Below are 71191 nucleotides of genomic sequence, written 5' to 3'. Positions count from 1 at the left end.
GGGACGATGAACGACGGGTGAGGACAAGGAGCAAGAAAAGGAGGAAACCATTTGGGTGCTTTTGTGAAGGTGCCGGCTGCCGCGGCGGCTGCAGGCCGCAATAAAGCGCGTCCTTCATGCTCGCTTACCGCTGCCTCGGGATTTACGCTCGGCTCGGGACACGCCGAAAGAGGCGGGGGCCGAAAGAGCGAGGAGGAGATGAGAATAGCTCACAGAATATAGCCACGAAATAGAGAGAAGGAAAACAAAATCACGAGAGGGGCGACGCCCAGCATGGTACTCTGCAGCGTCAGAAAAAAAGAAGCTTTCGGAGAAAGTAGAGGAAACGAGGGAGGACGCTTTTGAGAGGACGAAAGACTACAGATGCGTGTGAAGTTTGAAGGAGGAGGGAATGAGAGAAGGCATGAGGGCCGCTGCTTCAATATCTGAGCGCCCGGGTGGCTCACCGGCCGAGACGGCGTCCCTATCGTTCCTTTTACGAGGTACGACAGGATGAATGCGGACGATAAAATAAAAAGATGAAAAAAGCAAGCAAACAAACAGAAATATGTGTGCTTCATGTCACAGTGGCGAGCACAAAAGTAATGCGGTGACGCTATACGACGACGCCACTGTCCACCGCTGCTGTGATGAAAAAAGTCGCAGTTTCGATCACCCGAAAGGCGGAGCATCAATTGCGATAGCGAATTATACGGAGTAAGGATAGTAGCTTTATCGGCTGCATAAACTTGGACACATTCGCTTACTAACTGAACAAGCATGGTGTCAGCGCGCATAAGGAAACATGAATAGATCATATTGGAAAGATTTTAAGTCTGCTAGAAACAGGGACAAAGGAGGACGAAAAAGACACCACGTGCGCAGACAACCACCGTCATGAATAGATCACACTCGATGACCGCAGACAACCACTGTCAAAACGCTGGCGTGAGCAACCGCGGCTGCAGCAGCGAGCGAAGGTTCGTGTGGTCTATCGCTTCAACGGAAACTGAGCAGTGAAACCACAGCGCATACAGAGGTAAGAGCCGTGTAAAGATTGCTTTCAAGATACAGTGCGCGCGACAGCCCGCAACCGCGCAAAGTACAAGTACGCTGTTCCTAGCAGAGTAGAAGCCGCACCCCTTTCTCCCGCACTGCCTTCCCGCTTTCCTCCTTTCGGGTGGGAGATTGAGTCGCCAGTTCCCCTTGCGCCAAGTCGCAAGATGCGCATTCGGTGCCTCAGCTAAACCCCGTCGCCTCTTCTCCCTCCCTCCCATCCCCCCAAGGCCTTTCGCACGACGGAAGAGGTCGCGTTTTCTCTCCATTGTGCGTTCGCTCTCCATGAAAGCGCGCGTCTTTCGCACGCTTTCACTCGCACATATATACAGCATACGGCGCGCAGCGACGATTTTATCGCCCTTGGGCTTTATGCGGAACATCACGGGGACGGCGACGGCGACAACGACTGCAGAAATCCGCTTGGTGTGGTCATATAATTTCTATTACAATAAAAATATAAAAACGACGCTCGCACGTGAAGTACCTCGGCAGTGACGGCTGAGTTTACATAGACCCGCTAATTATAAGGCTGATCGTGAAACGATTTATACAAATGCACCGACGACATTTTTGCCCCGTGTGTTCAGCTTTATTGATGCGTGCTGTCTTCGTCTCTTCTACCCTTAGCTCTCTGCATATGTATTATTATTATTATTATTATTATTATTATTATTATTATTATTATTATTATTATTATTATTATTATTATTATTATTTGTGTGTCTGCTTTAACTAGAAGTCTGTCCCAGTCTCATGTAGCCGCTGTAAGAAGGTCGAGGTGGTATGTCAAGATATATAATAGCTGCTCTTTCTCGCCGAAAAGGTTATTTGCGCGAATTGGTTATTTATTTCGAAAAGGTTTTTCCGCTAAAAGACGCGGACAAAAGAGGGAGGTACAGAACACACGAAGCACTTTGTGTATCCCGTACGCCCCTTTCTTTGTCCGTGTATTGTAGCGCAAGAACCATTTCGAAATGCTCTTTCTCGTATGCTTGCTGTCATTCTTCCGTCTTGGGAGTTGTCCGCTCGCACTAAAGACATTTCTCCCATGTGCACAGGCGTTTAAAAAATGAACAAAACTAATGAAGACTCAGGCACGCTTGCACGCGGTTTTGACATACGTAATCTGTGTAGCTTTAGGTTGGGCGAGAAGTGGACCAAACGTATTGAAATACCTGTCGCAACCCAGTTAACTATATTTGAAGCGTAATGTAGACCACGTTGCGTAGGGTGCAACTATGCTAGTTTACTTCAACGTGTCAGCTTTAGTTCACGCTGTTCGCCTTTGCCAGAGTGCGATCCCGATTGCGCTTGCATGTATTTTTTTCCGTGTAGTAGCAGACGTAGTGACTGAGTTTAGGAAAATCACAAGATGGCGAGTTTTTCTATTAAGGAACCGCAACAATATTTAAAGCAAGATATATCAGTGACAGCTATGCCTATACAGCCTAAATACCTTGACTGCTGCTCTTTCTTCGTTGTTTTATGCGCCAGAAGCCTCAATGCATGCGGCTTTACCGTATTCCGCAACATTCTTTAATTACCGCATACATGCGAACCATTGCAAACCATTAACACTCTGGCCACCTTCGAGAGTGTGACGGAGAGAGTCAATCATGCTCTAGAAGGTGACCATGATGTTATCTAGGCGAAACGGTTCCATCTTGAATTGATAAAGCCGATGAGGACCAAGTGAGGAAAAGATAGAAAGTGACGAGAAAAAGAGAAGTCAAGGCGGTTAATCCAGACTGAGCCTCGGTTGGCTACCTATACGAAGGAGGAGAAAGCGGCAGAAAAAGATAAAGACATTTTTACGTACAGGACAAAGCTGAAGTGTTCTGAAGGTGCAGATGGAGATGAGATGTTCCTTCACTGCCACAAGACGGCCACTATAGTACAAGTCAGATGTCATAAAAGCTGTCTTTTTATATATAAATGTCATCCACGGTTCGGTTCCAGTCACCGGAGCTTCGGTAAGTTCAAGGAGAGAGAGGTAGCTTGCGTAGTGGAGCAAGTACGTGATCAGTGTGCGGTAAGGTTCCCACGTAAACCTTCTTTGCGATTCGGTTAAGGTACCGCGGAGCATATGCATATGCTCGCACACTTTTACATATATATATATATATATATATATATATATATATATATATAACGGGCACATGTACGAAAAGTCTCGTTTAACAACGTTTCGGCTGTCCGGTCACCTTCGTCAGAGTAGACAAGGTCTACATAAAATCATGTCACTAAGCGCGCTGCTTAACGTTGTCACGCAGTACTAGCAGTAACACTGCGCATTGCTCACATTGCATCATCATAAGTCCTGACAAATAGTGCGAAATATACATACATAAGATGATTACTGAACGCAGCACATACTAAGTGGCAAATACCCTGTCGCCCAAGTTGGCGCCAAAGCCTGCTTCATGGAAGATTGGCACATACACAGTGCCATTTGCGTAGCTCCAAGTCGCCGTGAAAGAGGATTATCGAAGAGCACCACAGACCCAGAGTTACGTACCCAGTGACCCAAGTTGGTCAGACAGTGGGTTTTGAACCCGGTTCCCCAAGAACAGGACCCCGGTTATCATGGACTGCCTAGTCACCCACGTTGATGGAAAAAAGGCCCGGCGTAGACGTTGAGACATTAGCCGCGTTTACATGAATGCGACAGTAGCGCATCGCATTTCTAAGCGCATTCGAGAAAGGCGATGCGACGCCGTTTACATGTAGCGCATTAACTCTCGCGAGTACGTAGCGTCGCATGCGCGAGTCGACTCGCGCCCCTAAATCTATCCTTGCCTGGCGGATTACCGCTGTTTATATGAACGCGATGCGCTAAAAATGCGATGCGATGCGCCACTGTCGCATTCATGTAAACACGGCTATTGAGACATAGAGATGTGTCGCAAACGGGGCTAGGTTCCCAAAGAATGTAAAGTTCATTAAAAAATAAAGAAAAAAAAACAGGGGTAGTCCCAAGCTACATTGGTGGGCTTTATGACTATACGAACAAATCCCCCCCCCCCCCCCCCCCTGATGTATCTGGCGATAGCACAATACTCCGCAGAACTGCCTTTATTACACTGCTCAGAAAATTTTAGGAGCTGCTTATTGCTATGTTCTATTGCTCTTCTCTTTCCTCTTAAGTACGTTAAGTTATTGCATTGTGCGATCCACGGGTCACGTAATCCTTGAGGTGAGCCTCAACATGACAAATAGTTGAGCGTACATATTCGCATAGAGCTGTCGTATTCTCGTAATGTAATGGTAACTTGATTCCGGTGTGATGTAACGCCATTTATGACATTACTTAGAGATGCACTAACTGGCAATAAGTGCTGTAATAAGGTACCGCAATCACTAGTTTCACGAAGACGAGTGCCAGCAATAAAAGTCGACACCACCCTCTGGCTTCCCTAGCCCATATTCTTTAATACTTTTATTATCACAAGTCTTCTCTTTATACGCTATGTATACCATGCACTTCATCCGCATTACGAATCACTCTATAGTGGCCTGTTATTGAGTCATCAATTTCGTATATGCGTAAGTTAGATTCTGAAGGGTAGTTTGTAAGATATAACGATGCAGAGAAACATTCATATTGTTTGTGCTTGTATAACGGAATGGGAATACACAAAGGTAGTGAAGAAGGTGAAGTCGAAAAGTAAGCAGGCTTAGAATGAAGTGTAATATGGAAAGCTGCCTTCACCATTCTGGACTCTGCTGCATCTTCGACTCTTTAGTATAGTCTAGAAAACTAAACTTTCAGTAGTAGCTGAGAAATTGTGACTAAATGGCCTTGAAAAGTTCCAATGGTTCAAGTTGCCTTCGAAAGGGCGGAGGAAACCACCTCACGCGGGGGGATATTTTAAAAATGCATCAGTTAAAATGCGACTTGAAGCTATGTGATTTGAAAATCATTTCCGGGTTGTGCTGCGCGGCGGTCTGCAGCGTACGATCCAAGTTATGCGGAAACGATGTGCTCGTTACGGTTGTAGAGTTGGCACGCTAACGGAATGATTGATTGAAAACACGTTTAATTGACGCGCTAACGGAATTGCTCGGTAACGCAAAGATAATTGCTCACTGTCACTGCAGCTTCGCAAATAGAACCTCAGAGGTCCGCTTTCTTCGCCGTTTTGAAGAATTAAAGACAGTGCACTGGCCTCATAATGTTTGCTGTCAAATGTTTTGGGCTATGGTGATTCTTAACATTTTATTCGATGCAATCTTAAACTTTGTTGCTGCAAGCATTAGGGGCTATGGGAGCAGCGATTGAAGCGCGACTATGTTTGCAGGGAATAAACACTGGGAAAGAAAAAAGCGTTTTTTTAATTAAAGCGAGGCGCAGTTACATTCATTCAACAAAAATAAAATTTCTAATCCCTTTTATATACGCATGGCGAGAAAAAAAAGATACAACTCTATTTTACTAGACCATTATCAATAAATACATTTTTTCAGCGCCCACCGTGAGAGCGTCCATCGATAGCGACGGGCGTTTGCACCGCTATCACTTGCTATGCAACGCAGCTCTTGGAGTGCGTGGAAAGGTGCGCTCGTAAAGTTCCCCTGTTACAATACGCCCCCCTCACATATTGTGTTGTTTTGCATGTCGATATTTGTCTGAATTAGGTGACGCGGGTAGTTATTATTGTTTCTTAACCTGTGCAGTCAAAAGTAGTGAGTTGCGACCGTCAGGTACTTGTTTACTTTAGTTGTTTTCGTGCGACAGCGCTAGCCGACTGGCTTGGCGTCCGACGAAAGGACGAGCACTCTACGCAATCTACGCCCAAAGCGTTCGTCGGCATCCAAAGAAAGTGTGTTCTGTGCAGCGATGCGATTTCGACACCCATACGGCTGACCTTTTCCTGCATCGCTTTCAGCGCTGAAATCGCGGAACGCCCATCAAGTCGAATGGCGGTGCAATTAAATATACAGCACTATGGCAGGCCTCCGAAAAGAAATTTTGCGCCTGTGAGAACAAAATGACGTCACTTCTATTTTTAACGGATATGACGTCAAATTATTTTTCCTTCCGTCGGAAGTGTTCCCACCTCACACAGATGGCGCTAAGCCCCATGAACCGCTAGGGAGCCTATACATGCAACGCCGTAGGGAGCCTACATGCAACGCCGTTGCATGTAGGCTCCCTATGAACCGCCGATAAGCCGCCATGTTTTGAACGTATGGGCTTCCATGGAAGCTTCGCTACCAGGTGTATTTACCTTGGCGTGTGTACTTGGCCTCTTCGTCATTTTGCAGCCGAGTTATTAGCGAGTCGCTCGCGTCTCGGCAAGACGCACTTATCAAATGCGAAATCTACGCAGTTCCCTGCAGTATCTCTGAACGTGAAATCTGAGCGGAGTGAAGCGTAAGCGGCGCTCTGCTAAAACTGCCTATAGACGCTACCCATAGATATAACCTTTGAACAGCAGCCCCTTTTATAATTATTGAACTATGCTATAGACTTGACATCGTCTGGAAAAAAAAACGGTGCTTGTGTACGCACAGCGCAACAATCAAATGTAGCAATTTCTTTACCTTGCTACTACATCTGGATAATTACTGCGCCTACGATGCCTTATTTACAAAACCGGAAGAAAAATCCCTAGACGCCCAAGTAGGGTTTCTACATCTTTTGCGCATATGACAATTTACGTTTTCTTTTTTGCATCATATCGTGAGTATGCTATTGGTAGTAATAACTTACTACAGTATAGCTTGGCATCGCATGCTCGTTGCATATTTGCCACACCAACGCGAAGAAAACAAAACACAGCGACCAAACCAGGCGCAATTTATGCCAAAGAGCAATAATGAAGGTATTTTAACTATATTGGAAGAACGATATTCTTCTGAGCGCTCACAGAAACGTTTCTGGGGCCAGATTCACCAATCTTTTCTTTCGTAAGTGTTCTTTGCCATTGGCCGGCCACCTTAGATAATCATATGTATGTCATCCTGACATGGATCCCGGCCCACGCGGGCACTCTCCACCCACACCTCCCAAACCTCAACGAGGTCACCCACTCCATTGCGCGAAGGACTAGTCAACCGCGCCGGAGACACTGGAGACGAGTTGGACACCAATGACCATCTGACTAGTTATAACGATCTCGTTAAGGCATTTTACCTTAGTCGCCGAACCTTCCCCCCACCTCACCCCAAGTTCAGCCGGGCGCAGGCTACCACCCTGCGTCTGCTACAAACAAATACGTACCCTTCACCCGCCCGCCTCCACGTTATATTCCCTGAAGTTTACAATACCCCCAACTGCCGGTGCTGTGGCACTCACCCGGCTACGCTTCCGCATATGCTGTGGGAGTGCCCAGCACAGTACACACACCTTAACACCACTACCCTCTCGTCGAGGTTGCGTGAGGCTCTGCGGAGCTCCGCCCTCGACGACCAAACCTGGGCGACGCAGCACGCCCGTGAGGCGGCGGCGAGGCAAGCCCTCGATGTCCCCTCATGGGAGGCTTAGGCCCGGCCATCTTAAAGCGCTGGTTTCGCAATAAAAGTTTATTCCTCCTCCTCCTCCTCATCCGGATTGGCTGAAATTCTTTCTTACGAACAATTCTAGCGTAAGAAGTTTCTGTGAATTCGGGCCCTGTTCTTTTACTAATGCATCACACTGCCCGATGAACATCCACAGGAATACATGCTTCTTCACCGATACGTATGCATTAGTTGTTGCAATGTTCTCATTATCTACGAAGGGAGCATTTCTTTTCGACAATTACAGCTCTTAACAATCGCAGCAGCTAAGAACTAAGGAAGTTCGCCCGCCCTATACAAAGTAAGATTACAACGCCTTACCTTCGAATGCACGGTGGATGTGAAATCCTTCCGTAGAATTGCTCCCAACCACGCTTTCTTCTGCGTGTCATCGTCAGGGAACGAATAAACACGCACTTTTCGGCCATTGTCACCATTTCCGTGGCACCCGGGAACACAACGGTGGACCATGTTGCACGAAGTTGCAATGCGGCAGGAATTTAGCAACGGAATTCGGGTTGAACTTAACATTGTACACTAACGCATGTACACCACAAAACGAACACGCACACGGACACAAAGAGCACTACAATACACGTGCGCGAGATGAAAATAAATGACGTAAATAGCAGTAGCCTCGCGCTTGCTGCAAGAGTTTGCGATAGCGCGCGGATCTGCCCGGGCAAGCACGCTGGGAGCAACCGTGTAGTCGGACACTTGGCGTGACATAGCACGCGGGGAAATGAGGATATGGAGAGGCCTGAAGAATTTTGAGAGGGCGTTTACTGAGCTCTTTCTGCAACCCATGGTCCGTTTGTTGGTCTTGGCTGTACGCAAGGTTATGCGCTTTTGGCGCTATCGCAGTCCGCGCACATCCGCGCGCATGAACCATGATGACAGCGTGTGGAACATTTGGTGTGTTGCTGGAATTAAGCCATTCCATAGGCTCTATTTTTATTAAGCCTATTAAGCCTTCCAGGGGATCCGGCGCCGACATGGCAACTTGACGCTTACGCCGCCTTTTCTTCAGTTACTGCACATAACTACCGTTCTTCAAGGCACCGTATCGGAAACGTGCTTCCTTCCGGAGGGCGTTTTTTCCGTCGATGAAACCTGCCCGGCTTACCTGTGTGACCGGCCACCGTTGGACACGACAGCGCTACCAACGCTCCTCACCAAATGCGTCGACTGGCAACCCTGGACAACCCCGGATAGTAGTGGGCTACATAAGGCTCGCTTTTGGCAAACCACTTCAGGATTCGGCGCCGAAATGGCAGCTGGACGCTTACGCCGCCTTTTTATTCAGGTTGGTTTTTCATATCGCTTTGTTAATGAAAAATCACTTAAAGTCGGCACCGGATCCCACCATACATGTTTTGTGTCTGTATCAAATGTTGTGCATGACAGTGGAGCACCTAAAAGAAATGTACCTTGCTGAGAAAATGTTGTTGCTAGCTGGTGACGTCGAGGAAAACCCAGGGTCCCTTACACCAGCGCAAGAAAAGCAAATGTTCGATATCATTTTGACTATACCGACAATCCAGCAAAAGCAGTCTGAACTTTTCAATGAAATTCACTCTATTCGAGAGACCCTTGAACAAAAAGATAACCGAACTAACAGCAAAAATCAAATGCGTTGAAGATACCATGGCATCTGTACTCCCGCTAAAAGAAGATGTTAAAAGCCTTGTCGCTGGCGGCGATAAACTTTCGTCCACGTGTGCTAAACTCCAGTCATTGCGTGACGACCTTGATAATAGAAATAACTTGATCTTCTATGGCTTGGAAGATGCGCAACAAGAGTACTTGGTCTGATTCTGAGCAGAAGATAATTGCTTTTTGCTCTGAGAAACTGGGACTACAAATTGATCCTAACTCTGTAGAAAGGAGCCATCGGCTGGGTAGTTACGCACCTGACAAAACGCGACCAATAATAGTTACAGCTGTTATCGTTCAAAGATAAGCAACGCATACTATCCGCTTGTACAATGCTTAAAGGTACAGATTTCAGTATAGGCGAAGACTTTTCCCGGCGCATTCAATTTGAAAGAAAACAGCTGGCATCCTTTGCCCGTGGCCGTGGACGACAATTTAAGCTACGTTTTAACGAGCTTACGATGGACAAACAAACGTTCGTATATGATTACGCAACAAATTCAGTGACCAGGGTGTCTCAATAGCTACCAAAGAAATTGCTCGGGAAAAAAGCAAGTAGTACGACTGATTTGGCATGCATAACTGTAAATTGCCGCAGTCTGAAAAATAAGGTAAATAAATTCCATTCATTGCTAGAAATGACCTCACCGCATGTTGCGATAGGTACGAAATACTGGTTAGACTGGTTCAATAAGCGATTGCGAGGTATTTCCCCCTCAGTACTTCGGATATCGCAGAGACCGCAACACACATGGCGGGGGCGTGTTTGTTCTGGTTCACGACATGCCTCAAAAGTACAAACATTAGTGTGAGCAGTGACTTCATGCGAAACAGTTTGGTGCAAAGTGTCACTGCAAAATGATTTGTCTTTGGCTGTTGGTGCGTTTTACAGACCACCTGGAACGAGCAATGTCGAGCCTATATTTGAAATGAATAATATTTTGCTAAGCTTAGATGCAAAATGTCTCCTCCTCGGAGGGTGTTTCAACCTTACAAATATTCAATGGAGGGATTTGCTGCCGAAGTTTACCACCACATCTCTCCTGTACACTGCCTTTCGTGAATTCATCGATGCTCATTCCCTGTTTCAGTTTGTACACACGCCAACAAGAATGGGATCGAGCAGTGCAAATGTTCTAGATCTACTTTTCTTGAACTATCGTGATCCTGTGTCTTCAGCTATCACAGTTCTCGGCATATGTGACCACGAAGTAGTTATGGCAAAATTATCCTCTGCGGCAGCGCGTCGTCGCATTGTTCAGCCACGTAAAGTTTTCTTTTACGAACGCGGTGACTATTGCTGCATTTCGCACGCGCTGGATGCATTTCTCCCAGAATTCATTTCGCTTTGCACATCCCTTGATATCAACACCACATGGAATGTTTTGAAAGCAAAATAGTTGTCGCTAGCTCAGACGTTCGTTCCAAGCCGCATCATTTCGGCAAAGCGCCGAAGCGATAAGCGGTGGATGAACAAGAAACTTCGGGGTTTGATAAACAAAAGACGTCGCCTATTCCGTAGGTAATGCCAGTCTCCGAGCCTAATACTTCATTCCAAGTTGAAAGAACAAAGCAAGATTGTTACTAAAGAAACAGGGAGAGCACAATAACTCTACATGCAGAGCCTTTATGAAAAAGTCAGCAGAAATCCAAAAGAAGTTTGGAAATATATAAAAGATAAAAAATGCGCCAAAAGCACGATTCCGGATGTAATCGATGGAATGAACTTTGCTGGAAATCCTGAATTCAAAGGCAGAACATTTTAATTAATACTTCCAGTCAGTGTTCTCAAAACCAACCGATACGATTATAGAGGTACCAGAGTCTTCCAATTTTACGCAAATGAATGGCATAACCTTTACAGAACATGGTGTTACTTTACTGCCACAGAATGTCAAAGTAGTTTCTGCCTCTAGCCCAGACAAAGTTTCCAATCTTGTCTTAAAGAACTGTGCTTCTTCGGTTTCGCCTTATTTGACAACGTTGTTCAGAAAGACCCTTGAACAAAGTGAACTACCCCTTGACTGGAAGCGGGCAAACGTAGTTCCTTTACACAAAACTGGAAATAAAGCAAACACCAGCAACTACAGGGCTATTTCACTGACAAGCACAATCTGCAAAACTTTCGAGCATATAATCTACACCAACTAAATTGATCATCTTCCAAGCAATAATTTTTTTCTGCAGGACTCAACATGGATTCAGAAGTGGATTTTCATGCGACACACAATTAATAGAATTTACTCACAATATTGCTGAATCGCTAAACGTTGGTAATCAAGTGGATTGCATATTTTTAGACTTCAGAAAAGCCTTTGATTCTGTGTCACATAATCTCTTAATACAGAAGTTATCTGCCCTTAACATACCGACTAAGTTGTTGACATGGATAACGGCATATATGAGCGAACGAAAGCAATGCGTAGTGTTTAGATGGAGCGAATTCATCAGAAGCACCAGTTTTATAAGGTGTCCCGCAAGGGTTGGTATTAGGGCCGCTTCTCGTTTTGATCTATACAACGATCTTCCAGTACATGTGTCCAGTTCAATCAGGTTGTACGCGAACGACTGCTGTGTCTATCGCAGTATCCTTTGTGAAACGGATTCGAAGCTGCTGCAAAAAGATCTTGATTATATTTTTTCCTGGTGTCAGAATTGGAAAATGGCCCTCAATCTTTCGAAATGCAACAAAATCATGCTCACAAAAAAAGAAATCCCCAAATCAATGGCTATTTCCTAGGCAGTGAACGCGTGACTGAGGTTTTAGATTATAAATATCTAGGAGTTATGTTTGCCAATGGCCTTTCATGGAACACACACGTTCACTACTTATCGTCCAAAACCAGCCGTCCACTCAACTTTATCAGAAGAAATTTCTGGCAAGCCCCTCTTGAACTCAAAGAATAATTATACCTAACTAACGTCCGTCCAATTTTATAATATGGCTGTTCTGCTTGGGATCCTTACACAAAGCAGAACGTAAATGAGCTTGAGCGTGTTCAGAAACGTGCTGCCCGCTTCATTTCTGGAAACTATGACTTCCGGAAAAGCACTACCACAATTAGGAATGATCTGCGTTGGCCACCACTTGAGAACAGGAGGAAATATCTTAGACTGTGTCTTTTGTATAACGTATTCCAGGGCATAACCGGTATTGACAAGGACATGTACATTAAGCCACCAACTTATGTATCTCATCGTACCTATCACTCAATGAAAATCCGGGAATACAGGTGCAGGGTGAACATTTTTAAGTATACTTTCTTTCCGAAAGCAATTCATGATTGGAATGACTCACCAGACCATATTGTTACTGCTCCTCCCTCATCCGTCTCTACTCACCTACAGCGTTTAATGTTTAACTTCTGATGCACTGTTTTGTTACCAAGCCGTTTGGTGCGGCTTGGTCTTTTTCGCATTGTTTTTTTAGGTCTGTTATCTCCTGCAGAGTTTGCGTATTAATATGCATAATCGTATGCTCTTGTATTCAATTGTTTATTGTATTGTGAAGGATGTTGTTGGCCTGTCAGTGTCTGGGGCGTCTGGAAACGTATGTAGTATGTATGTACGGATTGATGTGATTCCCGTTTTTCTGTACTCCCTCCTACAATAATTCCCGTTGGGCGCTGTAGGTACTGTAAATAAAAAATAAGAAATCTAGCTTTGCCAATGACCAAGCAAGGTTGTAGGTCCACATTAGTTGATGATGATGATGACCCTATAATATGGCTCACTCACCCTGGGGGATTGGCCGAGTACTGGGCACCTGAAATTTTACATATTTAAAGAAACAAGAAATGTGCAATTGAGCAATCAGCAGCTAGCCACCACTCGACCTCATCTTCCTCCTCCCCCTCCTCCTTCTGCTTACTCTATTCATTGCTGCTTTCGGATGTTCCAGGCACCATAATTTCGAAAGGCGTTGCCGACGGGGACATTCAGTAGTGAATGTCATACGCATGGCCTCGTCTACTAAAAGCTTCCCAAACATGCACCGATTCTTGAACCCTGTTGAAACAATTAAGAAGCAACGATAAATTTCACCAATGCACAGAAAGTACTTTTGTGCGTGTTTTAATTTTAATGCAGGGTAAAGTATTGTTATGTAACGTGGAAGCTACGCCTAAGTAACACACGAAACGCGGAATAGTTATTGTCCACGGACTGAGCCACCCCGTTTGCAATAAAGTGCCACTGGTTGAATGATGAGTAAGATTTACAAAAAACATTGGTTTTTATGGCTTAATAAAGACCGATGTTCACGCGGCACCGGTCTTTTGGAATGTCCTACGTGTGAACTCACGCGCAATTGACACACTAGAAAGAAAGACAGAAAAAATTATGGCAGAAGCCATCTCACAATGGATCTCGATGTTATTGCGATTGGCATCGAAGCAATGTAATGACGCACCGTAATACCATAGCCTAATCACAGTTCAAAACAACGTCAGTAAATTTTAATTTCATTTTCATTCGGACATTCAGGAAATGCCCACGAAGAGAGGCAAAAGGAGAGTAGCTGTCTCCTGACTGCGCCTAACCTTCGTGCTGCTCTTCAGACAGGTACAGTAAAGCAGAACACGAAACAAACGATATACTATATAAGGAAAAGATTGGGTACACCCTCATCAACAGCAAAGTAATTTGCAACATGTTAATGCTATCTTCACGCTCTCGTTCCAACTTCTTTTCATTTCTGTATAGAACTGGAGCTGCCATGTTTGAAAGAGCTCCCCCCGCCTAATGCCCGTCAAAACGATATTACCGATGATAATATTTCAATAATACGTAGAAACAATTCCTAATAATAAATGAAAAATGAATTGCGTAAGCTGCTTTTCCGTACCTCGAATATCAGGCGCACTTCGGTGGTTCGTTCAAATGGCGCACAGAAAAGGAGCAGAAAAATGAGAGAAAGCACTGCTAGCCAGAAGAAGCCTACATTTATTAACCCAGTTTCAATCGACTTCTTCCAAATTAGACGGTTCAAAAAGAAGAGGTCACGGCCCATAGGACATGAAAGGCCGCTGCGAAACTGTCAGCCGGTGATGTCACCAGTGGAATAAATATGGAAATAAAGAAAAAAGCGAGAGACGGAGCGGTATTAGTAATGAACCAAAGAAAAGTGGACGGTATTGAAACTTTAAGCCATCGAAACAAAGTGCAGATACATGCTTAAAATGACAAGGCCAGAAGTCGTGTTCATGGCCTTCTGCCCAGGACCGGAAACTAGCACACGCACTTTCCCGGGACTAAGAAAAGGAAAACCGAAAAGAGGAAGAGGAAAAGTAAGGCTGCAGGAGTCAGCCCTGGGCACCGCAACGGCAGTGCAGAGTTGCGGGTCTTTCTTTGTTTCTTGTCTTTTGTTTTCGGTTGTCGACGCGGCTCCTGGAGGGCGCTGGGGAGCGCGCGCGCGCTGTCGTCAAAGCCGGCGGCCGGGGTTGAAGCGGCGGCGGACCCGCGTTCGCGCTCGCTCGCGAGTAGCTGTGTCGAGCGCGCACTGAACCGGCCGCACTGGTGCGTTCGTCCTTTTTCTCCTCTGCTTCTTTTCGAGGATTCCTTTCTGCCTTATCACTCGCTTTGGGGCGCAAAGCAGCGTCTCCTGTACGGGAACGCAGCCTGCCTGGGGTTCGCCGTAACGCGAGTCAGCTACGCCCTGTCTCGACGCTTCAAGAACAATTCGCAAGTTTGCGGAAACGATCTGACTTTCTTGTCTCCCTTTTCTTCCGTGCACACCGGATGAAGACGCGTGCGCTCGGGACAACGACTTCACAGTGAGGCCCACCTGCTCCTACAGTCGTTTAGGAAGCCCCAGACGGCACCAGCTGCGGTGTGAGGAAGCTGCGTTTGGAAACCGGAACACATAAAGGCACTTTGGGTTCTGCACGAGGGGACATCGCAGGGCTTAACCGTCATCCGGTGTATTTTCTCTGAGGTTAACAGTGGGTGTGGAACAACTTCACGGTGAAGTTATGAACTCGCCCTGAACGGAATTCCGGTGCGGAAGTCGTTTCCGATGTGTTCGTTGGTTGGTCGTCGCGTCGTTTTCGTGGTCAGTGGGACACATTGGATTGCTGTTGCTGCTGTTGCTTCTCCGGTCACTGTTTTTGCGTCGCCTACCGTTGACTCACCTGTTGCTCTCCTGCGCTGTGACGTTGGTGCGGTGACAGCCCCCGAATTTGTTTCACGATGGTTCGTGGTCTGAGCGTGAATTCTGGGTCGCGGTCGGCTTTAGCCGCTGAAGTGCGACGAGACAGCGACGGAGGCGGCATGTACGGTGCCGGTGATGGATGTGTGTGGGCGAGCCGGCGGCCACGCCATCGGAGCGCTGCACTGTTTGGAGTAGTACTGCTGCTTGGATGCTGGTCCCGACAGGTCGGCGCCCGGTACCAGGCGGTCACAGGTCAGTGGCGAAGTTAGAATGTTTCTAGTTTGTAAGGGAGATCGCTTTTCGTTTTCAAATTCAGTCTTCATTTCTTCTGCGAATAGTGGCTATCAGCCATGGAATGGTCCGAATGTGTGCGCCCGTCTGTTTTCAATAGTTTCAAACATATGTCATAAAACCATTAAAAAGAAACTGTCATTCCACCCTGTGAAGGTGGATGATCAGCGGAGCTGTGATAAGCTATATTTATTTAAAGAAAGACACTTACCACATGAATTGTAATTTTCTATCGTCTTTATTGTTTTGTCAATAAGGTAACTATAGCTTTGTGGTCGCTATGGTGGACGGCCATGGGTTTTGTAACGATGCTTGAGCGGGAATTGGCGTGAGGGTGGCGGGAGGCATTCGCAGCCTCCCGCCACTTTCGCGGTAATTCACGCTTCTGCTCAGGCCGTCCTATCATAGTATATGTACACATGGTAGCGAATGTAGCTAGCTCCCATAGAAGCCCATACGTCCTGCAATGGCGGCGTGTGGAGGCATGGCAACGCTATCTACATTTCGCGAGGCCAACTTCTCGGTGGAAAAAAATAAACATTTGCCGTTCGAGGCATGTTGCGCCAAGTCGTATACTGTGCAGCTCACGTCAGATCACATACAAAGAACGAACAACAGTACAAATGAAGCGTAAGTGAGAACATTCGCCACAACATCGCGTCACAATCGATTTACGAGAACACACATCTGTATTTATAGATTTTATTCTATAACGACAGGAATTACACTGGTGAGCCTTGAGAGTTTTGCACGAACTCAGAGTAATGGGCTCGAACAGATTTTTAACCAAGTACCACTTGCATGTGTTCTTAGCACCAGCACACATCTGTTATTGCAGTGTAAAGATAAAATTAACATTACATTGAAATAGTTCAAAAATACCACGCTTTAACCTCCATTAATGCAGCACACGTGCCACCAGTAGTTGTTTTCTGACACTGAACACATAGGTAAAACATTCTTTAGTGAAAAGGCAGTCAAACAATAAGGTTGCCGATCAAATATTATAAGGTTGTTACTACGTATATTGCCATTACTTTTTATGGCTACGCATAAGATAATTTTGACGACATTACAGCGTTCAATACGGTAGTACGATTTCGGAATATCTCAACATGCATTGCCACGAGCAAATTTTAGGAAGCCAGCACAGTTTCGTACTCATAATTAATCGTGGATGAAAGGAAACAGCCTGTGACATCGTATTTTCCTATTCTAATGACATTATCTGTACTTTTTTTTTCAGACGTTTGCATTGGTGACATACTTGATGCATAATTTTCATCAACTAGTGTTTTGCCCGCGAGATGTAGTTGCGCTTCAATCGCAAGGCCACAATTGATGTGGCTGCTCATTGGCTTGGAACCATATTTCAGCTTCGCCTTCGCGACCACGTGAATTGACCATGGTCGTTCTTCGATCGTACACATGCTGTTCTTCCTCGGTCGGCACAATACGCGGCCTACCCATTGCACGGCCGGAACGTAACTTAGATAACGTGCCTATGCAGTGCGTGACGTCACCAGCCAAAGAGACACAGCCATTGACTATTAAACACAGCTGCGGCACGCCGGCGACGCGCTTTTGCTTTGTATCGAGGCTACGGTGTTTTTGGTATACGAGCTCGGTCTACGCACGCAGCGATCCGCTGGAAACTAGCGCATAACAGCTCCGCCGTAAAATGCGCGGTTGCAAGCCTGGCGCTCTGTTATTCCACATCCGCATTGTACTGCGATCGACCGTTAACGGCTAGAAAATGGTCTGAACGCGTCCGTCCTCGGCTGAACAGATTTCGTGGGGTGCGCAGAATGATGCGCACTAGAAATGAAAAGGCTTCGGCATGCTGGGTGTTAGAACAGAGATGACTATTTAAAAAAAGAAAAGAGCTATTATCGAGCAAGTTGAGCAAAATAAAAATAGTGTTTTAGCGTGGAAGCTTGGGCGTGTTGGTGATTCATTGGAAAAAAACTCAGCGCAAGAAAGACACGGACACGAGAGAGCGACAAGCACACAGCACTGCTGTGTGTCATGAAAATATTTTTCTGTGTACTTGTCTGAAGCGAAGATGCTGTGTGAGATAATATGAAGAATCCTGTTTCAGCTATAGCGAAGAATGACAACGGATGCAACGCCTCTTTGGAACGACACACTGCAAATGCAGGGGAAAGTGATATATCCTGGTGGTGGAGGTAGTAGGTAGTATTGGTGGTGAGTATGGTTCGAGGTTCACAGCATCGGGCCATTTTTCAGTCGGTGTTTCATCTATAACAAGTTTGCAATTATCCAGCATGCTGCGCCAGTGCGATCCTGCTATCTTTACCAGCGCCGATGACTTGGTTGTAGAAGATTCGCTGTTGTTATCTGAAAGGGTGAGCTCACACACCAGGTGTGACGACGCTACGAAACTGCACAATGTCCGGTTCTACCAGTTCTACCTTACTGAGGTCGCAGACCTTTGGTTTCGTCACCACGAGTTTGACTTCGCCACTTCAATATGCCTTCAAAACGAGCTTCGCCGACGTGTTCTGTCGCACCAAAGTGTGCTCAAACTCAGCGTGCTACTCAAACACGCACCAAGATATTCTGAAAATAAAGGGGAAGCGGAATGCAGGAATTAATGAAACATAGGGCACTTTGGAACCACAATAAATATTAGTGGCTGCGGTGATCTGGAAATGGGTCATGGTGCCAGCGCTAACGTTCGCAGATGCCCTTCTGCGCCTAAAAACTCGTATTGTCTGGGTTGGAGATTAGCCAAAGATCGCTCGACCAGTTGGCTTTGGGAGCCCACGGTAAAACCACAGATGGGACAGTGCAAGGGGACATGGGTTGGGCCTCGTTTGAAGTCAGAAAAGCGCCGAGCAAAATTAGTTTCGAAAAAAGACTCAGGAACACGAATCAAAATAAATGGGTGGCTAAAGTCCACAAGTGTATGTACCTAAAAAGCGTGGACGCAGAATGAAGGAAAAGGTCAAGAAAGTTGGCAACCAGGTACAGGGTAACATAAAGTGTAGATAGAAAACCAGGAGTAATCTGAAAGTGAGATAAACGGAGACAGCGAATTGGATGCAAAGAATGCAAACAAGAAAGACCATGGATATTTAGAAGAATGAGCAAAAACGAAATTAGAAGGGAAAATCTGTACGATACAGGTAGGGAAGGGCCTTTCTATTTGAAACTCGAGCTGGTTGCCAAAGGACAAAAACGTACCGGAGCAAATATTCGCCACAAGATGAGGAATGTGTCTGCTGCATCAAGATTCCGGAGACCGCTGGGCACATCCTAATGTAATGCGAAGGTATTCATCCAGTGAGGCCCGTAGGTAAGGTACACCTTCCAGAAGCGCTTGGATTTAAAGTCGGCAGCAGCATCAACCGGTCAGCAGTCGAGATAAGCAAGGGACGTTTTGAGTGTTGGTGGGAAAAAAAGCAGGAAAGAGATTTATACGACTGGATACGTTAGTCATAGGTAGCGGTACAAGGTAGAGAAATTTTCGGGAAAGAAGAAATTAAGGAGATGTACGCAAAAATACTGGAATGAAAGAGGGTAAAGCATACGTGAATAATTGAAGCAGGCTAGGTGACCATTAGTCACCGCCCCCTTTCAAAGGGGATGCCAATAAAAAAATAATAAAAATCAAAGCCCCTCTCCTAAAGAAAGATGGTTGAACGCGAAGCTTTCTCCCATGCAAACTGAATCAAAGTCGAAGTCCAAAGCCAACCACCACGCAACGAGCCCAAAAAATGCTGAGCGACCCGATGCGATGCATATGTGATTTGATTGCTTGTTTAGGATTCTATTTTTTGAGCGTTGAAGTTGAATGAAGACACATTTCGTTAAGTTGCACAGTCTTTATATTAGATCATGTAGCCGTTGATTAAACGCACACACTCACACTTTCACGGACCACTCTACATTTGCACAGTAGAGCCTTGTGATCTCTGTGCTAGACGGTCAGAGGCTCTGCTATTGCCGATACACGGGATCGGCCTTACGGGCATGATCCCGTGTGAGAAAGACCCGGCGATCGCGGTTCAATCTCGCGCACGCAAGGAAGGGAAGCGGAAGGAAGCGGGCGGTCTTCGACGCGCCAACGCTCCAGGGGGAGAGGAGGGAGGGTGTCGGGTGGCGTGCTACTCCGCGCGGCCCCGTTCGCCCGCCTGGTCCGCAAGGCTCCGGGGGAAGGGTAGGGAGGGAGGGAGGGCGGGGGGGAGGTTCTACGTTAGGTGGCTCCGGTGGCTGCGCACGCCCGCAGGAGCCGCGGTATCTTGAAAGCCATCTGCGTTGGGTCACAGTCGGCCGCGTGCTGTGTTTTCGCAGCTTAGTTCGCGTGGATGCGATACGCAGCACGAAGGTCAATCCGCTCGCTGCTACTGCCGCGCATCCTTACTCCGGAGTTTTGACAGTGAGTTTCCGCGGTCATCGAGTGAGATGTGTTCATCTTTGCTTGTGCGCGCGTGACACCATGCTTCTTCATTTAATTAGTGTGGCGATAAAACTACTACTATCCTTACTTCGTATAGCTGTCCACTTATTTGCTATCTCTAGCGATGCTTCGACTTTCGGGCAAAACTGCGACTTTCATTTTTTTTACTAGAGGCTAGATATTGCGATATTCTTGGCAAATAGTAACCGACGATGAATCAAGAGTAAAAGCACTGTTTTCCTGGGCGAGAAATGAAATACGAAAAATACAAGAATAAACAATAAGTAAAGCACAAAACTAGCAGATAGAGAGTAATAGTGACTGCTGTCTTAACGAGCGAACTTAATGAGGACGGAAGAACTCTTATGAGAATTATGCAGCTGTTCGCCGTCCTTATCACAGTTTTCGGTCTTTCCCCTCATCAGCCGTTCCCTCTTCTCTGTCTCTCCTCAACTCGCCTGCGCGTTGTACATTCTACGAGGTGAGCGCCGCGAACCACGAATGCAGCCGCGATGTAATTGCAAATTATGCTACCCACGATTGGCTCCAGCTCACTTTCATCCCGCAGTAAGTGCCACCGATGGCGTGCGCAGATGTCATTTACGGCTGCTGAATGGCAAATGATGCTTGTTTAGCAAAAAAAAAAAAATGACAATCGCACTTTCTTCCTGTCTTTCTTTTTTCTACTGTGTCTCGTGACAATAATTCAGGAGGCTGAATGGCAAAGATAGGTGGGGCGTTTCAAGCGTGCGTATTTGTACATCGTTCTCGGGAAACTCGCATGGAGGAATACGTGCTTTCTGAACTTCTTGCCCACGTGCAATCAGGGATGGAGAGGAATAAAATAAAGAGAAGAGACACACGGGAGATGAGATGAAGTACAAATGCAATGACATAAAAGGATTCAACGACGGACAAACAATAAAAAGAGTCCAGGAGAAAGAAGGACGCGATCGTCCCGCCGTGACTAAGGAGTCGAGACGATGACGGCATTCTGGCGACATTAGTGACAGATGTCACGCTATCAACGGATGCTCATTTCTGGATGGAGGGAAAAAAAAAGTAAGAATGAAGTGAGGGAGGAGAGGCGGGGGGAGGCCGAGAGAATGACCTCGTCGTCCCAGGCGACTTGATTCGCAGGGATCTCTCGGAGGTCGCCAGCAACTCCGAAGAGCGTTGCAAAGATTTCTTAGTAAATGGAGCAGAGAAACCTCAGTGGTTAATTAGGTTTGCCCACATCGATCACGCACCTCGTTAAATTCTGTATATGGGCGTGGTTTCATTCCGACTCATGAAACGGTGTAATGCTATGAAGTGTTGCCGCTAACAACACAATGATGCGCAAACAGAAACGCTTACTGCTTTGCCTCATGAAAGTAATATACTTCCGTCTCGGATTTTGTAGAGTGCTCCTCAGAAACGCACTCTTTTGGGCATGGAGGCGAGGCAAGGAATGAAATACGCTGGAGACGTGATAACGTAGTCGAGTTTCGCGCGTGGCTCACTCGCGTTTCACCGGTAGTGGTATTAGTTGCGAAACTTTCAGAGAACTCGTTAATGTTGTTACTGGGCTTTGCGTCGGGGCTAACGTAGGAGCTACAAGATCTTGTAAGCCGCTTTGCTTTCGCCATTAGATATGCTGGCTTGTAGTTGTTGTTTTAGTAAATTAGGCATTTACTTGTCGACAGGCATAAATTGTCGACAGGGGCTGCGGCTAGAAATGTGCCCGTCAGCAGGAGAAGGAACAGGTACATGTTTGTTGTGCAGCATTTTTAAACGTCTCTCGTTGCTGAGTGTGTTCAAGGCATACAGCGCGGTGACGTAAAAAAGTGAATGCTCGGCGTTTAGTGGCGTTTTAGCATTTGCTCGGCCTGGTTAGCTGAAGCGTTTGAGTAAAGTGTATGCGATTGTTACGGAGAAGCACTATGAAGCTCAAAATGTCGCTAAATGCTTAGCGCTACTTTGAAATAGTGCTGTTGTGAGTAAGCGATTTGATGATTGCACGGAACAGCCGAGAAAATAAGACTATCTACTTATAAAATGACCTAACTATAGCGCGACAAATATATATATATATATATAATATGGGACACGTAATAAAAGCAAACAGAACAATAAAAAATTCCTGAGCCATTCCATTCTGTGAAGGTGGATGACCAGCAAAGCGGTTTAGCGCACGACACAGAGGTGGCAAAAAATTTGAACAAAGGTGCGAACGTATTTGTTGACGTTATTGGTGGTCATGGTGATGCTAGGGACGCACACACATTCGCGTATTACCTCTGTTAATAAATCTGTCCGTCACGTAAGACAATGAATGGCTCATACCCCCGTAAACGTGGCCTCCCCATTACGACGACAGAAGAGAAGTGAATTTCTACGCTGGAATGATGAGCGGCAATGGAGCTAGCTTTGGAAGTAGACGACGGTCACATTCCCACCGCTGCTGTCGGCGTTGTTTCTCGTAAATTCTTTGTTCTTCGGGCGTACGGTACGAACCACTCGCAACCGCCCAATGGTGACGGTGGAGCTAAAACGAGACGGCAAATTCACCTCTCTCTCCCCCTATTGCACACACGTGCATGGGCGCAATGTCATACGTTCGAGCAGAAGTCGTTTCAAGGACACAGGTGGCAGCTAAAGCCCGCTTCGATGCCAGGGAAACAGATGCAAGGGAAACGCTCTTTTTATTGCGATATCAATTATATGGACACTCAAAAGCAGATTTCTGCCGTCGCCGTCGCCGTGAGGTTCCGTATGACGTCATTTCGTATGACGTCGCACAACCATGATAAGTGGTTCTTGAGGGAAAGGGAAAGGTTGGCGCTATTTTCTGCAGCCCTTGAGGGAGCACGGCTCAGCGCCAAATCAGCGCCGAACGCTGTATGTGCGAGTGAAAGGGCGCGAAGGGCGCGTCTTTCACGGGGAGTGAACGCACGGCGGAGAACAAACGCGCGTTCTGCGCCGTGCTCGCTTAAGGGCTGCAGAAGTACGCGTCTCTTTTCTCCTTTACAATCACCATATATCTGGAGCAAACGCGCCTTCTTCCGACGCGCGAGAGGCCGTGGGGGAGGGGGAGGGAAGGGAGGCGACGTTTAGCTGCGGCACCAAGTGCCTATTTATATCAGAGGCTCCGGCAACAGTCACCAACGCCGCACGCATTTTGAGCGAACGCGGGCAAAACGCCGATGGCGTCGACAACAGTTCTGCGTGTTGCCGATGCTGCTGCATGTCCAAGTTTATACAGCTGATAAAGGTAATATCATTACTCCGTATAGCTCTCTAGAAGTTTGCTATCGCAATTATGCTTCACCTTTCAGGTGAAACTGCGACAACTTTTTTGTGAAGGAGAGTGTTTTTTGCTCGCGGACGATGGATTTGGCGTAGCCATATAGACGGTTTCATACAGCACCACCGCGCTCTGGCAACGCTGTGCGCCGGCATCCGGCGCCCCTAGGAAACTTCCGGTAGCGGTTCCTTTGGCTCGTTTTTGCTGGTAGTTGTTGGCTCGCGCGCTCGTCCTGTGCGTATTATGTGTTATTTTTGGGGGTTTATCAATATCAGTGCGACTTGTGGCATTAAGTGTGTTGCGTGACGGCGAGTAGCTCTCTGGAGCATTGACTGTTTTCGTTACTTTCAATCCTCAACGGTGTTTTCCTGGCTGTTGTTGTTGCTGGCTTGAAAATGCATTCCGAATCGTACATATCACCTGTGAAACGTTCAAGGAAGGGTTCGTGTTGTGTCGTGCCAGGGTGCAGCCTTCGCTCAGGAACCAACCTCCTTTCGAAAGTTCGAACATTTAGGTTCCCTGTCGAGGCTGACAGGAGAAACGCCTGGATAGCAGCGGTGCGCCGGGACAAGTGGCAGCCTACCAAGAGCTCCCAGATTTGCTCTGCTCACTTCATCCAAGGTACGTTACTACGTGGAGTAGACTGCATGCTATAATGCGGAATAATAAAAGTGCTACTGCGCGATTTTTCTGGCCGTATGTCGTGTAACTCACGCGAGAGCAGCTCGACTCTCGCCCCGAGCTTGCCCGCTCGTCCAGTTTGTTGCCTCTGCGTGGAACGCCATGCTACGAACATGAGTTTAAATTATTGTTTAGCGGGTTCCATGCTGCCGCCGTGTTTTTTTTTTTTTTTCGTATCTGGGGCACAAGTGCACTTCTGCAGCTTTACTACCATAGGTAGTACCTGTGCGCATTGGTTTATCATGTTTTACGTCCCAAAGCGACTCAGGCTATGACGTACGCCGCAGTGGAGGGCCCCGGATAATTTCAACCACCTGTGGTTCTTTAACGTGCACTGACATCGCACAGTACGCGGACCTCTAGCAATTCGCCTCGATCTAAATGCGACGGCCGGGGCCGCCCAAACGGCGTCTTTAGGGTCGGCAGCCGGGCACCGTAACCGCCGAGCCACCGCGGCGGCATGTGAGCATTCGTATCGGTATCGCAGAGCAGAATCGCAGAAAAGCTAGCGATTTCCGTGCATGCATGTAGGATGTTTCGGCCACATTCTAAAAGCCTTCACATTCTAAACGGAGGCCAATTGTGGATTGCAATCTCGTGCCCAACACTACAGGTTTCATTTTGTTAGAAGAGTGGTAAATTCTTGAGCATTTAAGTTAGTCCCATTTCAGTCAACCTAGGTGTCTTGCACTAAATGACTTTTGACAGTTATTTGTGAATGCATATTGAAAAGCAGTAAAAAGGCATATGACACAGGAAAACGTGCATGTACACATGCACAGCTTACCACTTCATCCTCCATCTTGCAGCAATAAAAGCGCCATTGTGAAATGCAAAAACGCCCGTGTGCTTGCGTTGCAGTAGCACGTTAAAGAACCCCAGGTGGTCAAAATTATTCCGGAACCCTCCACTACGGCGAGCCTCATAATCAGAACTGGTTTGGACACGTAAAACCCCAGAAAGAAGAAGCAAGTGCCATTAAATTTTTCTAGTTTACGGCAGTCCCATTACGTGCCTTGAAGGCAACAGTCTGCATTCATTGCATGTCCTCACTAATATGCTCCGCTTGTTTTGCAGGCCAGCCGTCTTGTGATCCAAATCACCCGGACTACACCCCTACAGTGTTTCCGTATAGAGCACAAGGAAACTCTGGGCAGAAGATTGCAAGGTTTCAGCGTGCTCAAAGAAAACGTCCTTTTGAACGAGCAGACAATGTTGCTGATTCCAGTTCCGACCCTTCAACATCCACGAGTGACGCTAATGGCCTCTGTGACAGTCCAAAGATGTGCGATGGTGAAACACAAACAGAACTCACCACAAAGGACATTGCAGTTCTGCTACAAGAAAATGAGGCGATGAAGCAACGTCTGAGAGATATGGAACACAGCTCTGAACCTGCTGAAAAGGAAGAAGTGATCAACCTTCCAGAAATTACACGAACTGTGGTGATGCAGTCAGATAAAACTTTGAAGTTTTACACAGGGCTAGTCTCTGCTACAATGTTCAGGGCTCTGCTGCAGTTTGTGTTGTCTATTTGGACACCATCAAATACAACAAGCCTGGATGCAGAGCAGCAGCTGCTTCTGGTGCTCATGAGACTGCGTCTGGGGCTGCTCACCAATGATCTTGCGTACCGATTCGGCATTTCAGTAGGTTCCGTGAGCGTCATTTTCCATTCATGGCTTGATGTTCTAGCCACGAACTTTAAGAAGTTCATCATTTGGCCATCCCGACTAGCACTACAATCTCACCGCCTGCCAGCTTTTGAGGACACATTATTTGACAACCTAAGAGGTATAATTGACTGCACAGAAATATTTATTCAGCGCCCAACTGCTCTGGAAGCTCGGAGTCAGACCTATTCCAATTACAAGCACCACAATACTGTGAAGGTACTTGTTGTGATTTCACCTTCAGGTTCAGTAACTTTTGTGTCCAAGGCATGGGGTGGAAGGGCATCTGACAAAGATATCACACTGCGTAGTGGAGTGCTAGATATGGTTGAGGAAGGGGATTGCTTTCTGGTCGACAGAGGCTTCCGATGTGAAGAGATGTTTGCTGCTCGAGGTGCAACAATACTGATGCCCTCCTTGACAAAAAAACGACCACAGCTTTCAGGAGGAGAGGTAACAACATCAAGAAAGCTCTCTCGGGTTCGCATCCATGTTGAAAGAGCTATTCAACGACTGAAGCTCTTCAGATCGCTCCAAGGTGTGCTACCGGTGAGCTTTGTTAAAAGATCAAGTGACATGGATTGTGCAACAATCGACAAGGTGCTAGTCGTCTGCAGTGGGCTCGTCAACCTGCAAACTCCTATCATCAACAACCTTGAGAAAGACATTACCATGGATCATGAAGCAGCATGAACACTTGCTCCATTCTCCACGTGAATGTTATGCAACCGTGATAGAAAATACCTGTGGTGTGTTGTTCTTTCAGTGAGTAGGAGACTGGAATTTGAGAGAAGTAAAATTTTTATGGCACATGCTGTTTCTACATCACATGCCAAGTGACACCAAGACTATGTCGCATACAACTCAAGAATGAAGCAGTGAATGACACTCAAAGGGGACCCTCCAATCAGTGGTGTCGACCGACTGTCGCGACGTGGTTCATCTGCATGCACATGCCAGTGTGACCAAGTGGGCTTTCAGGTACAAGAGGATTAACCACGGATTAGCCGAATCAACCGCAACGTCATGCCATTAAGGATGGCCTCCTTGGTGGGGCATCTGCCACTTTGTTCTTCAATTGTATTGCATTGGTACGCTTTTCCATTTTTGCTAACCATGTTGAATATTGTCCCTTTTCCTTCATTCGTTTATCACATGTGTTCATTGCACTGAATAATCATTACTGCAGACATAAAGCATGAGGTGAAGGCATGCTTCAGCATTTTTGATATTAAAAGAAAGGTGTAGATTCATCAATGTCTTTCCTTCTTTTTTTACATTTTACGCTATTCGTGTACAGCATGTCTTCTCAGTCTACAAACTCCTATTATCGAGAGCCGCCTAGACTGAAGCTTGTTGGGCAAGTTGGTTGTAGATATGATATGAACAGCCTGAAACCAGTACAGAGAAAGAATGGACATACAGCAATACGGCATCCGTGTTGCAGTGTGCTCTTTCTTGCCTTGTCCTGGTTTTGCACTGTTTATGCAGCCCGAGCAGCTGGCTTTGTGTGATGGACCATTTTTGGCGTGCATAAGCACTGCAAAGTGACATGACTATGCCAGTGAGTTTAATCAACATGTACCCACATGCCACGGTAAACGATATTTCGTTCCACTACTTCGTTGGCTATATTTGTGCTGCTTTTGTGTCACTTTCAAATCACAGTTGTCAACATGGCAGGGTACCTCGTTCAACTATTTTGCATTTTTAAACATGACTTTCATTATATTGCAGGAATTTTACTGCACTCATTGTACACATCAGGCAAACATAGCACCAGAAAAGCTGTGAATTAAAGAGTGCTTCTATTCACTCATCAGAAGACTGGCTGTCGGTTTGGCATTTCGTGCAAACCCACGATGCTGGAGTGCGTTTTAGTTTCACACACTTAAGATGAAATGTGGCTCTACACTCTGAACAGCTAACAACACGGCCAGACTTGGCACCTTGGCAAATGCATGTCCTTGTAGCATGTTGAAATTGTTTGAGGATGCTCATTGTTTGCAGTTCAGGAAAAATGTGGTTAAAGAAAAAATCTTCTGCTTTCGGCCTTATAGTAGCCCAGAAGTTTCATCGAAATAAATAACTTCAGTGGTTAGTGTACAACCTGTGAACACAACAAAGTATGCACGAGAGAGCTGTGTTGCTGCCATTTGAGACTGTACTTGAGTGTAGTAGGCGTGGTCTCTTCTTAGCTGCATACTTTAATTCATATATGGCAGCTGTTTTGTAGCAGTACTAAGGGATTGTCCTTTCAATGAGGCAGGGCACTTCACCTCCAGTACAGCCTTGTCACAACATTCGCATGACACAATGGCATCGGGAGACGCAGCAAGATAAGGCTGCTTCCCCATGACATACAAACCACAGTCGTGCAACTGAAAACCTTGATGTGCCCCTGACTCTTGAGTCATGAATGCTTCTTTGGCTTTTAGCTCCATTTGAGAGCCCCAGCGAAGGTTAAAAACATTGGGTGGCTTTATGTAGCCCATAATTTCGGCCACAAGGCCATCTGCTCCACTTCGGCATGCTGCCACCCGATGCATGACTGATGCTGTTATTCTGCCTTTTCGTTCTGATTCCCACCTTAATGATTTCGATTGCCCACGCGTTGACTTCTCAATTTCAGTGCAACATGCCTCTGCTAGCTCTACTGTTTTAGCTGTTTCTGTACTCATGCCCTCGTATATACAACGGAGTGGAAGCTGTGGCGATGACTGATCCTTGTCCAACTGTTGTTCGTTGTCCAACTGTTGTTCGTTGTCCAACTGTTGTTCGTTGTCCAACTGTTGTTCGTTGTCCAACTGTTCTTCTTGGGCAGCTGCTTCAGGTGAAGAATCTGTTCCTTCACTGTCTGTTATTGAAGTCAGCAGTAGTGTTTTTGGGGCCAGCACCTGTCAGCACACAAGCAGTATTAGTATAAATATTAATGCAACTTCACGACAGCATGTGCAAGCTGGGTGCACTGCGATGCAAACATTATTTTTCCTTTTTTTTCAATCACTGCCCTAAAGTAAATGTCATCTGGTATGTATTTATTCTGGCCACAGCACACTACAAGAGGCGAAGTGAACATGCAAGTGCTATTCACAACCAATTTATTGAAAAGATGTAGTGTACTGCTGTACAGATGGGTCAAGAAGCTAAAAAACTACAAATGATTTATATTCACTTGTTCCATCAAGATATTGCTTGCAACCTCGTCCAGCAGCATTACACAGGTATCCACATACAAGCTACATGTACTACCTACTTGTGGAAAATTTTTTTTACCTTGACTTGCTGCAAGAAGTTGTGCACTTGTTCATCGGTCCAGGTTGGTACGGCCGCTTGGGTTCTTGGCACAGGTTGGGGCACTGGCTGACCAGTCTTTGGCTTGAAAAATATTATGTCACTGACTGGTGCTGCCTGCATTCAGTTTAGCAGTCAACTCTTATTGTTATTAAGAAGACTGGCATGGCACGACAGAATTGCAGAAATAGACTGAAACCATTAGGACTCACTGTGCTCTTCCGTGACACTGCGTTCCACTTGCACGCAACTTCAGTTGGTGATGGATTATGCAACCCATACTTTACATGTGCTTCCACACTGAACAGCAAAGCAGCCACATGAGTGCAGCATTCTCCGAGGCTGAAATTCACAAGAGTGCAGTAATAAGTTCGTAAGTACCACGAAAAATCGGTGGAGGGGGGGACATGCAACATATGTATGCAAAGAATAAATGCAATCGAGGTGGAAGCTTAGGCAAGTTGATTCAACAACTTTGGAATAGAGCAGACACGGACAAGTAATGAAACACACAGCACCCCGTCTTTCTTGTGCGTGACATTCAGTGTTCCGAATAAAGAATGAATGTCAACACTACTTCACAGCAGAATGTCGACTTGCAATGACACTCGTGGTTCATATCCCTAACATGAACGCGTTGACGAAATTGCAAGCCAAATCTATGAAACAGCAAGACTGCTCCAGTCCCTACACTAACTAGCATGCGATTAGACGTGAGAAGACTAGTCTAGAGCGCTGGCGCGCTGTGCTGCGGTAGAAATAAAATGAAATATTAGCGCATATGCTCTGTTAAGGGCAGGGCTTCTTCGCCCGGGTTCGGCGCGCTCGGGTAGGTTACTTGCCAAAATGGTATCCAGATGGCACTTGCATGCTCGGCAGGTCAAACTGGGACTTAGCCTGCCTACTGTTTTTTGGACACGCGCGCGCGTCGGGGCAGTAGCAAATAATTAATAATTAAAAAGACGTCCTAGGGCCTTAACATTTGAATATAAGACGACTTATATTGCCCCCGGAAAAACGTCTCCCCAGTAATGCATTTCTGTTTAAAAGTGCAGCCTGCTCTAAGGGGATCGGCACCCGCCGTGGTTGCTATGTGGCTATGGTGTTGGGCTGCTGAGCACGAGGTCGCGGGATCGAATCCTGGCCACGGCGGCCGCATTTCGATGGGGGGCTAAATGCGAAAACACCCCGTGTACTTAGATTTAGGTGCACGTTAAAGAACCCCAGGTTGTCCAAATTTCCGGAGTCCCCCACTACGGCGTGCCTCATAATCATATCGTGGTTTTGGCACGTAAAACCCCACAATTTTTTTTTCTAAGGGGATCGGCGTAAGCATGGTCTTTGTAAGCTGGCTTTCCCACATTCTGTATTGCAGTGAAGCCTACTCAAAGAAAAATGCGCGCGAAAAAAACTATCGCGTTCCACTCTTAAAGGCGAAGCCTTAAGCGTCCTCCAATTTTTGTATTTATTTACTTCGCATAGGACCGCACGAGCGCTTTAGATAAGTCTGTTCACCCTTCAGCCAAAACGCAAGCAGTTACGATATGTTGTGGACGATGCACTTACCCAGCCATGCAGGTGCAGTGAGCACTGACAACGGTGCCGTCGTCGTTAACGATGCACCAAGGGCGATATGTTTTGGAAAGTGTTTGGCTGGCCTCTACGGTCGCCGTAATGACGACGATGCCTTCTCCACGTTTGCCGGCTTTGAATGAGACAAGTTGCTTAACTTTTCCGCTCACAAACGCATTGTATGCATCGGTTACCCTGTAGTTCTTAAACTGTTCTCTTGTGTAAAAACACACACCCTCCACGAGATGGAAAAAAAATGTCCGGTGTTGTAACTGAGGGAAGGTGTTTGGAGCCCGACGAAAACAAAAATCGCACGACATCGTCGTCCAGCTGGTCGGGCAGCTTGCCGCCTCTAAACGCTTTTGGCGATACCGATGTTTTGCTTCGGTGCTAAGCGCCTAAAGTAGTCGCTCGTCATCTCAACAATATTCAAGATGTAGAATCGCAGATTCGATGTAGAATCGCATCACAGATTCCACCAAGCAGTGCAATCATACACATGCCGGCCTCACGTCGTGCATGCCTTCGAACATAGCCGGAAGTCCTTCCTGCTCTCCTGCCGGAAGTTTCGATGGGGCAACCAATCAGCGGCAAGCGAGGTTTGTTTGTAAACACTGAAACCGTCTATAGTCATTCTATAGACGGTAAGTAAACCTGAAGCAATAAGACTTTTACAATATCGGCTGTCTTTTAGGTTATCTCACACCTTACCCCAATCTGTATACGGGCTGTTCGCTCGAGTTAACATGACAGTGACGTCCCACCCTATAGCCTTTATCTGGGGTGACATAGGATTAAAAAATAATTCCAATCGCATAGAAGTATATATTCCGCCTTCGTGTGGTTCGAAAGTAAAAATCGCTTTCAAGGATGCATTCAAGACTAGCTAGGGTACTCCATAGGTGACATGTTGAAAACCAGTACAATCCTGTATGAAAACTCGGCGAGCAGACTGTTATTATCTGGTAAAATAATACTTAAGGACTGCGTAATTCAATGACAAAGATGCAATGGTGACCTTTATTGCTTTTCTCTGTAGACATTTCATAAACTGGCAGTTGGCTAAAGAAATAGCAAACCAAAAAACTTTTGCATACAGATGGCGTATAGAATAATATAGACAAAAATACAATTTAATGACTTTCGTCAAGAGGAAATTTACAGGTGGGGAATAGACAAAAGAAATATACACGTTTTTAGCTTTTGTCTATAGACAATCTATAAGCTGGGAGTAGATAAAACTGATCAACACCTTATCGACTCTCATCTATAGAACATCTATAGACAAAGAATGAACAAGAATAGAAGAGACTGCATCAACTTTTGTCTATGGGTAGTCTATAGAGTGCAAGTAGACAAATAGAGACCAACATCTTATCAACTTTTTCTATAGTCCGACTATAGAATGGGACTAGACAAAAAGAATGAATCTATAGAAAGTCAGCCGTCTATAAGTAGTCTATAGACACTCTATAGATGTCCAAACTCATTTCTGTAAGGGTTCCTTCTCCAGCCTGGGCAGTGCCGCACTTGGCTTGGCTTGCGACTTCCTCACGTTTCCAGCATTAGCCGCTCGCCTCTGTTTAAACCAGAAGAGTCATTTGTTGTTCAAGCTCCAGAATCGTGGCCCATACAACTAACTGCAAGGCGCTCGACTTTACTGGTAAAGACATTGGCAGAGATGATAATATTGTCCCTGTAGGGGTCTTTGTACATCTTAAGTTGTTCCTCCATTTCCCCTAGCCATTCCATCTTACAAAGCACCTCTAGTGACACGCAAAGCTTTCGACGCCATGGCAAGCAGCTCCTTAATTTTGCGTTCCTGAAAATCCTGCAGCTTTTGCCTTTTCAGGTCCTGCTTTATGAGCGAATTACTGCCAGGGTGAGGCGAGTTGCAAGCCCAAACCTTTGTTCTTCGTTGCATGCTGAGTCGATCCCAGTAAATGTTAAGCTGTTCCATAAGATCGGCAATCGTGTGATGTGAGACAGCGATCTCCTAACGACGCTTCCATTATGTGGTGTTCTCTCCTGATGCAATTACTAAAGTTGATGGTTGTGTAGTAGCGGACAGCAATTCTTCCAGGCCCAATTTTGGTCAGTTCAGCCCCTATGTAGTACAGCAGCAGTTCATTCAGTGTTGGAAGCTGCTTGGGAAGGCGGCTGGTCCTCTTCAGGCTCTCGGTGCAGTGTAGAAGTAGCTGCAAGCTCGACACACTGGGCTTTGTTCTGAAGTCCTCTAGCGAGTACAGATACATCCTCTACTGCTGCATTCTGGACCTCCAAGCCAGAAGCGTTGCCCATAAAGGTGTTCCAAATGAGCGACCGTTCCATCCCTTCCTATTTAGAGTGATAAGAGCAGGAATATTTGACACCTTGTGTCGAGAATCCGCGCCGCAGCCTGCGTAGCTAGGCGATGCGGCGGGACGAGGAAGCACCCTAAGTGGGAGGGTCCCTCATTCTAGGAATCCTGTGTCCGCGATTGCCTCCTGGGCTCTGTCGACAAGGCGTCGTTGGTCGTCTATGTTGAGATCTTTGGTTGTTGCAGGCTTGGTATCGGCGTCTTCGTGGCACCACAGGCACTCGAGTAATATCACGTGCCAGGGTGTCTGGCACGCCGCAGATCGGGCAGTTAGTTGAAGGTGTGAAGCGTCGGGTGGATCCAATCGATCCATAAGGTGTTGCTGTGGAGCCTTCGGAATTCATTGCTTTTCTCTTTGGTCAGCATAGGGTGAGGTGGCAGATGCATCACTCCGTCTCCTAAAAAGCCCAGCACAGGAAGTTCCGGTTTATTTTAAAAAAAACGATATGCTACAAACAAGTTTATGACTTCCAACACTGCTTGTCAAAACTTTTTATAAAAACGAAGTCTTAAGAAGTACTTTGCGAGGACTCTTGTTCGTTAAGGTTTTGGCGGTAGCGTTTAGTTGCTAACTCGTGGTGGCTGTCGCAAATGAAACGCTTGTCTGCTGTGAGAGTCACGCATTTCGTGCACCCCCGTGCACCGATTGCATTTGAATATTTAAGTTCTACTGCGGGAAGAAATCGAAATGGGCTTCTGGTCCCCTTCTGCCTTTAATAATTTTGACAATGTTCCAGTGAAGCTTTGCTGTGCCAGTGCTTCTGTCGACCAGATAGCCGTCTCTGATCTATTGGATTACAAAGTGGAGTCTTTTTGAATACCCATCAGGTCATGATACCTGGCCTTCGGTATAAAGATGCTGTTGGCCAAATGAACCTGCAGACACACAATTGAAAAATTGTTATAGCAAACAGCAATTGAGTAACCCATCCCAATGACAAAATGACCTGCTGAGAGTGCACAACTGAAAGCTGTTGAAAAAACAAATTTATGCAAAGTACTATGAAAGCTACTCCTTTTCGCGTGCTACTTGTCAAGTGACAAGCCAAATAACATTACTTCTTACGAGAACATCATGAGCTTTAAGTAAAGGGAGCTTTATCACCACTCCCTTACCACAGGTGCCAGGATATTTTTGGGCACTTGCCATGCCAATGTCAGTTCAAGTGCAGACTGTGACGGCTGCTGTACTCCTTTTTTGCAAGAAGTGGTAGTCAACATATTTTGCACCTGCAGAATATATCACTGATTTTTTTGGTTGATTACACTAAAACTCAGGCCAAGACAGCTGCAGAAGGCATCAGAGAGTCAATGTTATGATAGTTTATGCACCTACAGTCGTTTTTATGCACCCGAGATCATCTTACCTGTCCATCCTCGGTGAAAGAATAATTTGGCATGATAGTCTCACTGGAGGTGGCTGGCACAGCTGCCAACACTACAGGTGGTGGTAGGTGGTGGTGCTGCAGCTGTAAAAAATAATATTGAGGACTTCACATTTTCACCACCCTTAGGAGCAGCCAAGCAGTGGTTTCACTGACACTTTCAACTGGTCTCAAGTTAGCTATTTGCAGTTTGTTTCCGTACTCTTTCTTATCGAATGGCACTGGGCATGCCTGCATGCAGAGTATTATGAAATGTGTCACGCTTCAGTGGGATTAAACCAAGTGAAAGACTAAGCATCATTGCGCAGATGCAATACGAATACAATCAGCCTATTTTATGTCCCAAGTGTCCCAACAATGTCCCCTCCCAGTCACTTCCAATTACAGATCTTGCGTTAGATTGTTTCTAGTGACGGCCTATCCAGATTCTTACAGCCCTCAGCTGCGCAGCAAGTGGCTGCAACCTTGCTCATGCCATGGGCAATAAATTACAACTTAGGACCAACGGGTGTTGGCCATTTCCTGTTCTGGCATTGAAGTACCCCTGATACACAGGCAAACTAATCTCATTTGAATAAACCCTTTTCTTAAAAGAGAAGTGAGAGAACACTGCCGCACTTTGTCTGCTCGGTTTGATAATGAGCAGCTGACTCCTAAATCATGGTATGATGCCTGAATTCCTTTAACATGCAACAAATAATGAATTATAACATCTTTTATAGTGACAAGTTCGAAATGTGCACCAAATTTTTTGACACAGGGTTGGCTTGCAAGTCATCTGTGGGTGTCACGAGAATGGGGAGGGAAGGGTTGGGTATCACGGATGTGTTGGTATCACGGATCTAAGCCGCATTATGATCGCCCTGTCAAGTGACAGCCAATCTTCCATAGTGGGTTTGCACCTTGAGTTTAGAGGTTGACAACAGCAGGAGACCAAGCTTATTGTCTCATGTGGAATGCGGAGAAGCACTGAGTGAAAGAGGAAAGAATGAGTTATGTGATGCACACCCTGGCATGGTCATTGTGTGGCTTGCAGCCACTGGTACAGGCTCACCGGCGTGTGTCAGGTATTTGTGACAACTACCTCTGATTTTGTGACATAAGTATAAACAAACCCTTCACTAAGAAGTTGCGCTCCATTTGACTTGTATATTGAAAAGGTCGCCATAACAGAGGATATACTGTATTTCCTTGCACAATGTTCACATTGCCAACATTGGCTTTCAGAAATAAATTTTTTTCGTTTGAGTAATCACTACCCCCGAAAAATGCTGCAGCAACGGTCATCTCCTTGTTCAGGCCACTCATGATTGTGCATGGCAGTCGAGCTGTGGTTTCTGCCATTTGTTTTTCCAAACCTTTTCTGCCATATGCAAGCTGTCAATTACGTCATCGATCCTGGGAAGTGTTTATACATCCTTTTTGGTGATAAGAGTTGAGACGTCGGTAATCCACACAGAATCTCCAAGAACCGTCTTTCTTCCTTACAAGGATCACAGCTGACCTTCCTCTTTAGCATTTCTTCCACCTGTTGAGCGATGATATTGCGCTCTGCAGGTGAGACACTGTATGGTTTCTGCTGGATAGGATGAGCGAATCCCGTGTCAATCACGTGACGAGTACGTGATTCTGGCACATTAAATTGTTCCTCGCTCTGCTCAAAATCAAAGACTGCGGCATGCTTGGCCAGGACGTGGACCAAGGCTTGGCGCTTCTCTGATGGCAACGACTTGTTGACTATACTCAGAAACTTGTCCTCTGTACTGTAGGGTGAGTGACAGCCACGTGGTCTACTGTCTCGTTGCTTAAAGGTCAACTCCGGCGATTTTTTGACCATGTCAAGATAATGGCATTTTTAGGTTCCTGAGGCACCCCTGTCACGCGTGTGATAGTAGAATTGCTCCGCAAATTCGAAAATAATTTTAAATAAGCAAAAAAGTGTGAGACCGAAACCGAAACTCGACCAGGCAGCCGAGCCTACAACTTCGTGTGATGTCATGAATGGATCACAGCGGGGAAGGCGCGCAATGCATGCCGGTCTCGTCAGCGCGGAGATTGAAACCGCTGAAGAGCAGACGCTCAGTTGATTCGCGACCACGCCGCATCATTGGTACCATGTCCTCAAATGACAGTATGAGCTGCACCAGCTCCTCGGATCTGTCAAACAGCGACAGCTGTGAATCTGGGGAATTGTACAGCACAGATTCACCGTTTGCGTTCGATCCGCCACCACGGGAGCCAGTTGCTGGCCCAACGCAGCACTTCCCACTCCGACGTGGAGACGAAGGGTAAGCGTTAGCTGCGAATGTTGTGCGACTGTTCAAAAATCACACATGGCATCGTGACGCTGTTACAGGTGCACTTGCGGCGAATGCCGGACCATCCTTAGGGATGTGCAAATATGCTGCTGTGAAATCCCAGCTATTCGGCACCTGCTTAGCACCGATGAGCTGGCCTGCATCGCGGAGCATCGCCTGTTTCCTTTGTTGTGTTTGGATGGGGACCTCATTGAGGTAAACAGGCGACAACTGCACTTTTATAATCCGACGTACCTAGAGCACGCCGACAGAAACAGGTGAGTAATTAATTATATTTATTCGGTTAGTAAAATTGTGCGGTAAGTGGTTTTTTTTTTCACATTTAGAACGGCAGTGACTTCACGCGTGCACTGGCAATATCGCACCACGTGAAATGTGGCTTTATCACTCGCCCAAGCTTACGCTCGTTGAGATGCAGCGTGCAGCAGGCTGCACGCGGTTACCCTCGCAACTCGCGCGCTCAACCACACGCAAGAACGCACTTCTACGGATAGCAGAGGTGGAAGGGCTAGAAGTCATGACAGTAATTAGATGTCCCCAGATATTAGCACAATCCCGCTAATTGGACAACCAAGTTGCCGTTTCTGCTGCAATATAAGCATATAATCAGCTCCTAGCGCGTCTTGTTTATAATGTTGCACGCACGCGTGAGTGAGAAGAACGATGACCGGTGAACGATTCCGGGAGCTGCGCGGCCAATACTCGTCGCCAGACGATGTGTGTGCTGGCCACGGGACACCATGGGGCCGTTCGGAGGGCCGTGAAAACTCTGAGGGCTGGCCATACCACGTGGTCATACGCTGGTTGCAAAACCGAGAGATATGACCCGGGACACCGCAAGAGTAACATACCGGGAGAGGTCGAAACCTTGGTTGTTCGTCGATGAACCGAACATTGTCATTTTCCCTTGTGTAGTGGGCTGGTTCATGGCGTGTGTCATGACGATACATCGGGCGTCGAGAAGGCGTGTGCTGAGCGCGTCGGTCATAGCGCGGAGTCGGAGAGCGTGTTGTCATCCGAGACTGTGGGGCCGCGCTGTACTCTACGGCCGCTGCGGTAACCATTGGTTGCCAAGGGGCCGAATGTGGCGCAGTCATAGCCTCACGCGACGTGTACATGTCATGGTGGTTAGCTGTTGGACGCGACATCTCTACGCGGCGGGAAAGTTCCTCGCGGACAATCTGTCGGATGGTCGAAGGAAGGTCGAGGCAAGGGCTCGTGTCCACACTGGCAACCGTCGTAACGTTTGCCAACCGACCAAACTTTGGCGTAATCCGACGCATCTTCTGCGTTTCAAAGGTTCTGCAATGCCGAATGACGTCGGACACGGAACTTAGGCTTTCTTTACCGATGAGAAAATTGTACACGTCCTCAGCCACTCCCTTCAGCAAATGTCCTACTTTATCTTCTTCGGACATGCGGGCACTGACCACCTTGCACAGCTTTAAAACTTCTTCAATGTACGTGGTGCATGTCTCACCTGGTAGTTGTGCCCGTTGTGACAGTGTCTGCTCAGCACGCTTCTTTTTGGCGACTGAGTCCCCAAAACACGCCTTGAGCTCTTCAACAAAAAGTTCCCACGTCGTAAGCGTGTCCTCGTGGTTCTCGTACCACACGAGTGCGGTGTCGGTCAGGGAGAACACCACATTGGTGAGCTGAGCGGTTGAATCCCACCCGTTGGACTTGCTCACCCGTTTGTAATGGACGAGCCACTCGTCGGCATCTTCTCCCGCTTTTCCTCCGAATGTGGGTGGAACTCGGTAGTATTGCAGTGGACTGCTAGGCGCTGCCCTCGGAGCGGCTCCTTCTTCAGGCATGCCGAAGACGGTCACGGCAGATGGCGGGAGGCCGGCAAGTCGACGGCTTCGACGAAGCTGCAGCAGTGACGGTTCCGTTGTTGTGAGCGCGTACCCAGCACTTCCACCACCCTGTTACGCGCGAAGGAGACCGTTTATCACCCTTACGGATGAAGGGGGCCGTTTATTGTAGGTCGCGAAGGTGAGCGCAAGAGCGGTCAGCTGGTTGATCAACTCAACGTCGTCCTCTTCTCTTTCAACCCGGGACCGCAAGCACGTTCACCGGTCATCGTTCTTCTCACTCACGCGTGTGTGCAACATTATCGTTCAAACACGGAATTATCGCGAATTAAAGTATCGTGTTTTCACCTACATGTGTGTATGTGTGCATGTCAGAGTTACCTCCGGCCTCCTGTATTTTTTTTGCATATACAGAATTTTAACTGCACTGTGTTCCCAATGCACGTGTGCCGTTCCTGCCTCATCCTGAATTCCAAATTCCAATGACATCGTAGCAGGCAAGGAATTCATTTAACAAATGAATTTAAAAAGCATAAAGGTGGAGCCACAGTTTGCAGGCGATCACCACCAAGGCCAGTTATTGCCACGCTAAATAAGAAGAGGGGCTGCATGAGCACTGCATTTGTACTTAATATGTGGCGCTTTTCTTCACACTGCTTCAGAGCTCTCAGGTATACAGCCTACAGACTGTTTGTTTGGTGGGTGTGGAGTCGGCTGGGAAAAGGAAATCGTCAACCACTGCCTGGTTGTGTGCTAAGAAAAATAAGGAGCACATTTCCATCAGGCAACTACGAGATGTTTTCCTGGATATAGGTGAGCACTGTTTTTGCTATGAAGTACATGCATGTCTATTTGTTCAAGAAATTAACAGACCAAGTAGCGTATTTCTATTCAAACTGGTTTATATAGCCCAGTTGACCATGCACAGCAAAACAGAATAATGCTTCTATTTTGGCCTTTGGAACACTTCAATTTTCTGGCTACTGTTAAAGCATTGTAAGACAAGAGCATGCTTACTCGCAAGACACAGTAATGCAAACAAATGTTACTGAGAATGAGAAACTTTCAAAAGTAGGAAAGGTCACGAAGCTAACATCTTAATGACTATGTTGGTGCATAATTGCCGACGAAAAGTGTTGCATACAGATAAACAGCACACAAGATGACACAGAAATGGGATTGCAGCACTGTTTTTGTGTGAGAACTAGTGCGTCCGCCCCTTGCTTTCAGTCCCATATTGGTTTCCACCACTACATGCGCTTCAGCGCTTCATTCTTCAGATATGTTGCTGTGTTATTAATCTCAAAGGCTTACCAATTTGTCTTCACAAAGCTTCACATCCTTTACTTAATTCTACGTATTTTAAAGGAGGGATGAAACACTTTTTTAACTTTGGAAGAAAACTTTGCCGATCTGTACAAGAGGCTCCTGTGAACATGAGCCAAGTATTATTGCACTGCATGCAGTAGGGAAATTGCATTCCCATGTCAAATACAGCAACAGTTCGCTTGCTCTCACCTCTGCCATGTTGTGATGCAGTATCATCACAAGCAGCTGGACCCACGAACAGCTATTGGCTGATTTCATCATCACAACATTCTCAGTAATACATAATTGCTGATATTTAGTTAAATGAATGAAACATATATGTCTCCGATGTCAAATAGACAGCAAAATCCTTTTTATATTTGCACTGTTGGTTTACACACAACAGTTGCACGTAGCTGCATGTGGGCTCTGAGATAGAAGTGGCATGCTGCATAGCATAGTCTACCACGGTTGTCATGGGGTGCCATGATGAGCCCTTTTGCCACCAAGGCACTCAACTTTTGGGCAGGACTATACACCCTTGGCTTCTCCCCTGTGTAACTTCCAGTGTGCTAGTGGAGATGAAAAGAGAGAGAAGGCTGTGTATCTGTGCAACAACTCAACTTATAATTGAAGCATTTGAAAATGCTTGTGGCACGACATTCATGAGGTGATTCCCTTCAATAGTGAGGCCATTGCATGATTAGTTAGAAAAGTGTTTCACAGCCCCTTTAAGTAAACCACTGGCACCCAAGGCCGCGATTTTGTAGCGATTCCTTCTCCGATGATATTCCTTTGCGCGCTTTGTCAGTGGTCAGACGAACGTCCTGCCCGTGTTATCAAAGCGATCAGCCGGCTGTGAATAGTGGATGATAAGAGTCGCATACATTCGAGCAGAAGGCATCACTACAAAAATCGCGGCCCAAGCTAACATTGGTACAAACAGCGATGCATTGCCCCCTTTATGCTGCGAAGGTGTTGATGGGCAACATGAGGGCAAACTACTTTCAATGGTGCACCTAACAAGATGAAAATATTTAATCACTAGTGCCTGCTTACACATCATAGTGTACCTATTACTAAAAATGTATTGGTCCAATTGGGAAGCTAGCACACTCACTGTAATCTTTGGAAGTGTCCTGATGCAGTTCAGCATTATGAAACATTGTTCCAGCGCACAATTAAACTCGGACGAGAATAGAAAGACAACACGAACGCCGGACTTCAACTGAATTTTATTCACGGAAAATAGGGCTTTATGTACACAGGGAGGGAGGGGGGGGGGCGCTGCTAGTGCACCGGACCACCCAAAAACATTTCCTTGGTCCAGGCCACAATCATCACAGGTGTTGATAACCAATCCATTTTTTCACATTACTCTTGTACAATCTTGCACATCTCCCGCCCTACCTAGCTGATACGACACACACATTTGCCCTGAGATAACCAAGTTCTTTTTTTCCCAAGCACAACAGAAGGAGCACTGATGCAGTAATGTTTTTCATTAGAGATACAAAGAGCTTCAAAAATTTCCCGGTTTTTCTGAGTGCTAAATTTGCGCAACACACGTATTCGTTCGAAAAACGCCTTGCATGCTGGCTTGTGCGAGTAACGGCGAATGACCGCGCCGCTTAGTGAAGTAGCATTCCTGCGATGCTCTAGCAAGCATTCATTTAGACAGCGCTCGGTTTGGCCAATATAGCATTTCCCACAGGCGAGGGGAATACTATACACCACACCAACCTCACATTCAACGAGGGCTTTGGTGTGCTTTATTTTGCAGGCTGGCTTCTTCTTGGTTTCGTTCACTAGGCGAAACATTCGTCTCAGCTTTTCCGGTTCTGAAAACACAACACGTATCCCGCACCTGTCGCCAACCTTCTTGAGGCGGTGAGAAACCTGGTGCCAGTAGGGCACTACGACGGGGCGCTGTGGCGGGCGTGCGTCTTTTTCCAGCCTGCGCCTCCCACTAAATTTTAGCTATATAGGAAATCTGGCTCTCTACCACCAAGGCCACGATTTCTCTGTGGAACCCAGCCTTCTCCAGACGCCTTAGCTGGGCGTCAACGCTATCACGAACTTGATGTTCACAAGACTTGTCTAGAGCAGAGCGGATGCAGTTTTTTGCTATAGCTCTTTTTACGAGCTTAGAATGGGCTGGGACGAATGTGTCACCTAGTGAACGAAACCAAGAAGCCAGCCTGAAAAATAAAGCACACCAAAGCCCTCGTTGAATGTGAGGTTGGTGTGGTGTATAGTATTCCCCTCGCCTGTGGGAAATGCTATATTGGCCAAACCGGGCGCTGTCTGAATGAATGCTTGCTAGAGCATCGCAGGAATGCTACTTCACTAAGTGGCGCTGGTCATTTACCGACCACATTCGCCGTTGCTCGCACAAGCCAGCATACAAGGCATTTTTCGAACGAACAGGTTTGTTGCGCAAATTTAGCACTCTGAAAAACCGGGAAATGTTTGAAGCTCTTTGTATCTCTAATGAAAAACATTACTGCGTCAGTGCTCCTTCTGTTGTGCTCGAGAAAAAAGAACTTGATTATCTCAGGGCAAACGTATGTGTTGCATCAGCTAGGTAAGGCGAGAGATGTGCAAGAGTGATGTGAGGAGAAGGAACAACCTTTTATTGAAACCAGCAGTTTAGTTGGCTGGGCCTAGGCCTCCCACGTGGGGACGTCGAGGTCTTGCTTCTTCGCCGCCTCGCAGGCTTGCTGGGTAGCCCAGAGTTGGTCGTCGAGGTGGGAGCTGCGCAGAGCGGCGGCCCATCTCGACGAGAGGGCCACAGTATTAATTGCCGGATATTGGTCTTTACATTCCCATAGCATGTGGGGAAGTGATACTGCCCGAGTCTTACAGATCTTGCAAGTGTTACTAGGGTATGTGTCTGGGTAGGTCCTGTGGTAATGTGTTAGTGAGTGAAAAAAGAATTTTTTTTATTTGGTTATCGACGCCTCTGATGATTGTGGCCTGGACCAAGGAAATATTTTTGGGTGGTCCGGTGCACTTGCAGTGCCCCCCTCCCCCCCCCCCCCCTGTGTACATAAAGCACTATTTTCCGTGAATAAATTTCAGTTGACGTCCGGTGTTCGTGCTGTCTTTATCTTTTTGAACGTGTTTAATTGTGCGCTGGAGCGATGTTTCATAATGCTCATCCCAACCAACTAGCCCAGCCACCCACACCTACTGATGCAGTTCAAACAAAAGAGAATGCATAAATTGCCTCGCACATAAAGATCACTTTCCTGCTTAGCACTTTTCCAAGATGAGGAACTGGGAGAAGGCACTGGAGGTAGGCACAGGTATACAAAATATTTGAGGGAAGATTTTATGTGATTACCAAAGCTGAGCATTAGAGATAGAGTTGACCTTTCCAGTATTATACTATTCACGGTGGCAGACAGCAGGGTCTGTCTGAAAATTACCAATGATATAGTCCATTAACAAAAATTACTACTTCATATTTTTTTATTCTTTGGGCATGTGGCAATTATACTTCTAAAGCCAGTCTGTGCACATAGCGTACCTATCTGCTTGAGCATGCAGGCAGATTGGTTTCCTTGCTCTGTAGCATACTGTTCACGAAGGTGGGGCTGGATGTATTTTTGTATCAGCTAGATGAACACAAAACTGTTGCTTGTACTCTATACTAAATGTATGTTTGAATCCAGTGAGGCTAATAAGACGCACACAGCACAAGAGGGCAGAATGGGATCAATGCTCTGCTCACACCCGCCAAGGCAGCCATTTGGTGGCCCTGAAAAGGGCCGTTTAATAGTGATGGGGGTGTCTGGCTGCTGGATTGATCACAGTGGTAATTCAGGCTGGTTGATGTGTCATACTGGGATCCTATATAGCGCTAAAAAGACAAGGACAGACATAAGAATGACAACACATGGCACAGCGCCATGTGTTGTTGTTCTTATGTCTGTCCTTTTCTTTTTGAGCACTATTTATGATCTCAGCAGGACTGATGGTTAACTTAGGCGCAAAGCGTGAGTACTGCTTCTTCCTTGCCTCTTCCTTTCGTGGTTTGGGACCATACTTAGATGAAAGCGTCTCGTGATGCCTTCGCACAGATGCTTGCTCAGCAGTTGAAAACGATGGCCACTTCCCCAGGCAGTCCATCACGTTGGTTAACAGGACGGATATGTACCCTGAAACAAATACACATGTTGACTACATGTACACAAATGTTGCTTAGTGTTATTACTACCGTTAAATGCCCAGCAGGTGCCCCCACCCTCTACCGTTTAAGGTCAAAGATAACACAGTCATGAAACAAGCAAGCAGCATAGCTTTTCTGTCACTGAAGAACTGCCTTTCACGTGCATTCTATCTTTAATCTGTGTCATCGCTCTCTAAAGCATCGAATAACTCTTTGGAATCGGATTACAAAATGCACACGGACCGACGCACTTGGCCTGAAAAACCCTTGCGGTCTCCTGATGGTACAGCACCAACAACGTAGAACTGGTTGTGCCACGCACTGCCCTCTAACCCTTAGAGCATGTTAGAGACATCAAACCCCCTAGGAACAAGCGACAGTCTCTTCGAAAATGGCTGCCTATGCCTGGCTGTTGGGATGCCATTACCGGGTATTGGCAGAAGCGCAGTCAAATGTAAACAATTACACAGGCAGTTTCCAATTTACGACATTTACTTTAAGTTGGTCCTTCTCTTTTCAGCCCCAAGGCATCCCAAAGGCAGTCCCTGCAGCTCCTACCAGTTAGACGCACTAAGCATCACTTCTTTAGGCATTGAAATTTGCTGTGAAAACTGTGTGCACTGTAATGTTTGTGCAGTATTTGAACGCTAAACACTGAAGTACTAAAATAAGTATTACTTTGCTTTTTTGCACCTGTTGCTGTACAACAATTTTTTAAAACAAATTGCTCACCGTAGCCTGCATTCTGTTTCACTGGCACTACAGTCCATTCTTTTTCCCCTCGAGAGAATCTCTGTGAAATTCTCTCTGCACCACTGGGGTCGGTGAGTATGTCCCTGCCGCTGTTCTCGTTGTAATGGAGAGCGGCAATTTTTGTTCTGCAATAAATGGAATCACAAAAGAGTATTGTGCAGCTGTTCTTCTTTTATTACAAATACGCACATGAAATCTAAATTCATTCAAAGGAACAGACAACCGTTAAGAACATGAATTGAGATAGCCCCACTGATGGTGAGAACATGTTTTGTATTGACTGAAGCTAGCACTCTCTTCCTCATTAAACAAGGTTTAATATTCGTAGGCACAACAGCAGTGAAGGAGTCCCTTTTGATTCGATAACATGCTCCGATGAAATATTTATTTTGTTCCATCACAGTGACCAGTCAGGTCCCTAGGAGAGTTAAATGCGAAAGGAAAAGTTTTACTCGGTCGTCTGCTCAGATTTAAAACTTTGAAGAACAATAACTTCAGTGACCATGTGCCATTCCTTTGCATTGATCTCAATACTCTAATCAATGCACTCCAGTGCTACAGAGGGTGGTCGAGAAAACTTTGCCGGGTTCCGTTAACCTTAAAAGCAGTGCTATATGTGATATGGTAGGCACAGTTTAGCATTGGAAAGTCATCATCAGCCTATACATCACGTTCAGTGCATGACTACGGCCTTTCCCAACAGTGGTGCAGTCAGAATTGACTTAGTTGAGTAGCATAATGTGTTTAAAAGACTGCATCACAGCATGTTCCAAGCCGTACACTTGGAAAAAGCAAATCATTTGAAAGAAGCAGCATCAAGACATTGGGCAATTTTGTCATTACAAAAATGCACTGAAAATGGGTATGGTGTGTTACCTTGCCAGCATGCCTTCGTAGGTGAACTTGCTGCTCTTAGGGGCGAAGTGGATGAGCAGGCTATGAAAGGCCTCTAGGCCAAACGTCTGGGCCTTGTGTGATGCCCGGGGAAGGTCCCGCAGAAGGTGTGGTGCTGCCAAAATTGCTTTCAGGCGTTGGAATGACTCTGATCCTTCAAAAATAAAGTAGTTTGGTTGCATTAGTTCTTAACAAAGAACATAGTAACCGCTAGATGTGTGGCCAGTTGCAAAGAATATTTAGATGAAAATGCTGCTGAATACCAGATCAACGCAGGACGATACAGAAAACATTAATTAGATAAATTAATTGTGCCAATGCAGTAACAATAATGGAACATAAAGTAACAAGTAATGGAATATAAAGGCACTGTTGCCAGGTCTAAGAAGTCAAAAGTAGCCATGATACTTGTGTTTAAATTCTCAAGCAGTAGCCAGTACACTATGGATGCTTAAAAAACAGCAAGAAGAAAAATGTATCCCAAAACCTTTTGTCGTAGTACTTCAGTTCTTACCTTCAACCAGCCAGTCACGTTCTGGCATCTCGCCGTGAAAACAGGATGGGTGGAGCGGGTCAGGGTGGTCATGCACATTCACGATGTGGCGGAGAATAGACAGCCATCTTGCCAGAGACAACTTTTCATTGCCATGACTGTTTACTGCACACCAATAAAGGTGCCGAATTACGGTCTTTCGCCACCCGATTACAGTCCCATGTTGTTTCAACCACCCGAGGGCGATCATCTTCTTCTTCAAGCCTGTAAGATATAAGTATATCCAACTTCTATTAACAAAACAAACTAAAGGGACACGCATGTACCCCTTAAATCAACACAGCAGTAAGCACAATATTTTGTGCTTACTGCTGTGCAGTTGTTGCTCAAAATTTGCAGAAACATCCGATTGTGCGGTCTACGTCGTTTAAAATGCAACACTTGACACAGTTACTCGTCTGGTTATTACAAAAACAATAATGCAAAGATGCCTTCATTTATGGGATTGCAAGTGACTGCTGAGGAGGCACTAGCATAAACATATGTCGCTGCCTGCTGGCAGCTGCAGAAAATTTCAGTTCAGGAAATGCTGCCTCATGTTTCAGAGAAGCAGGCAACACGTGGCAACCCCACCTAAATGACTGCTTTTGCAGCTGCCAACAGGCAGCAACATAAGTTCATGAAAGTGCTGTCTCAGCAGCAGTTTGCATTCGTATAAATAAAGGAAACCTTGCATTTTTTCCCTTAATAATCAGACAAGTAACTGTGCAAAGTGTTGCACTGGGTGAAGTAGATCACAAAGTAAGATATTTCTGCGAAACTTGACAAGAACAGCGCAGCAGTAGGCACGAAATATTTTTTTACCGATTTTATATGACATGTGCTCTTCCCTGTACAATAATTGCAGACATTAGGAAGTTATGCACCCATTCGTATTTGGGCCACTTCAAAGAGACACATGGATCTACCTTTTGCAATATGCCACAGGTCAAACAAGTGGCATATCATTGGGTGCTGGGTTCTCATGAAAGCCTTAATTTCACAATGCCGATCCGTCACCAGGGAATCGATGTGAAGTCCCAGCTCAATCAGATGATCGAGGGCTCTCTCCAGACCTTCTTTCTCCATTTTGTTGCTTGAAGAAACTTCTGTTGACTGCAATATTGCAAAGGAGCTTTTCAGTTTTGCTGCTACAGCCAAATTTCACAAATGCACAAGATAAACGTGAGCCACTTCTTACAGTCCTTACTTTTAGCCAACGTAGAACTTGCACTAAAAATTACTTTCCTGTCATTCTCCATATATGCTAAAAAGGGCAACCTCATTACTGATGATTTGATTCCTTCTAACATTCAATAGCTGTTACATAAACATAAGAAGATAGATGGATACATGCTTTTGACCCATTTGTCATAGAGTTAAAGGATATTTTCAGTGTCTTAGACAAAGCAGTATTCAGGAGTTTATTTTTTTCAATGCTTTGCTGCAGTGCAATATGCATGCTTTTGACCTTCAGCAAAGGACTGAAGGACCCTAATAATGTTGCGGACAAAACGCGAGGCATAAAATAGGCTTTTCACGCTTGGACATAAAACATGTAATCACAAATAAGTAGCAGCCTGTCATGGGCAACACTATGGCTAATATTCATGCTACCAAATCTGCATAATCTTTACGGTCTAACTGGCAGTAGTTGGTAACTAATACCAAGGCAAATATTTTATATATTTTCATTTTTTTACTCTCAGTACTTATAATAAAAACAGCAAAGTATTACTTTCATTCATGCTTCTTGTGGTGCTGCTTTGAATTTTAACAACATTAGCAAAAGCTATCTGAACAATTATTTCTGCTTTACTTTCATTCAAAACGGCAATGATCAGTATACAATTTTAGGTGTCACAATATATGTTTCAACTGATCTCTTGAAATGTTCAAACATAAATGAAAAAGAAGCATGTTTCTAGCGGTTAGGAGAGAATTAAGAACTTGATGTGCTATAAGAACAGGTAGAACAGGCATTGTCCACGTATGCATTCTTAGTCGAAGGCACGACACGCATGTGCAGTTTACCTTGCATCATTATTTTGTTTTTACTTGTCTTAGCCTTTGTGCCAGCTCAGTGACATTGCTGTTTTTAATTTGCGTACTGTTTAAACTCTTCGAAAGCCGACACCAGTTTGGGCATGCCTCTTAGAAGGTACATAAATAATCGTGCATTTCACTACACATGCATCAAGCTGCATAAAATGCTTGCACTATTCAGTCACTGCAGTAGAACTACCATGGTTGGGTGTTTATGTCCGGCTGAGAAATCGAAAACCATCAATTTGAACCTCACTAGGTCCATAGATTTCTGGCACTCATCAGAGATGGTAACATGACAACGGAATTTCAAACAACCACGTGGTCACCAAGACACCTATTATGATGGTTGCATGTCATCTACTTAAAATGCCACGCTACAAAATAATCGGGGAAAAATGAAACAGGACCCACCTTGACAAGCTCAGTGTGCATTATTTTGTTCAGCTCAGTGTCCAACAACGTGTAAGTGCCAAAGTCTGCGGAGTGGCCAGGCGTGTCACATCTGCCATCACCTGCTAGTGAGCGTGGCTGGTGTCTGGCCTCTTCAATGACAGACTTCTGCTGGGACTGCCATGCCTTAAAATGTAATAAAACAGGATGCTTGAATGTAATGAATTTTTGCTGCAAGCTCTGAATGCAGTGCATTAAACCCTTGTGCAAACATTTTCTGTGTTATTTTCTTATCTTTGATGCCTTTCATTGACAAATGATTACACAAGAACTGCATGTACTTATGTAGATCTCGGTTCACTGTTAAAAATAATAAGCAATTTTGTAGCCCCAACAATGTTCCTGCAGTGGCAAACATTTGGCGTACCAGAGGCTGCAGCAGATGGCATGTCTTAGTCCTATGTTTCCTCACTACGCGCCTTTACTTTTTGCACTGCTTTATATCCCCAGAGCTCTCGAGCCTACAGGCCATGCATTAGTGGTTTCCTCCTTAGAGTGGGCCCAGCTGTACTTAGACGTGAGCCTGAAGACATGCACATAGCTCATGACAGTTGTAGAGACTAGCAATTTGATACAAGTAGGCAGCATTGCCAATACAAACCTGCTCAACCGCTGGAAGTAGGTAGCACCTTTGGTACTGGAAGTACTGTGTCTTTTGAAGTGACTGCACTCCCATAACTGACAACAGGCGAATCACTTTGGTTGGACTGCTCCCAGTGAATAGAATGGCGCAGCACAACAACAAATTGCCAAGAGCCTTTCCTTTGGCCATCGGCTGACTCGACCACTTCGTTTCATGGTTTTTGGCACACTTTATGGTAGCAGAAATCATTGTTCCTGTTGCCGCAATGTCTACTCTGCTTTCGGATGCTCCACACACCCGGCAACGCTTCAACAGTTCCATCAAGCAGGATTCAAAACAATGTATTTCTTTGTAGTCACCCCATCTTCAGCACACATTTCCTGTACAGGTGGCCTGCAGTGATCACAGAAAATGCACATTTACTAGCCGTTTTTCACCTTATGCAAGAAAATTGAGATATCGAATCAGAATTTAACATGTTTGCTTGATTAATCATAAATGCCAATCTTTTTGTTTTTATAGGCTCTATAGTAATACCCTTCACCTTATAAAGAACAAAAAGAATGGAAATTGCAACTCACTGCAGCAAATTGTTACAAAGTAAACCCATTTATGCACCTGAAAAGTGATGTGCCACAGTTAACTCGACGTTTATCCGGGTGCAAATGGCCCATCATCTTTCATCAAAGTTATTTGTTTCGTTACTAATAACTCCTATATGGGCAGTGTCGTGTGACCAGGTGCATTTTCATGACTCGTAAGCTATGAAGTCTAAAGGAAACCAGAGAAACGCAGACCAAAATTGGAAAGGTTTAAAAAACTGCAAGACGTTTCTGCTTCCGCACAGAAACCTTGTTCACATAAAGTGGCTTGAGAAGGCGAGCTTATGTCCGTTTCAGTATGTGACCAAGGCCCCTAGCATACGCAGGTGGAAGATTACCATCATTTCTGTTTAGCGCTTTCATAGTCTGGATAAGAAACAATTACGGATACTGACGGGAACACCAGTTTCTTTTGCGATGATGCCTGCCATGGCCCAGTCAATCCCATGATTAGAAGATGCCACGTGTTCCGCAAGTGCTTTGGAGACAACATTTTTTCTGACATCATTTTTTCTGACATCATTCATGTGGTGTTTCAACTGTCTTTAAAAATTTTCGCTCTCCCCGATATAAATGCAGTTACAGTCTGCATGTGTCAGCACTGTGTGTCTTCGTGCGTTTGTCTCAGTCTCTCACAATGTTATTTTAACCCAGAACATTTTGTCAAATAGTGGTTCACAGATCTCAATGCATGAGAGCTAGAATTCTCTATGTGGATGTTTCTTACCAGGAAACAAATACAGCTGAATGCCTCTGTAATGAAATGACTTCTATAATGAAGTATTCAGTATGTTCCGCCCCAATTCCTATCTTTAATAAGTTTTGTCGATGCCTCTATACTGAAGATCCCTGCAATAAATTTGACTATATAATGAAGGTGTCTGGGTGCTTTGTTCTTTACAACAAAGTGAAAGCGGCCCTACCACTGCCCTTGGCAATCGCTACTGACCTGTGGTGCATTTAGGGATTGTCAGTGGACACCTCAACAAAAATTGCACAGGAGAGTCTCGATATGGACTCCACGGTAGATATTTGTGGAAACCACCCACTACCCCCAATGTAAGAAGAAAGAGCCCCGTGACCCAAGCTGGTTAACCTTGATGACTCAGCAAATGTGGTTAGCAAACTGTTCACAGCAGAGTCTTTCTAAGCACTAATTACTGTTACAACTGAAGCAGTTGTAGCAGTAATTAGTGCTTAGAAAGTTGTGCACACAAAGGTAGTGCACAGGTACCGTGCCAGCCTTTGCACCTTTATAATACTGAAATAGAGCCTCAAAAGCAATTATAAACTTACTCAGGGTCACTGTCATCATCGTTCAGCTCATCACAGACGTATGACGAGTCATTTGTGTAGTCACTGTAAAGAGTTCAAAGGAACATCAGCAAGAGAAGCTCTTGTAGATTATGCATATGCAAACGATCACGATACTTATCAATCCAGACAGTAATAAGAATTCAGAGACGTACATTATAAACAGTAGCGGACCTCAAATGGAGCCCTAAGGCACGCCTTGGGCAAATGTTCTTAAGCCAGAAAAACAGCCCCCACAGCTAAGAATTTGATGCCTATTCAGTAAATACGATTTCAAAAATTTTAATGGAGGACTAGTGACACCATAAGTTTCAAGTTTGTCAAGGAGGATATTATGGTTAACCCAGTATCCTTACTTACTAATGGTAGCCTTACTAGAATCCAAAAATATAAAATCAACACAATATACAGAATCAATAGCATTTTGAATGAAATCTGTTCAAGAAATTACTCAATTAAATTCTGGGGTTTCACGTGCCTAAACCATGATCTAATTACGAGGTTTGCCATAGTGGTGTGGGGGGGGGGGTACTCCGAAAGAATTTGGACTAGCTGGGGTCTCTCTTATCTAATCCAGTGCCAGTGTTCTTGAGGTTATGGATAACAGCGAGCACCTCGTGTGGTGTGCCAGGAAAAGAGATAAATGAGAAACCAGCACGTTTCAATTTACAATGCGAGGCTATAGGCTGGTCAATTAAGTGATTTTAATTGCCAAAACGTTGCACACATCCTTGTTTAGAAAGGAATTCAACCACTCCCATTGTTTCATAGTGTCATTCATATTATTCAAATTCTTAACGCTTTTAGGATTTTTTAGCAGATTAGTTGAAACAGTGCAATAATTTTTGTACCGCAAGATTGAGGTCAATAATGCACAGCAAGTAACATTAGGCTGATGTAATTGTAGGGATAGTGCAGCTCTTAGCAACAGCAGGCACATGTGCATTTAGTACTATATATCACAATTTTTCAAGCTGCAGAACAAAATATTGGGCAATGTTCACTTACAACACTGTTTCCTGACATGGCCATGTCTCATTATGCTGGAAAGTTATCAAGTTTACGTTCATGTTCTTGGCAGGGTTACATCTGCTTATCGAGCCGAAGTTATGTATCAAGGAGGTACATTTTGCAAGGCCTAGGTGTTCATGTAGTGTGAATTAAAAACAAGAATAAATAAACAAGGTATCCTTAGGCTTACATGATATCCGAGTCCGAGTCATCACAGCTGGACAGCTCATCACTGAGGTAGTCAGTCCTAAAAATTTGGTAAAAGTGCATACAGTGCCAATTGTTATGCACAATCACTTGCACGTGTCATACAAAATATGAATCAGATTGCATACCTGTATAGATTGAGACCTGGTGCATCAATATCATGTCTCGGCGTAGAGCAGAACGGCCTCAACTCTGATGGTACCTCTTCACTGTATGCCAGCCTGTCTTCAGTTTGCACAAAGCTGTCACAAACAGATAATGGGCTGGCCTGGACCCCTGCACAATAAAAACAAGTTTTTAAGACATTCATTGACTGTCAAATTTTTTATAAGGAAGAACAAATAGCAGTCATGCTCTCACCAACAGATGGATTCTTGATGCATGTCTGTACAGCCTTTGACTTCTGTACGTGAGGAACTGTTTGAACGTAAACATCACGCATCTGTGGCTCAGCTTCCCGCACATCACTGTGCTGTGTGGTGGTGGCAGCTTGGAAACTCAACTCATGCTGATTGTTACTCTCCACATGGTCGTCCTCCGGCTCTGCCACGCCAAGTGCTTCTTGGAGATCATGCTGGCATACAAAAAAAAGAATGTAGGCAGTGTAGAAGAAATTCGATCGGAAGCTAAACATAACGCCTCTATCTCTTTTAGTTGAAATGTAACAGAACGTATTTATGGAAGTACTTTTACTAATTTCGACCATCCACATAAAGTGCCTAGAGCTATTTGCTGCAGGTGCACAAGCTGACTACCTATGGGGCTTCCTCTACAGACTGGCATTGTATCTGAAGTTTGATAACATCACTCAGCTACAGATATCCTTGCTCCATAACACACTATACTCAAGCACTGTATTCAAGTAATCATGTGCACATGGCACATTTTCAATAATTTGCGCAAAAAGCAAATGGGCACATTACCTGTTCCTTGCTTTTATGAGTTGAGAACATGGAGCAACCCAGTATCACAAAAAAGGAACATGGAAGTGATGCTGAAATATACTGTGAGCTAGACAATGTGTTTGTTTATATTTTTTTCTTCTTCTCTCTTTTTTTTACAGAGATAATCCTACTGATGCTGCAGCACTTGGTTAATCATTTTCACATACTTGTACGCAGCTCAAATTAGTTGTTTGTTCAAGTGAAGCTGCGAGTACAAGTCGCCTCGACAGGGTTACAACATAATGCAACCAAACCACAACGGCAGTGAATCTCGTGGTATTGTATGGTATTGCCGACCACTCGCGATGGTGTATATATACCTCTATCAAACGGAAATACTGCTCCGATCACGAAGTAGCTAATGATTTGGATCGAGTGCTTCTACATGTGCGCACTTTCGATCTCGATTTCGCTCGATCCGGATCCACTCAATCACAATCCGCCGCGATCGTGCGCTGTCTGTACCTTTGAGCTCCGTACGCTAAACCGACCGGATCCAGATAGTTGCACTGTGTAGCAGCCATATTTTTCGATATCACTCAAAAAATTCCACTCGGATCAAGTTTGATGGTAAACGAACGAGCGTGAGTGACATCAATGTGAGTAATTACAACATCACATACTCGTGCGCTCATAAGATGGGCACTTTCTGCTGCAGTGTGCTACCAACTAATATTTACATGACCACTTAAAAAGTTCGTTCACGTACCTCCGCTCTTCTTTTGACGGCTTTGCATCGTGGCGCTGGCGGCTGGCTCAGCTTTGTCTGGTCGAACACTGTCGGCACGGCATCCGCCTTCAAGTGCCTACGAAAGTATGGTTTTGCTAATCCGAAGGCTTCCATCAGATGAACACTATCCTTGTAGGCATCAGGTGCGAAATGATCGGAACACACGGCCGCTTGTTTGCTCGGGGACCAGTTGTCACGCAAGATAGCACTAATCCACCGCTCGCGAAGCACATTGTCGCGAGGAAAGTAGTGATAGCAAACTCTTTTTAGATGCTGCGCGTTGTTCGAGTGGTTCGTGCAGCCAACAACGCAACACCACTTGCCACCCCTCATCACTTGCCCGTCCACAGGGGACACAAATTCTCGCGACAGCAACTTCTCACGCGAAGCACTAGCTCACGATCGTCGACTCCTCCATGCTCTCGTCGCTGTCGTCTGCATGATCCCGGCATGCTCTGCGCTGCGTGAACTATTCCTGACGTCATGCACAATGTGGCTTGTAACTGAGGAGGAGGTAAGGTAGGGTGCTCGAGGCAATAAATTAAATTCATTTGTAAAAAATCTGTGCAACTCTCAAGCCTGCTTTTTTTAGGACATGACGGAGGTATTCAGAGGAACAGACCCAGCGAATTTCATCGACATCCGTTGACATCGAAAAATCGCCGGAGTTGCCCTTTAAGCAGTCTCTATAAAGCTGCGATACATCTTCCGACACACGCATCCACAGCTAAACTATACGCAACTGGCTTATTTCTTCCCCTTGTAGAGTTCTTGCACCTCCAAGGGATCGACAACTTGGCCGCCAATCCAGCTTCGCGCAGGGCCATTGGCTACTGCAGCGGGTTGGCATCCGACCGCTTGACTTTCCTCTGTACACCCCTAAACGACTTCTTCCCAGCAATCTCCGCTGTGCCCCTATACGCTCTAATATGACCCCACATCTTCATGAGGGACGACGACAAGCCCGCGCTCACTTCCACCGCCCTTTCCCACCCGACACTGTCACATGCTACGTTGACGCAGCGTATTACCAAACTCACGGCTCCACTGATTGTGTGACAATGCCGACCCCCCTTGGCATTCTCATCACTTCCACCGCTGGCCCCTTCTCACTTCCTACTTCTTCTCTCTCCCTTGAATTTGCCGCGATCGTTTACGCGGCGCACGAACTAACAGTTCTCCCTCCCTCTCCTCGGTATCGCATTTGCTCGGACTTCATGGCGGCAATCCGAGCTCTTCGCGACAACAGACTTCCCAATAATCTTCATGACAACCTTTCTGACGCTCTCTCCCTTCTCTCTCCCCTGCTGTGGTCACTGTGGGCTGGGTGCCAGGTCATGCGGGGATTATCGGCAATCAGCTCGCTCATGAGCTTGCCCGCGAGATTAATAGCCGGGCGCCGATGATCCCCTGGCCTTACCCGCCCATAGCGGACGAGGCACACTTTTATAAGAAAACTCTAAAACAACACTACAAACACCTCCGGCATTCATTGCAGACTCTTCTGCCACCACACCCTTGTCTCTCCACCAGCCCAAGTACACACCCTCAGGGCCAACCAGCTCAACACTTTGATCACTCCAGCAGGTCTATGCTTTTATCGTTATCGCTCTGACCCCTCATGTCCCAACTGCCCCTCTACGTACGCAAATACTGAAACGTATGCTTTTATATTCAAAAACTTGGAGGAAATCGCCATAAAGTATATTTAAGTGCTTGCGGATTTCAAGATGGCCACGTAGTACGGAATAAATTGTGTCAAGTTATCGGTCTAATTTACTTGATTGTGGTTCTGTGTAAGATTCTCGTGGCAGGTGAGAGATACCATGGCGCATGAACTGGCTGATACCTTTTATATCAGAAAATTTGGTGACAGGTGTATCAGCACGTACACTCTTTGTCGCTTTAAAGGAATCAACCAATCAGTCAGTGTTTTTAACTTTATGAATAGAAAACAAATCAATTTAGCCCGACAGGCGAACCATTGATTGTGATAACAAGTTAATATAGCTATACGAAGTAAGATACTCGCTTTATCAGCTGCACTAACTGTTGTAAACATTTGCTTACTAAGTAAGTTAACAAGCACGTTGTCACGCGCGCACGTTGTCACCGCGGCCCTCCTTGTCAGAACGATGGCGTGATGAAGAGTGGTAGCAGTCAGGAGCCAATTTTCCTACCTATCGCATCTCGCATCAACGCGAACTAGGCGCGCGAGAACAGCGGTCACGAAGCCGTCAGCTATATCCGGGCGGGCGAGCCTTCGACCCCAGCGCAGATTGGCTCCGAAAGAGGACGCGCGCGGCCGCGCTTAGCCACCCCAATTGAAGTAGAATAGGAGATGCGCAGTAGCTTCCCCCGCCCTCCTAGCGCGCGCACATCTCTGCGCTTCCCCTTTGCGCCCGTGAGAAGATGGCGCCCATCCTCCCCGCCTTCCTCCCTCGCGAGCGCGAGAAGACAACGGCGCGTAAAGCAACCATGCTTATCAGCTCACCCTCGCAAGCTTTCGTAAAGCATGCGGCGCACGGCCGCGAAGTTATGGCACTTGGGGCGCTATAACGTAAAATGATTCCAAACTGTTTTGATTCCAAACTCCTGGGGTGCTATGCAGGATGCCCCGAGTTTGGCGAAACTCGGGATCTTCACGAGCTCTGGCGACGCCCCAAGATCAAAGAACAAATGGTAACAAGACGAAGTTTGTCCATCGGCACACCTCCAATTTCATTGGTTTATCTAGATTCACTCTGGGTGGCTATTATCCCTTGGGCGTTGCCATATGGGCGGTCGACAAACTGGGGCTCACGTGATCATACGGTCGGTGCATGGTCGTGCCTTCTTTCACTTGTTTGTCGTTCCACCGAGTGTAATACAGGCACAAGCAAGTTATAGAACAAATTCATTTAGTACAATAATATTAGTCACATTAACGTGGGTTGTAAGCATTTTAATGTTTCCACGATGTACACGGAATGTGTATTAGACTAATTTGTATTTAAATACGTTTCGCGTTATGCCACGAGGGGACGCTCGCCCCCCTCTTTTTTTTCTGGATTCGATTGGCACGGCTCGATACGTGCTTGCTCTAGCATTTCCGAGCACCGATTGGTGTGCGCTTGCTTTTCTCACTGGGTTTCCAACAGATCGCTCGTTGCTCCTTTGCTCTAGATTGGATTGGTGCGGCTCGCTACGTGCTTGCGCTCCCATTTCCGAGCAGAGATTGGTGTGCGCCTGGTTTTCACACTGGGCTTTTAACAGATCGCTCGTTGCTCGCGCTAAAGAAAAGCTGCGAGTAGCGCGCGCATCCAGCTACAAGACGAAGTGAGCGTCGGCTAGCGCATAAGTGGTTTGCCGCGCGCTTACCGTGTAAGCACACAGGAATGCCGGAAAGCACACATACAAGGGTCAGAAAACTACGCTTTATTTTCTTTTACTTTGCAATACACCTCCATACTGGCAAGCATCGAGCGATGGCTTCTAACAACCGCAGGAAAGAGTCTTTGTAGTGGCTAGCCCGAGCGATCCGTGGCTTCTAACAAACGCACGAAAGGGTATTTGCAGCGCACGTGGATGTTGACTGCCACCACATGCATCCCAGGTGGGACTCCAGCATCGGTGCAGTTACCCTGTACACATCGCTGACGAGGGAGCGCTCCACTTTTTGACAATAACTTTCTTTTTTTTGCGTGTGAACGCCCGTGATGGGGTCCACAAAGTGCACGCTTTGGTTGACTGTCTACCAATGCGGATTGAGGCATAGCCCCGTTAGCATCCACTAAATTTGGGATACATTTGTATACGGCCAATTCGTCACTATGAATAATGGTCCCCGGTTGAACATTGGCTGCAATAATGGCGCCTAGCGTCGCCGCCTTTCGTCGGTAGACTTTGAAAGTCGCAACACCCCTCTGGTCGCGCAGAACATGCCGAAGACCCATGGGCCCCCAACTTTAACACCACCGTAATTTTGGCGGCTGGCGGAAAGTTGTCGCCCGTCATTAGGCGGCCTCGATTGTATACTTTTTCTCGCCGCGAAGAAGGCACTCATCAATTTGCGCTATCTACCCGGGGTACCAAATGGAGGTCGCGCCAGCAGCTCGTCCCTCGCGACCTTACGGGGGTAGTTCGTCCTGTCGGCGATGGTGTGCTCCTATAGAGGAAACAAGTCGCCGGTCATCTCCTTCAACAGCCATATGTCTACGCTTTTGCTCACGCAGTACGTGAGCCAAATCATTTGCCGCCTGGAGAGGTGGTCGTTCGGATGGCCGAGGCGGTCCGTGTTGGCGAAGTAACGTCCTTCGCCTCTCTGACCGTGCAGTGCAGCTTTACCGTGTAACTGCGAAAACTGATTTCGGCACCTGTTGCATCGGAAGGCAGCCCGGCTTCCATTCTGAGTCTTCCAATATAATGTGACCACTTCGCCTACGCAGGTTGGTTGGCCCGGGTTGAACCCCAGGTGCTCATAGGTGCCCCAGTACTCCGATGACGACGCCGGACCTGGCCTGGGGCTAGGGCGCGGTGGACGAGCAGCGCTTGAAACAGGAGAGAGCCGAAGCGATCGCAAGAACTTTTCCTCCGCAGCCTAGTCACATCAGTCTGTGCTCGGAAAGCATAATATGCCCGCCACGCAGTCTCCGCAGACAAGGGCGCTCGCCTAACTCGTCACACAGCCAGCGCACTGACGTTTTCGAAAGGCAAAAACGACGCTGAAACTCTACGTCGGTCATGTAGCTGAACGGGTCCAGATGGTCATATTGACGCTTGCCGCCGCTGGATGCGATGACACAGGCTGCTGCTGCCGCCGCCATGCTCCCGAGTTTAACTCGAGGGGGGTTTCGCGATGTACGAGTTTGGCCCGAGTTCGCGTGTCAATCAAAACCATAGGTCACGCCCCGAGCGAGGCATGTAACTCTTGTGCGCGCCCACCACGGTTGGGCCACGCCCAACTTATTTTTCGACAACAGCGACGTGGTGCGGAACTGAGAGGCATTAACAATCTTGACCGGCGAAATAAAACACGCTCAACGCACTGTCATCGGTGATGTACTCAGCACCACTATATAAAAAAAGCGTCGACTTTCGCTGCCTTATGCATATGTCTTCTTGGGCTGTGATGACCCCACAACACGGTTCATTGCCTGCGTTGTGGCTACGTAGCACACAGCAAATAATTATCCGCACGTCACTGTAGCTGCTTGCAAGGCGTCGATGCGCCGTGGTGGACGACGATCTTGAGCAGTGCGTAGTGTTTTCCAACGACTACGTATCGCAGCTGTCATTTGAGATGGCTACTCTGTCAGCGATATAGTGCAGCAAACACGGTCAGCGGTCAGCGCAAACACACCCAGTGCAATGGCATTTTGTCATCACAAGCACGGCACACTAAACAATTGCAACACCTTCCTGCGTTCGAAGTCTAATTTCCTAACTGCACACAAGAGCCCTCATCCACAAAAATACGATTGCTGCGCTGTCGTTACGATATCCATCTGCGATCGCTGTTAGCTCAGCAGCAGAGGCAATCGGAAAGCACATTGGAGTGAACAACACACTCAAATTCTGCGCACATGCGCACGGAGGCACCTTCAATGGGCAAGCGGTGACAAGCGACGAACTGTGTCGCTGGGCAGCACGCTCGTGTTCGCAATGCATCGCGGAGACTTCGCGCACGCAGATAAACTGGTGCATTTTCATTGTGCTGCGTCACTACGGACCCAGAATACCGCACAGCCATTTTGCAGCGACAGCCGTTGCTCCTGTCTCTATGGCTAAAGTGTCGTTTCAGTTGGTAAAGCGGCGGCCTTAATAGCCGCCGCAGTGAAGCACCTGCGGTGAACAGCCATGCCGCAGCGCTGCGTTGCCATTCCCCTATTAGACAGGGAATGGGCAGATCGTTGTCATGACTGACTTTATTGAACATAGCACTGCAGCGCCCCTGGCTACTGCTCACCGCATGAACTCCCTCGTGCGTGTGACCCTCTAGAATGTATCCGCTTGTAAGCTTTCGCCTCACTGTCGCCACTCGCGGAAAAAAAGTACAAAATTTAATAATTCATTATATGTCCGTTTGTCATCACAAATTTACAGCATTCAAAACAAAAAAACCGATACTTTAAGAAGTAAAATGTTGGTTATTTTATTTGTTGTATTTCAAAGTATTCGATTGAGGGAAAGTATAGGTGCAAGAATGCACCGCATGTGCCCTGTTCGCATTCGACGGAGGATAGAAAGATAATGCCCGAAAAAGGAGGCACGCCCTTGACGCGCCCGAGAAAGGCGTGGCAAGCGGCTCACGGCAAGTGTGCAGACAGACAGCGGGACAGTGACGGTATTGCTAAATTGCGATAATACGTTGATAACAATACGCGGCGCTGGCGCGTTTTGTTGCGCAGTCCTCTGTGCTTGAAGCCCGGCAGCACTGTGCCGCGCAGGGTGCGCTCATGTTGTCATACGCGGCTTTATCTCGACGTTTCTTTTTGCCTGCTGTTATTGCACGTTCCTTGCTATCTCCGTTCACTGACTGTCATCGAGCAAACTCGGGTAAAACTCGGGTGAACGAGAAACTCGGCGCATCCTGCATAGCACCCCTGATGTCAAATTTACCTAACCACCGACGCAAGCATCGAGCGGTTACCCACAGCGTTGTCTGAACAACCCAATAAAACACTCTCCTCGTTAATAGGAGGTTCCCTTTGTTCGCTTTCAAAACAATAACATCACCTACACTCAGCGTTTTTTTTTTTATCGAATTGGCTGACAAGAGGCGAGGAGCACACTCTAGTGGAGAGCAAACTCTAGTGGGCTGAGCCAGCACAGTGAAAACAGATAACCGCATGAAGAGGGTGGTGCCGGCTTCTCCGATTGGTCCGCTTCGCCTTACTTAGCTTGCGGCGGCTGGTCGAATATCGCGGCGGCGTGCAACGGAAGGATAAGAATGCCGCTAAAACGGATCCTCAGCAAGGAAGAGTTGGCAGAGCGATGTCGTATGCATGCCGAAAGGGCTCGATAACATTTTACGGCCACGCAAAAAGGTTTATCATGCGTAAACAAATACACGCTCACCGGCAGGTGCGAGTGGCGAGGGCCTGGGCGATCGGCGGGCAGCCATCTTCTATTTCTTTTGGAACAGGGCAGTCTGTGTCTATTCAGAAAATTTTTCAGTTTTGTTCGGCATATTGATGCATTTTTTCGCGTACACGTCACTTTGACGTGGTGAGTTTTCGCGGTTTTGTGAGGTCGCGTGACAGACAGGCGAAGTGGGCGTAGCCAGAAAACATTGCACCAATAGCAGAGGGCTAATGGTCAAAAGGCGTCGAATCAAGAATGAATATTTTTCATTTGTGTGGTTTAATCATGCACAATTAGTGCGTACACGTTACATCAGATGGGGAGCTATCGCGGTTGTCCTGACGTCGGGTGACAGACAGGCGAAGTTGAGAGTGGCCCGAAAATGTTTTAACCAATCGTGGAGGCTGATTGCAGAAATTGGAATTAAAACAGTTTGGAATCATTTTACGTCATAGTGCCCTTGGACTTTATACAGAACATCACGACGACAGCCATGGCGGAAATTCACCTGGAGTTTCCATAAAACTGCTATCGCAATAAAATACATCGGTAAAATTACACGAGGACCTCCTGGAGCACAGGGCTGTAAGGGCACTTTCTGTCAGTAAGTTATAGAAACATAAGTGCAGAGTGCTACACCAGTACGTTAAATAATACAGAGTTTACATGTTAGAAGAAATTAATTGAGTTAAAAATGAACGAGTTCCATTTACTCGCTGATCGGATATGAAAATTCGTTGTCAAACTGTTCTTATGTCATTCTGGTGCTACGCTCATGTGTAAAGAAACATCGGGGAATTAAATCAATTGCGGTTGTGCGCTTAGTCTGTTTTTAGTCGTTGTATCATCTTGCGCCTCAAACTTCATGCGTCTTGTGCCTCAACCAATATGTTTTTGAAAGATCGATCAAGTCGAGGCGGGGGCGTGGCCCTACTAATTAAAAAGTACATTCCTTTTGCGCTCCCGCCAGCGGTTGAGGATGCTAAAGCAGTATTTTGAACGGTTCTGTGCAATGGCTATCCAATTATCACTGGATGTGTTTACTGGAGTCCGTCCGGAGGTAACGAGTGCATAGAGGCCCTTCAAGAATTCATGTAACAACACGCGCGTACGCGTAACTCCCAGTCATCCTCATGGGATACTTTAACCTTCCAGACATTAACTGGGCTACTATGCATGACACATCATTTGCCTGGAATGCGCTAGTTGACCTCATGCTTGAACCTTCAACAGGTCGTATTGCAGCCTACTCGCTCACCAGGTTCCACAGCAAATATTCTAGACCTGATATTTCTTAGCACTCGGTGCTCTGCAAGTAACATCCAGGTTCATATTACTGAGGGTATATCAGGTCACGAAATACCACTATGTATGCTACCATTACATAGTATATTAAAAACTTTATCACCTGTACTAAATGTGCCTAACTTTGCAAGAGCTGACGACGGTAGCGTATCGACTTATCTTGTTCATGAGTTACAATCGTTTTTTGAAATGACTTGAAAGTTTAGAAAGAACACCTACAACTGCTTACAGGCTGTGGCTCTAATTAAAAAGCATTGTTCTTCATTGCATGAATAAGTGCATGCCTCTTAAGCGTAAACGACCCCGTTCAGATAACCCATCGATAACTCGAGAACTCATCCATGCAAAACGACGAGTTAAACGTTTACGCCGTGCAAATAAAATCAGTGCTAGTGACCCAAGTAAAAATTGGAGGACGCTTAAGCTTCGCCTTAAAGAGTAGAATGTGATAGCGTTATCGGGACCCGTTCGCATCGCATCGTTCGCATCTGGCAAGTAGGCTTCATTCACTGCAACACAAAACGTGGGAAAGCCAGCTTAAAAAGACCAAGCTTACACCGATCCCCTTAAAGTCGGCTTCACTTTTAAACAGAAATACACTGCTGGTAAGGCGTTTTTCCAGGAGAAATATAAGTTGTCTTCGATTAAAATGTGAAGGCCCTAGGACCTTTTCTCATTTTATTAATTGTTTGCTATTGCTCGGACGCGCGGGCGTGTCCAAAACGCCTTTCTCAGGCCAAGTCATATTTTGACTTGCCGAGGATGCCAGCGCCATCTGGATAAGATTTTCGCAAGTGGGCTTTCGCAAGTAGGCTAGGATAAGTTTTTCGCAAGTAGCCGGTGTTGTCATGGCAGACATGCTGGCAAAAGAGGTTTGTGTTTAAGTTTCCTCGTAACAGAATTGTTTTCCCATACATTTAAATAACAGTTCGACGCCACCATGTCTGTAGGTTGTGCTTAAATTGTACTTTACCATTTTTCTGACAGATTTCACTGTGAGAAATTCAATTTTTGTTCACTAACACCTTGCACCATGACGAAGGGCCTGCGCGGTCATGGTGGTTCGGAATGATTTTCTTCTTCACCAACGTTTTCTGCCACGTCGAGGGCCTGCGTGGTCGGGATGGTTGTGGATGATTTTCTCCGCCACGCATGCCGACACCGACGCCGATGCCGGATTTTCTGCGACACGGGGCCCTTAACGCTATCGCGTTAAAATTCAAAGCTAGTTGCCGTTGTCGCATACTTCAAAGAAAAGAACACACAAGCGAAACAACAGTACTTCAAGGCAACCCTTCCGAACCTTCGTACAAGATATCCGCAAAGATTGTGGAGATATTTTCGCGTGAGGACGTCCTCTGCGTTCACGCCCTCGCCAGAAGAAAGCACCGCTAGAGCAGACAAATTTAACGATTTTTTTCATACAGTGTTTGAGGAAGATAATGGCTTTCTACGTGCCCTCGGAACGGCTACATCACTGACGCCGGAATTCTTAGCCTCCCATTAAAAGTAGATGCCAAAATTTCTAATGGCCGTAATGACACTCCTAATATTTTTCTCAAAATATATGGGGAATTATGTAGCACGTACTTAGGCCTGATCTTTCGCAAATCACTTTTAACTTCCAAACTACCAGACGATTGGAAAGTCGCTAAAGCAACTCCAATACACAAATCGGTAGACACAGACACGCCGTCTAATTTCAGGCCAATATCATTAACAAACACATCCTATAAGTGGCTGGAACATATTATTCTGAAACATATCACTAATTTCCTAGACACAATAAACTACCTATCACCTAATCAACATGGCTTTCGTCGCGGTTTGTCAACCATTACTGAGCTCACCGGAGTAGTTCATGACCTTGCGTGTGCTATCAATAACCAAAGTCCAATTGATATGATATTACTTGACCTAACTAAAGCATTTGAGTCTACCTTCCCGATATTCCACATAAAACTAATAGCGAAACTGGAAGCCGTGCTTGGAAAAGGGGCAATAACCACCTGGATTGAAGACTTTTTATTAGACAGATCCCTATTGGTAGTAACAGAAAAGCTGCGATCTAAAAATGTACCAGTAACATCCGGACTTCCGCAGGGATCTGCGCTTGGGTCAGTTTTATTCTTAATATTTATTAATGACATGACCAGTAACATACATTGCAGCATAAAGTTATTTGCTGATGACTGCAATATATACAGAGAAATTAACAATCACAATGATCATCTTCAACTTAACAGATAACTTAGCATACTGGCATATTGGTGCAGTAATTGGCAGATGTCAGTTAACATTAAAAAAATCCGTGACCATGACCGTCTCAAGAAAGCAAGAACCCTCTCGCTGCACTTACCTTATTAATAACCAGCCACTAGCAAAGGGAAGAGGACACAAATATTTAGGTATTACGGTAACATCTGATCTGAAATGGGACACTCACATCACAAGCATCACTAACACTGAAGTGCGCAAACTGTTGTACTTGAAACGGTGCCCAAGACTATCACCTCCCTCCGCCAAGCTCTTAGCCTACAAGACCTTCGTGAGGCCTATTTTAGAGTATGTTAATATAGTATGGTTTCCGCATTCGAAGATATATATATATATATATATATATATATACGATGAGGCAGTCAGCTTGTTCAATTGCATAAACCTGCTGGTCTGGTTTTCAATTTAAAGTTAGCGCCTCTGTTTTCGTGCAGAACTAGAACTCAGAGTGTTAGTGCTTGTTATATCGCGATGTAATATCTATGTATATATATATATATATCAATATATATATATGGTCACTTGATTGCCGTTCTTTTCTTGTATCGTTTTTTTGCGTGTTAGGCTTGTTTGTACGCTTTCTTGTTTTATGTTCAAATGAAGTGTATACGTACTTCTCCGTGAACCATTTTCCCGTCATGTATGTTACTTTATGAAGTGTTGCAAATCACACGCGTAGATGTGTGGGGAATATGCATGTTGCATTTGCATATTCGCATACATATATATGTATAGATATATATTTTTTCTTCTGATTTTTATTGTACAATGTACCCTCAGCATGCCCATCTGTTATTAAAGAATTAAATTAAATTATGGGGTTTTACGTGCCAAAACCACGATCTGATTATGAGGCACGCCGTAGTGGGCGACTCCGGAAATTTGGACCACCTGAGGTTCTTTAACGTGCACCTAAATCTAAGTACACGGGTGTTTTCGCATTTCGCCCCCATCGAAATGCGGCCGCCGCGGCCGGGATTCGATCCCGCGACCTCGTGCTCAGCAGCCCAACACCATAGCCACTGAGCAACCACGGCGGGTAAAAGCCCATCTGTTATGCCCTCGATCGAGAGCGGCAGTATTGTGAATAAATACATGAATATACAATAAAAACCTTTTCTAGTCATGTACCAGCCAGCCCGACAGCCGACGTAACTGTACTTTATTTTGGTGGTTCCTCGAAACACTCAGGAAGCTACAAACTTCTTGGACCCACCCGGAGAGCGATTACATCCTTAAATGTGTCCCTCCACAATTTGTCTTTGGCTCAATCGAGGAACCCGCGAGTGTTGAGGGAGGCAATATAAACAACAGAAACGGGCGCATATGTGTCTGCCATAATGGAAGTCATGCGTGTCTTTATGTTTACTGACGTCCCCCCCCCCCTCCCTAAGCGCCTACGAAACACTGAACAACTACGCAGCGAGATGAGGCGCAGCGATAGGAGCGTTTGGCCAGCTATTGAACCTTTTCGCGGCGATCCCGTGGCCGCTGCCATGTTTGATCACGTGGTGACGCGTCCATTGCTTGCCTCAACTGCCTCCGTTGCCTCCTTGTTTACAATGGAAGTGTATGACGCCGGCGCGGCTTAGAAAACCTCTGTTTTCGGAGATATCGAAGACGGTGACTAGGTGGGCGACACGAAGCATTGATCACAGCTTCAGAGAACATGCAAAAGCGCTTTCGGAGCTGATTAAGCTATTCCAAACAGCGCAAGCAGCGTATACGGTGCTTAATTTTTGTTCTATAAAAGCGGGGCTAAATATGTATTGCAAGCTATCCCAGCTTTCCGATTATGAATTCAGTCAGGATTGGTGTGTTTTGCTCTTTGTTCTTTATTCGGCAAATATATTGAAGCAGTGGCTTGTCAGTTTGTGACTCAGTAAAGTTTCTCGGTGCGGCCACTATCTGATTATTTTCTGCCTAATCGCTCGCGGGTGCGTTCAGCGATAGATTGTTCTTGCTGCGCACAATGCTTGAAACGTAGCTGTTTTGTACATTCTAATACCTTGTAGCAAATATATATTACAGCTAGTAACTCGCTTACTCTTGTGGACCGTCACGAAACATTCAGCTTCGACCATTCGTGCGCCATAGGTGTAGTCCGTCATTATTGTGCATATATATACAGTGCGCATATATTCAAGAATGCGTCCATTAAGTTATTCTTGATACGTCGGCGATAGAGTCGGCGTAAGTTTTCCTGCCATTTTTGACATATGTGTATATATAACGTGCGCGAAACTTACTATGACAGGAAGCGGCGCTACTCTTTCTGTTATTGTTTAACGAGTGGTACTCATTCTTTTCTGGGGATGAAGCCCTTTCTTTGAAGGTTAGCGATACAAGGCTGGCGGATGAGCAAATTTCTGTATCCTAAAGGAAAGCCGTACAGCACGAAGTGCCAGTAACACGTTCCCCAGACAACACTCGACGTCCTCAGGACGTCCTCAAGTGGTACAAACGTCCTCGCAGTTTTTACGACGTCCTCGGTACGTCCTCAGGACGACATTCACTGGTTCATCCTGAAAACATCTTCTGCAGGACTTTTTAAGGATGTCTGATTGTCCAAAGAACGTCCACTGCAGGACCTTTTGAGGACATTGAGTTTATGTTAGAAGAGACCATGAAATTCAAATTTTTACGATTATTTCGGTTGATGAATGAAAAATTAGGGGCTATACTTCATGTGAGGTCGTTATTACGACCATCGAACTCGATTTGCTTTTTTAAGTGGACTTAAACTCTGATCAACTGGTCTTGATGCCTTACAATTGTGTTTGATGGAACCTTTTTTTTTTTGGCAACTTGTATTGCTTTGAGTACCCGCGAGCGATAACAGTTGTGGGAGAGTCAACCAGCGAGGTATCCCACGATGTCAGCGACCAAACCTCGGTCGCTTTCCTTTTACTTCCTTGGGGCCACATTGATTTGAAAAGTCAAGCCAAGCCAGTCCAAGCCAAGCGCAGCATGACAGCGGTAGTCTCCTGTTTTTCGGGGTGGCAGAAAGCGGAACGTAGATTTGTGCGGGGAAGAAATGGACGCAACCATGTTTTCGCTTAGCGAACAGTGTGGACAGGACCTTCATTAATTACATTGTGAATCAGACGGCTTCGCGCGACTTTGCCGCGGAGCTCTTTGTGTCGGATGGAAGCAAATCCGATGTCGCTTTGCCCGTAGCCAAAGCTATTGCCGTGACACGATAGTGGAAACAAAGTGATGATTTAGCGTTTCTGGTGGTCGCTTCTCTATTTCAACGGCGCTGGTCCCTCTCAGCCTCTCGAAACACTCAGGAAGCTACAAACTTCTTGGACCCACCCGAGTGGATTGATTATGAGAGCGATTATTTTGTGCTGCAGTGCTTCCCAGTATGTTAAACTGTTTTGTTTGTTATTTCTCTGTGTCTGAACGTAAGTTGTTTATTGACAATGTACTGTTTATCATTTATTTCAGTGTCTCCTATGGGCTCTCGCTGTTCTCTGTTTTGACATTTCGGTGAAGTCTCCTGGCTTTATCATGCTTTCAACACATGCGCCGTTATTAAGCGAAATTAATAAAATAGGTTTGTGTGCATCGCTATGGGTCTACGTTTTCATTTCGTGTGGCCATATACCGAGGCCTGTGCAACAGGGCTCAAAAGTATGCTCTGTCAAGCAGTAAGTGCATATTGCAGTTTTAAGCCTGAATTTCTCACTTAGTGGACGAAAAACAGGAACTTCAGTGAACACTGGGCGCAGCGAATGCCTAGGTCTTCAAATATCCTGAACGCGTACTGAAAAGATCCTAATGCTTTCTGAGGACGTCGAGTATGCGGACATGTGGACTTGATCGGGATGTTTGAGGCTCATGCGGGGACGTCTGAGGACGACCTAACGTACTCAGTTGTACGTACTGAGGACCCTGAGGATGTCATTGTGTTGTCTGGGTCAGCATAACATCCAGCAGGTTGATGGTGCCATTTTGGGTCCCTCTTGCAACGTGCAATTGTACAGGTGTACGCTTGCTGACATTCGTAGGCGTAGCCGTTCTCTCAATTGGAGAGTTCGTGCTTACACGTGTACTGCACTCCTTCCGCATTGTTCCAAGGATGCCAGCTTCTTAGTTTCTTTCGCGTCATACAGAAGCTTGGGCTAATGAAAGAGAGTGTATGCTATATTTCCTGTCTCTACTTACTACAATAGAGTCGTTAACACTGCACCCCCCCCCCCCCCCACCCTTCTCCAGTTGATGTGTATGGCAATGTACGCAGAGCGTGTGGGATTTACTCCGCTTTCGCTCGTTTATGTAGTCTGGTCTGGATCGTTTACCGCACGCTGAGGATTTTGGCTATCAGAGCTGCTTCGGCGTCGTATTCACCGTCCCCTGAAATATTTATCCAGACCGTCGTGGAAACCTGCCGCGGCTCTATTTACGCTCCCCATCTTTGCGGCCGTCAACGAACGCCATGGTTGTATTTTTGGCAGCTCATAATGGCGCGCTCTCAAACAGAACGCCGTCGCACACCTGCTGCGGCTTCATGCCGACAAACGGGGAATCATTATCGCCGAAAGCGTGCACACACGCTCCGAGGGGATGTTGCTCGCCAAGCTCTGCTACATCACCCGGCTGAGCACTGCATTTTTTGTTTTGTTTTTTACATTCCACCTGATTCTTAATTAACTGAGGCTTTAGTTGATACGAAGCAGCACCCATGCACATTTGGACCATCGGCTCTTTAGGCTGAACGCGAGGGCTTCAGGAAGTTAATGTATCCCTGGGAGAGGACAGTGCTATAGTAAACAAACTGATAAAAAAGCTAAACCCGTGTTATTGAATTGTCCGGGCATTTTCCCCCGCCGAATGTCTCTCGTTTGCACTTCTATTCTTTACTAACACATCTGTAAAAAGTGGTAGCACCTTTGTACATGCTCTGGGAGTAACAAAAATACTTATGGTGCTGAAATACCATACTATTCTGGTTAATTTGTGCGGCATTGGATTCTACCACAATGGAGCGGTGGCGATTTTTTAATTAAATACGCGGTTTGTTCGCGCCGACCTCAGTTTTTAGCGTGTGCGATTTACGGTAGAATGATAAATGATTAACAGTAGACTCATTTATGATTCCGTTGTGCAGTTTACAGCGGTGTCCGGTAATTCGTTCCGATATTACATTGCAAGTGAATATAAAGAATACTTATGTATAACGACAGGGCTTGCTGGCTGGCGCCTAATTTACAGTTATTTGTCATTTCTGAGTGTCGTAGTGGTTGAGGTAGCTATTATGCACACAATATCCTGAAATGGCTGTGTTAAAGTTGATGAATGAAGCTCAAGTCCTGAAGAAATTCTCTCTTGTGCGAGTGGCTGAAGGCTAGCCCTTGTGACGAAGCCGGTAACATTGCGTTGTCACGTCTCGTCGTCAGATTCTGTAACTGTCCACCTAGTGGACATGTCCATTTCCTCTGCTGCTGCAGTTTTAATTGGCTGGGCTGGGGTACGCGCGAGAAGGGGACAGGCGCCCCAAGGCAATCACCAATTCAGCAGCAGTGCAAATGGACATGTCCCACTAGGTGTACTCTTACATAATACCCTCTCCTCCTGATGTTATACTGCTGTAACGGTAATTATCCGGCGGGTATGGTGGCCAGCCGGTTTTGCAAATGCTGCAGCCAAGTGAGGGCAATGTGTTATGTTTTAATCGTGACTGAGGCACGTACCGCTTATGTACATGTTGAACTTGTTTCAGCGCGAATACAATCGCTGAACATTCCCGTTCAGCGACCGTGCAATGTTTTTCTGCGGCAGTCAGTGTGTGTCTTGTCAAGACACCCGCTCGAATTACACTTGCGAATTCCTGATATCAAACTGTTCCAAGACTGTAGGCGCTGGGGTCCGTTTGCAACAGAAACTGCTTGCTCAGGTTCGCAAGCGATGGTGCTGCCATTGCAGCAATTGCCTTGGTTACAGATTTGAACACTCGTTGCTGAGCTTCGTCCCAATTCTATTTTACACTCTATCGCAACAGTTAAGCGGAACCGTAAATTCTGAACTGTGAGGTATAAAGGCTTGGTAAAACGGTATAATGCCCAGAAAACACTGCAAGCTTTTGACGTCATGCGGGCATGACGTCATTTGGCCGAAGAATGCCCCTCATCGACAACGGAAACAAGCAAATCGACTTGGACCTGGGTTGTTCAAACTTCTTTGGATTAACTGTTCGTCTCGATAATCGCATTTTAACGAGAACAATGGTAAGGTGTTCCAAGATGTTCGTCAAAATTGCGCGATAAGATTACACAGTCGCGCCTGTATAGCATAACCAATCGTTCCCGCACATCGTTGTTAACGATGCCCATGGAACGTTTTAAATAATTAGGCGAGTTCTTCTGGCCGAATAGCACGCGGACAAATTGAAAAAGGCATTTGTAACAGGTAAATGCAGTCTTATTGATGTTCGCAGGTTCCACAACCATCTGCAGAAAGCCACGAGAGCAGTCTAGCTTGGTCAACACATGTGCGCTGCCATGATTAGACAGAATTAACTCGATTGACGG

At 46.0% G+C, this 71191-nt stretch overlaps 4 protein-coding genes across 5 annotated transcripts; 1 reads left to right on the top strand and 3 right to left on the bottom strand.

Moving 5' to 3' along the window:
- Positions 1-23461: 23461 nt before the first annotated feature.
- Positions 23462-26507, top strand: LOC119435126 (uncharacterized). Its single transcript, XM_037702063.2, has 2 exons — positions 23462-23976; positions 25114-26507. The coding sequence occupies exons 1-2, from the start codon at positions 23751-23753 to the stop codon at positions 26400-26402; spliced, it is 1515 nt and encodes a 504-aa protein (XP_037557991.1). The 5' UTR covers positions 23462-23750; the 3' UTR covers positions 26403-26507.
- Positions 26508-27800: 1293 nt separating this feature from the next.
- On the bottom strand, positions 27801-32830 carry LOC119435125 (uncharacterized). The gene is made up of 4 exons (XM_049659708.1): positions 32645-32830; positions 28986-29120; positions 28317-28606; positions 27801-27819 (listed from the first exon to the last, which is right to left on the bottom strand). The coding sequence occupies exons 1-4, from the start codon at positions 32828-32830 to the stop codon at positions 27801-27803; spliced, it is 630 nt and encodes a 209-aa protein (XP_049515665.1).
- Positions 32831-43401: 10571 nt separating this feature from the next.
- LOC125941850 (uncharacterized) lies at positions 43402-46580 on the bottom strand. 2 transcript variants are annotated; one of them, XM_049659709.1, is made up of 4 exons: positions 46101-46580; positions 45569-45740; positions 44672-44817; positions 43402-43928 (listed from the first exon to the last, which is right to left on the bottom strand). In XM_049659709.1, exons 1-4 carry the CDS (start codon positions 46399-46401, stop codon positions 43621-43623), a joined length of 927 nt encoding a protein of 308 aa, XP_049515666.1. In that variant the 5' UTR covers positions 46402-46580; the 3' UTR covers positions 43402-43620. The 2 variants fall into 2 exon arrangements, with proteins under 2 accessions (XP_049515666.1, XP_049515667.1); XM_049659710.1 differs by lacking the exon at positions 46101-46580 and having other exon boundaries at positions 45569-45924.
- Positions 46581-47048: 468 nt separating this feature from the next.
- On the bottom strand, positions 47049-54688 carry LOC125941849 (THAP domain-containing protein 5-like). The gene is made up of 8 exons (XM_049659706.1): positions 53988-54688; positions 52695-52908; positions 52463-52610; positions 52318-52374; positions 51099-51161; positions 49219-49593; positions 48579-48743; positions 47049-47234 (listed from the first exon to the last, which is right to left on the bottom strand). The coding sequence occupies exons 1-6, from the start codon at positions 54339-54341 to the stop codon at positions 49521-49523; spliced, it is 909 nt and encodes a 302-aa protein (XP_049515663.1). The 5' UTR covers positions 54342-54688; the 3' UTR covers positions 47049-47234; positions 48579-48743; positions 49219-49520.
- Positions 54689-71191: the final 16503 nt, after the last annotated feature.

This window comes from Dermacentor silvarum, unplaced genomic scaffold (genome assembly GCF_013339745.2).
Source record: "Dermacentor silvarum isolate Dsil-2018 unplaced genomic scaffold, BIME_Dsil_1.4 Seq471, whole genome shotgun sequence".
NCBI classification, from domain to species: Eukaryota; Metazoa; Arthropoda; class Arachnida; order Ixodida; family Ixodidae; genus Dermacentor; species Dermacentor silvarum.
Note: the sequence above shows the minus strand (reverse complement) of the source record. Positions and strands in the feature narration are given on the sequence as shown.

Bases quoted from the DNA above. Each gene is read 5' to 3' on its own strand.
- LOC119435126 (XM_037702063.2), top strand. From the start codon at position 23,751: ATGCATTCCGAATCGTACATATCACCTGTGAAACGTTCAAGGAAGGGT. The intron at 23,977-25,113 runs GTACGTTACTAC...CTTGTTTTGCAG, and splicing joins CTCTGCTCACTTCATCCAAG to GCCAGCCGTCTTGTGATCCA.
- LOC119435125 (XM_049659708.1), bottom strand. From the start codon at position 32,830: ATGTATCTGTACTCGCTAGAGGACTTCAGAACAAAGCCCAGTGTGTCG. The intron at 29,121-32,644 runs GTCCGCTACTAC...AACTGAATGCAG, and splicing joins TTGGGCCTGGAAGAATTGCT to GCAGCACCAGTCAGTGACAT. The intron at 28,607-28,985 runs GTAAAAAAAATT...GTGTGCTGACAG, and splicing joins ACTTCTTGCAGCAAGTCAAG to GTGCTGGCCCCAAAAACACT.
- LOC125941850 (XM_049659709.1), bottom strand. From the start codon at position 46,401: ATGCGTGTCCCTTTAGTTTGTTTTGTTAATAGAAGTTGGATATACTTA. The intron at 44,818-45,568 runs GTAACACACCAT...CATTTATTGCAG, and splicing joins TACGAAGGCATGCTGGCAAG to AACAAAAATTGCCGCTCTCC. The intron at 43,929-44,671 runs GTGAGCAATTTG...TATTTGTTTCAG, and splicing joins GAAACAGAATGCAGGCTACG to GGTACATATCCGTCCTGTTA.
- LOC125941849 (XM_049659706.1), bottom strand. From the start codon at position 54,341: ATGAGGGGTGGCAAGTGGTGTTGCGTTGTTGGCTGCACGAACCACTCG. The intron at 52,611-52,694 runs GTGAGAGCATGA...TTTATTGTGCAG, and splicing joins CATCAAGAATCCATCTGTTG to GGGTCCAGGCCAGCCCATTA. The intron at 49,594-51,098 runs GTAAGTTTATAA...TGATCACTGCAG, and splicing joins GATGATGACAGTGACCCTGA to GCCACCTGTACAGGAAATGT.